The 72089-nt window shown below is 31.6% G+C and overlaps 6 protein-coding genes across 10 annotated transcripts in view; 5 read left to right on the top strand and 1 right to left on the bottom strand.

Annotated features, from left to right (window-relative positions):
- Nucleotides 1–1821, top strand: part of LOC100244765 (pentatricopeptide repeat-containing protein At5g01110) — an 18505-nt gene extending 16684 nt beyond the window's left edge. For 4 of the 5 annotated variants that reach the window (XM_019220818.2, XM_019220820.2, XM_019220819.2 and 1 more), the window contains one exon: nt 1438–1508. The gene's annotated coding sequence lies outside the window, so the exon portion shown is untranslated. Of the gene's footprint in view, nt 1–1437 lie in introns of all 5 variants that reach the window. The other variant, XM_010653209.3, reaches the window with a different exon arrangement.
- Nucleotides 1822–5728: 3907 nt separating this feature from the next.
- Nucleotides 5729–6638, top strand: LOC100261894 (uncharacterized). Its single transcript, XM_010653211.3, has one exon. The coding sequence runs from the start codon at nt 5877–5879 to the stop codon at nt 6483–6485; it is 609 nt and encodes a 202-aa protein (XP_010651513.1). The 5' UTR covers nt 5729–5876; the 3' UTR covers nt 6486–6638.
- A 29493-nt stretch (nt 6639–36131) lies between these two features.
- On the top strand, nt 36132–38777 carry LOC100251674 (protein LATERAL ROOT PRIMORDIUM 1). Its single transcript, XM_010653212.3, has 3 exons — nt 36132–36415; nt 37076–37978; nt 38068–38777. The coding sequence occupies exons 1-3, from the start codon at nt 36388–36390 to the stop codon at nt 38412–38414; spliced, it is 1278 nt and encodes a 425-aa protein (XP_010651514.2). The 5' UTR covers nt 36132–36387; the 3' UTR covers nt 38415–38777.
- Nucleotides 38778–47921: 9144 nt separating this feature from the next.
- LOC100265466 (uncharacterized) lies at nt 47922–58489 on the bottom strand. The gene is made up of 6 exons (XM_002280053.4): nt 58332–58489; nt 53074–53161; nt 51774–51838; nt 48508–48576; nt 48330–48379; nt 47922–48214 (listed from the first exon to the last, which is right to left on the bottom strand). The coding sequence occupies exons 1-6, from the start codon at nt 58392–58394 to the stop codon at nt 48097–48099; spliced, it is 453 nt and encodes a 150-aa protein (XP_002280089.1). The 5' UTR covers nt 58395–58489; the 3' UTR covers nt 47922–48096.
- Nucleotides 58490–62259: 3770 nt separating this feature from the next.
- LOC100260248 (uncharacterized) lies at nt 62260–67569 on the top strand. Its single transcript, XM_002280068.5, has 4 exons — nt 62260–62599; nt 63147–63259; nt 66369–66473; nt 66939–67569. The coding sequence occupies exons 1-4, from the start codon at nt 62525–62527 to the stop codon at nt 67369–67371; spliced, it is 726 nt and encodes a 241-aa protein (XP_002280104.1). The 5' UTR covers nt 62260–62524; the 3' UTR covers nt 67372–67569.
- Nucleotides 67570–67719: 150 nt separating this feature from the next.
- On the top strand, nt 67720–71081 carry LOC100255166 (uncharacterized). The gene is made up of 2 exons (XM_002280086.5): nt 67720–69034; nt 69213–71081. The coding sequence occupies exon 2, from the start codon at nt 69264–69266 to the stop codon at nt 70596–70598; it is 1335 nt and encodes a 444-aa protein (XP_002280122.1). The 5' UTR covers nt 67720–69034; nt 69213–69263; the 3' UTR covers nt 70599–71081.
- The last annotated feature ends 1008 nt before the right edge of the window (nt 71082–72089 follow it).

Raw genomic sequence — 72089 nt, 5'->3', positions numbered from 1 at the left:
TACAATGTGTAAGCTAATGTGGATTCAGAACCTATTACAAGAGCTTAGAGTTTATCTTGAAAAGCTTATTGCCAGTAACCGATGTTTCATGAAAGAATCAAGCATATTAAAGTGGACCATCATTTTATTAGAGAAATTATGATGAGTAAGAAAGTGATAACTCCTTACATCCAAGTCTGACGATCAGTTCGGTGATGTGTTTGCTGAAACTTTCGGGAGAAATCTTTTTTGTATTATATGTTCCAAGTTGGGTCTTAGTAGTATATATGTCTCAGCTTGAGGGGGAGTTTTAAAGAGTTATTAGTAGTTATTTGGTAAAGGGCAGTTTAGTCATTTTGTTGATTTTGTAAAAGTTCGTACGCATTCCTTGAGGGATAAGACACTCCTTTCTCTCAGTCAACAATCCCAATTGCTGGCAAAGCATACCCGGGGTGATATTGAGCCTCAAATTCAAAACATCTGGTTCATTGCCAGAGGGCACTACCGCTAAGCTACATCCAAGGGACTTTATTTATTACAGAATTGAAGCATAAATCTTATGTCTTAATATATGACAGGCTTAAGGCAATATTTTATATCCAAAGTTGCTCAAACAATAGATTGATTGGTTTTATTTTTAAGTTTTGTAATAGTTGGTGCATGCATCATCCTAGGGTCACAAACCTGTGATTCTGTAATGCATAATTTCTTTTCATGTTTGTACTTTGATTCTCTCTTCAAAATGAAAGTAATCTATTTCAAGAGATACAATCACAAAAACAAAACTATTTATGATTCTTATGTACGGATATGATTCATGTGAGCACAAGTGATTACAATCCTGTGATGCTGTTGCTAGAATTTTTCATTAGATATCAGCTATGATGCACACAACTCATTTGACAATGATACTCTATCTTGTTCTATATTTCTTGCTTGCATCTCTATGATACCGTATTTTCCAACGAATTACTTTGTTTTGGTTGGTCAAGCAAAATGGTTCTTTATTTGGCTTTATCCTATTTTACGGCTTAACTTTATTTTGGTTGAATAATAAGAATTATGGAATTGTCAATAGATGCTCCATGCAGACATGGACATAATTTTGAAAGATTAGGGACCACTTGAGTTTTAATACATCTAACATATAAATATATCACAAAAATTCTAACATATCTGAGCAGGTAGATGAGTTGTCTCTTTCCTTCGATGGACCATCTTGCTGTAAGGATCATGCCTTTTCAAATTTATAATTTAAATATTGTGTAGAACCTGAATTAGTATGTAAGGTGAAAATGTTTAAGTATATTGCACTGCCCAAAAGTTGGAAAATGTATTTAAGTATTTATTTTGTCTGCAAATTTATGGAGTTCTTTGGTGAATTTAGTTTTTTCAAGTGAATTTTTCCCCACCCAGTTTAACTTGATCTTGTCTGAATATGATTTTTGTCATCTGCAGGCATTGTGGAATTTTAAATCCGTGCGGAGAACTGGCATCAAGCATGGATTTTGATATTGCATCGTTGAAAGGTCTAACCATAACTGTTATGATCTGTGAAGCTGATTTAGACATTGTTCGTTATTCAATTCTCTGATAGGCCAAGTGCTTTCTTCTTTGCCATAAATAGTTTAGCTTGACCAATTCATGAGAATTATTTTGATTGGTTTAGTGCAATGTTCCATGTGAAAAACATGAGGAATTGTTTGGTTGTATGTATCTGATTAACTGAAACAAAAGAAAAATGAAAGGGAAAAAAAAAAAACATAATAACACGGAAAGCTGAGATTAGATAGAGATGGGTTGCTTCCATTTGGATTATCATAACAAAAATGTCCTTTGTCATATTGATCATCCTCCTCAGCATAATTGTCATTATCCTAACCTCTTAATGAAACTATGTGTAGCTCTCTTGCTAAGATGTATAATCAGGATGAACAAGTCCATTGGTGATAACAAAAACGGCGCCAACATAGATCCTAGGTTGTTAACTTACAGAAAAGATAAAATATAAGGTTAGAAGTCAACTCAAGAAAATGTCAATCTTTCCTTCCCCTTCTTATAAACAGTGATGTAACTATGAAATGGATTAGCCTTCAGAATAAGAAGGCTTCCTTTAAAACGATAGAGTACGCATTGGACGATGACGTGATTTATGTTTAATAAATCTGCAGGTGTAAGCTTAAAACAAGAAGGAATGCATAAAAACTTGGACACGGTACCATGATAAAATACTACCCTAATGATTAGACCACGTCCCTGAGATTTAAGAAAAGAAAGTTGCATTAGTGGTTAATTGGGTAAGCTATTAGAAATACAACAGTGGATGATGATGGGAACCATAAGAGTTTAATGAGTCAAATACCAGCTAATAAGATGATTAGAAAGAACACTTGTTAACATTTTTATGTTGACAAAGTCAGTAACGGATAATGAAATGAAGGGACTGCTTGTTAATAATTTTAAACTATGTAGTTGGTACTGTTAATAGATTCCCTAATTATAATTAGATGCAGGCTACAATATTATCATAAATTATCATGTACTATTCAAACATATTCGGCATCTAGCAGATGCCAAAACCTACTTTTGGTTATTTTAAATAGTATGTTCATGACTTTTGGGTAGTGTAAAGTGTGTGTATATATATATATATAGGCCAGTTGCTCTAATCCCAATTTTAAATTCAAGAATCCTATCTCAAAACTTCAGCATGTGTCCAGATCAAGTGGAAAAGGTCAAATTTGTAGCTCTTTTATTGCAAATCACACATGTTCACAAGAATTGATATAATCTGGTAACTGTCACTATTGGACTGGTCATAGGCAATTAAACCTCTCACATGGCCATAACTACCCAGGAAGAGGATGCCATGCCTTGATTTTGGGCCCCTTCATATGCTATTGCTATTAAAATCCATAAAGGCCCTTAAACAGGTCTACCAAACATGATGGTCATGATGATTGTAAAGACTTGGGGTACAAAAAATGTTGTCCAATTCAGGATGTTTTGATCTTTCTCATGTTGAAGAGAAAACACACAGGCAGGTACATGGAAAGCGAATTGGTTGAGAAATTTGTTGGTGTTTTTGGGTTCGAATTACAATGTAATGTTGTTTCCCATAAGACTAAGGTTTTAGCAGACAATGTTTACCATCTGTTCTATCTTTATTACTGTTGTTTGATGAAGATTTCCATGTTTTCCTTTCATGGCAGATCAAAAAAGAAAAAAGAAAGTTGGAAATTTCAAAGCTGGCAAAATTTCCACTTGGAGAAAAGGTAACCTAATCCTATAATCCCAGGTGGCAAAATTTCAAAGCAAAAATAAAAATAATGAGTGTTACTTGGAAAATACATTTGATACATATGCTATCAAAGGTAATCATAAACCAAATCAATTCATCTTTGACAATAACAGGATTATTGAATCTCAATGCTCTTGATGTAATTCTTAGAGAAGGGTAGCTGACACAGCTAAAATAATACACATTGCCCACGGAAAGCAATGGTTGTGTGCCTCAACAAACCACCTTGACGTCTAAAAATGCATGATTTTTTTCAATAAGTGAGTGAATTCTTCAAACTCTCATAGTCTTAATTCTTGTCTTTTTCTTTTTCCTTCTTGGATTGTTGAGTTGAGCATGATATTGAAGGAGTTATTTTAATACATGTGATGCAAAAAGGATGAAAAACTCCCATAATGTCTTCCACAAGTTCTCTTTCATTTAAACTTCATGATTATTTTGATCATCATTGGTGTTTTTAAGTCAATTGCGTAGCACTCAAGGTCAAATATGATGGGGAATGCATTCTCACAAAGGAATCAAACCTAAAACCTTTGGTTCATTGTTAAGGAACATCATACTACATTGAGTAGTCCTTGGGGCATCAAAGGTCAAATATTGCTACAAAAAACAAAGGAGATTAGCATAGTTGTATGAGGTTGATTGAAAACCCTAGCATGGTGGTGATGATGGGCAATGAATGGGCATTAAGGGTATGCCACAAGCTTAGGTGATGGGGGCCCTCCCCACTTGAAGGGTGTTATTTGAATTGGGCCAAAGGGTTTGATAAGATTGCTAAATGCAACCTTTATGCAAGGATTGGCCTGATGTATTTAATGGTGTGGTTGAGGTACTACAATTCCCTTCTTTTTGGGGGTGGTCCACAAAGAAAGTCCACAAAATCCAATGGGTGTGGTCAACTTTGGGAAACTACATTTTTTGATACGTGGAGGATTTTTCTCTTAGTCAACATAAAAAAACCCACTTCACTCTCAAAGCAAAAAATTTTAAAAACTTAAAAGGCACCTTTTGGAAAACCAACAAAAGGTAGTTCATACCAAACGATATGGAAAATAGGTGTGATTGTGGGGTAGCTTTCATTTCAAGCATGTCCAAAATGTGCCCTAAAATTTTTTAGGTTAAAAAACAAAAAAAAATAAAAAAATTGAAGGGTTAAAAGTGAAGGCGGATGACTTGGAACGGGTCTTTTATTCAAAGTTTGAAACCAATCTCATGAGTTCAAGTGGGTCATTACCTTAGCAGATGGGGCAGAGGCAACCAAATCCATCTTAAACTAATCAGCCCACATGTGATTTCCACACCATGCCCTCCATGCAACTCATCCCACTTGTTCTTATCCAACCTTTTGCCAATTTCTTTTTTTGTTTACTGGTAAATATGATACAACCATTAAGCTCCCCATTTGGGTCAATTTTTATTTGTGGCTTTAATCATAAGTTAAACTTGTTTGACCATGTTTTTTTAAACTTATTTTTAAAAATTGACTTTTATTCTTTAATTTAAAACCAATTTTTAAAAATAAGATCCAGAAAACATGGTTAAACGAATCCATATTTTTCTTTTATTTTTAAAAATCTATGAAAACAACTCATTTATTTTTTGAAAATTATTCTCTATTTCACTTTATTTTTAAATATTGTTTTTAAAAATAACGACCAAATAGTATTAGAAATTTTTTAAAATAATTTCTATTTTTAAAAACAAAAAACCATTTTTAAATCATACAATCAAACAAGCTCTTAGATTTGATAATGTTTTAAAACCAAAATTGCATTTGGGAATTTAAAACTATAATATGACAAAGAAGGCAGGTGTTTGTTCTTAAAATAATTAACAATGTTTGAGTGAAAACACCTTAAATTTGTTTTTAAAACCCATCATATATTTAAAACATTTTGAAAAAAGAAAAAAAAACATTTTCAACCCAAAATCTATTGAATATATTTTTCAAAAATTGTTTTTTTTATTCTAAAGTAGGGAAGCCTTTGTTAGAAATGGTTATGAAAGAAACCCTAAAATTATAATTTTTGAAAAACAAAGTTGACCATACACAAATTATGAGTTTTTTAACAACACTACATACCCAATAATATTCACATCTCCTATACCAATCTAAATAGGCCTTAAATGTACGTGAAAGAACTTTTGCAATTTAATAGAGCAAATTAAAACTTGATTCCATGCATGATCACACCATAATGTTTAAAATGTGTGTTGAATTTAAAGAGAAGAGAATTTAATGTAATAATAATAATAATAATAAAAATAATTAATTTATGGTAAAATACAAGAATCGACATATCTTGAAAGGTGACTTTGGGAAGAAAAGAACAGACATATAAATGATGAATGAATAACAAAGTCTAAGGTGAGTTTAATAGAGACAGCACTCATTAGGAGATGTTCAAAGCCGACATGGCTGACCACCGACCGCCCCAAAACTACAAGCAACAAACACCCTAGACTTCGTCCCAAGTCAATCTCTTCCTCAATTTCTATATATGTCCTTTCTCTTCCAGACCCAACATCCGAATTCAATATTTATCACCATCTCCTACCTTTCTGTTCATCATCGATCTGATATCACCTTAATATCATGGGCAATGCTGTTTCTCCATGTTTCAAACAAAGCTCCAAGTCATCCGTGAAGTTGGTCTTCTGGGAAGGCACCACAAGGATCCTCACCGGAAAGCACCTCGCCGGAGAGATCATGTTCGAGTTCCCGGACAGAATGGTGTGCCATGCAGACTCATTCTTCATCGGCCGGGTGGTTCCAGCTCTAGCCATTGATGATGAGCTCATCCCTGCACAAACCTACTTTGTCCTTCCAATCGATCTCTTTGCATGCAATGTGCTCTCCGCTTCTTCGCTTTCGGCCTTCACCTCGAGCCCTAAACCGTCTCCCATCAAGTTCAGCGAGTGCCCGCTCGAGTACATAAAGGGTTCAAATGGGCGAGTTATGATTAAGGTCATGCCGGAGTTTATAACAAAGCTGATCACTACTGGTAAGGAAGATGGATGTAGCAGCCCTAACAATAGTTTCCTATGCAGCACCCCAGAGTTGCAGAAGCACTATGAACAATTGGTTGGGTCTAAAGGGCAAGTATGGTCACCTAAACTTGAGACAATTTCTGAGTATAAGCTTAGGTATTCACCCTGCAGATTCATAGGGTTGGAATGGAGAGAGAAAGAGGAGAAAGCCTAAACAAAATTAATTGTATACTTTTTTGTTTGTTTGGAGTAGAATTTGGATTAATAGTGGAAGAAGACAGAATTATGGATGGGTAGTCTGTAGATGTATGCTTGTAATCAATTTGGTTTAATCATAAATTTGTACAAACTTTTGGTTTCTTTAGGGTTATTGAAAGATCCTTCTTTTGTTTGATGAAGATGAATTTTGGTTATATTAATGTTCCTGTCTTCCATTTTGTATCAGAATCTTGAATGGTTTCCTTCTAAATTAATCAATTTTTGCTGCAAAAAAATGATAGATGATTAAAAGAAAAGAAATGAAAGAATTAAATTTGTATTTCCCAACTTCCTCCCCATGATTTTGGAAAACCATAAGGGAATAGTCAAGAAGATTCATCTTTGTATCTTGGAACTCCTTTGAAAGAATATTCTAAATCAAATTTGAGAAAATTTCAATTCTTTACATATTTAGGTTTAGATAGTGTTTGTTTTTTTACTTAATTCTAAATAAAACCTTAATGTTTAATAGTGTTAAATATTAGGTTGTTTATTTTTGTAGTATTTTATTTCTATTAAGTATTAAAAAGTAAAGAAAAATTAATATGTTATTTTTTCTATTTATAAAAAGCTATATATTTTGGTTTTTTCTATTTAGTAAAAAGTTTATAATAAGTTATGAAAAAGTAGAAAAACAAATAATCTAAATTCTGTAAACAAATCGTTTTTAGCAAAAAGCCAAAAAAAAAAAACATCACCTTAGTGTCTTCAACAAGAGGATTAGGGACTCAAAGCTAGGGCTTCTAAAACATAACGTACGCAAATCAAGCACAGATTGATCATAAGAACCCTAGTTCATTGAGCTTTCACCTTTATTTTTGCAATCCAAAACTAGACTTGTAAGGCTTTTGTTGAGTATGCAGAAGCTCTTGCATCAATTTGTTGAATTGACAGAAACTTTAATGCAAACATGTTATATCAATTTGTTGAATTGACAGAAGCTTTAATGCAAATATGTTAGTTCAAAAATATAAAGATAAAACAATCATACAATAGTATATGAGGTTTTAACATGGCTCGGCTAACCATGTCGATATCCACATATCACAGATGAGATAAAATCTTTTCACTATACCATAGAAAATATTATAGAAGAGAGAACTAGATATGACCATTGGTTTATGAAACATCACATATTTTTTCATTCCTTGTATCCACACCCTGAACCATGAATCCCTTGCTCTACTAGGTATTTCCCATTCTTCCTCACATCTCCATAAATATTATAAGTCATGTGAGGAAAAGGTCATAAGATAGAGATGAGCTCGTAAAGACTATAACAGGGTGGATATTAATTAGAAATTTCGAACACTTTCCAATAGCTCTTTTAAGGGAAATTTTCGGAGTAGATTAATTTAGATGTTGGTTTAAAGTATATATATATATACCTTAATGGATAATGTATGAACATAAAATAGGGTAGAAATAATTAAATTAGCTAGACTGATCTTCTTGTTAGGGTTTTGGATCATTCAGGCATTATTATATATTGTAGAAAATGTTTCCTTAGATGTGAACTTGCATGTGAAGAAGGCTACTCAGAGCCTCATGATTGAATCAGAATCTTCTGCTGCTAAAATTAATGGCTTGTGTTATTCATGTGCTCTCATGACCTTATCCCCCAGTAGCTGTTGCCATTACTCCAGCAATTGCACTCCTACAGTGTTTGCTATTTAATCCTTGGCCGACCACGCATCTCTTCGCCTTCCTTTAGTGGGTGTGGCTGTTCTACTAGGAAAATGCATGGCTAGTGTCAGCTGATTTGTGGAAGTATTATACTCCATCTATTCAGAAAAACAATTATGCATGCAATAGTAGGGCTTAAAGAAGGTAGAATAATCACTCCTGTTGCAGCACATAGTACCTACCATATATTTCTTTGCTATCTCTCCGATGACCGATGGGAACAACCTTGTCTCACTGTAATGGAGGAGTTTCCACCTCCATGAGGGAGGGGGGCTTGAAGCTAGAGGTCCAATTTAAACTCCAAGGTCATAGTACTGGATTATTTTCAAAGTCCATCCTTGGCTCAAAAGTCATCACAGGCAAAGAATGGGAAACATGTATCAACAGTCTTAGGAAGACATTGAATACTTCCTCATAAGACATGATCTCCCTTTTTTATCACCTTCATTGTAAGCTGTTCTTTGACATGCCTTTCTAAATCCCACAAACATAAAATTCCAACTGATAAAGAACAATAGATTATGTTTGAGTGCACCAAAAGCACTTTAATTATGTAAATTTGAGAGTATTTCTTAAGACAGAGAATAGTGCAATTAAATTTTCTTTTTCAATCTTATTAGATGAAGGTTATATATATATACATATAAACACTTCGACTGTGTTTGGTTCCTAGAAAATTTGAGTGAAAATACATAGAAAAAAAATTTATATGTCAATTCAAATTTATTTTAGATATTTTATATAAAGATTAAAATAATTTTAAAATTCTTAAGTATCTTATTAATTTTAAATATATTTGATTTTTTTTTTAATATTTTCTACGATAAAACTAAATATGAGAAAATCATTTTCCTTAACATTTTTTTTATATATATCCTTAATATTTTTCGAGAATGAAACACAGTCTTAAAATGTATGAATGTGATTCAACAAGAAGTTACGTTACTTTTAAGTCTCGCTTTAATGCCTTTGGTATAAGTTAGGATTGTGTCATTAGTAAATCCTCCAACTAAATTGTTTGTGTTATGTTATATTAAACTATCACTTATATTAAAATAATAATAATAATAATCCGTTAATGAATGAGCAAATAAGCCAAGAGTTTCATGAAGCCCCAAATATCATGGGCCATTTTTTCGGATTATTGAGGCCCAGATTTAGCTTATTGGGGGCCCAAAGCAGATCCCATTGGGCCCACTATCTTGAATGATCAAATCCAACCAGTTGGGGTTTATATATGATTGAAAGCCCACAAAGATTAGGACACCATCCCAACACTTTTGAAACCCATGGCAAGGATTAGAATATAATTGCACATTCATGCCACTAGGGTTGGAAAATGGTCCGGTCCAGATTTAATTGGGCCTAGATTGAATCAAAAAGTTTCCAAAACACAGCCCAATCCTTAACAGGCCCAATCTGGCATCTAGCATTTAAATTTTTATTTTATTTTTTTATTCGTTATATAAAAAATTAAATTATTTTAAAATATATGAATTTTAAAATATTTTTTTTCATATTTTTCATAATAAAATCAAACAAAGAGAAAATCATTTTTTTATATTTTTTTTGCAACCAAACATAACTAAACGTTTTGATAATAAGATAAAGAGGTGAGATGTTTAAAAAAGTTTTCTTTTCTTTTTTTTTTTGAAAAAATACAAAAACAAAAAAGAAGGCTGGAGGAAGTGGGATCCAACGGTGAGGAAATTGAGGAGAATGTAGGGAAGAAGAGGAAGGAATACACGATTGGGAAAAAGCGAAATTCCCAGATCTGGAAGGACCGTCCGTGACAGGGCACACCTCCATAAGACAAGCACCGCCATACGCAGCTTGACACCTGTACTCCCACTGCACATGCCTTCCCCACGCGCCCCACTTCACTCTCCAACTATTATAATAATAAGACGGGTGAAAGGAGGGGAGGAGAAGTGAGACGAGAGCGCGAGGGAGGGAAAGGAGCGTGGGAGAGGCGAAGCGGCTGTCGTATAGAAAGCAACAAAAAGTACGGGGAAGGAGATCGCGGGTTTTATTGAGCCGGTGGTCATCTTCACAGGGCTCGATGCACCTCGACATGCTCCCTCGCTTCCTGACTCACTCTCTCTCTCTCTCTTTCTTCTACTCCTACTCCTACTCCTACTCTACCACCTACTCTCACTCACCTGCATGTCACCTCCAGGCTCCAGCTGAGCTCACCACTCAGACCACCAAAAGAAGAAATAAATAAAGAGTCACCTCTCTCTCTCTCTCTCTGTGAGTGAGTGAGAGGACAATAAGTTAACATAACAATAAATAATAATGAGGAAGCAGAGAGACAGAAAAGTCCTTTGCCTTCTGAGACCGCCGCTTTCTTTTTTCTCTTTAAAGTGCCCATGTGTTTCTGTTTCTCTCCCCCCACTCTCCTCTCCCTTTCTCACTCCGTTTACTTTCCACTATTCCCTCCTATTTTCTTCTTTCTCTTTTTTTAATATTTTTTATTTAAAAAAAAAAAAAAAAGAGGAAGCAGCCAAAACGAGACATTTCATAATGGGCTACACAAACAAAGTGTCCAAAATTCCATACAAGATTTAGATGGGCTTCTTCTCCTTGGAGAATGGGTAGTCTCCCCTTTTTTATTACCACTTCATAAATTCCATTCAAACTATATACCTTTCAGGTTGGGTTTCCTTTTCTTCTGTCACGTCCAATCAACATTTCAATCTTAAACCCCAGAAATTTAGACCTAAGAATACTACTCCCTTGACTCTACTCTATCCAATATTAAAAAGTAGAGAGACCATTCGAATTATTTGACATGGCATGACAGCATGTCAGCATGGTGGGTAATATTATTATTAGTATAATTAAAATATTATTGGGAGGTAATAATTATAATAATATAAATATATAATTGAAGCATGATGAGTGAAAGAGGCAGGCAGGAGGCATGGGCAGAGCCACTACAAGGACAAATGGATGGGTCATTTTCATAATTAAGTCAGTAAGGTCCTTAGATTGCAATGGAACCTCTCCAAATATGTAGACACGTGTACTTAATATGCCATATAGAAAAAAAAAACCTTTTTATTTTATTGTATTAATTTTTATTTTTATTTTTGATTCGTGATTTCTTTTTTGTTTGTAAAATTAATTAAAAACACTCGGTGTAATAAATTGTAGGGCCCATGATAGAGGCGTAAACATTTAGACTTCCGTCTTCCTCTCCCCTCCACACAAGGAGGATAAATATCAATTTTTTTTTTATTTTTGGGTTTGCTTGGTAGGTATTTTCTTTAAAGTTTTCCTTTTTGGATCCATTAGTTTGCTTTATTATTATTTTTTCATGACAATGTTGTGACAAATAATAATTGATGATTTAAGGGTGATTAGAGAAGATACAATCTTTTGATTTTCATTATTAGAACGTAATAAAAGTGAAAAATAAAGCTCCAAGACTTTGGGTTGAAAAAGTCAGGATGATCAAGTTTTAAATATCTTTTAAAATTTATATTCAATGTCGTCTTTTTTCTATCATATAAGTAAATGTCAAGTGATTTTAATGAAAAAATGAAGTCTTAATTGACTATTAAAATTTCAGTTCAAAAATGAAATTATAATTATCTTAATTTAAAAGTAAAGTTTGATTTAACAATTAAAACTTTATTTCTGAACTAAAACCTCAATTAATAATTGAGGTTTTAGGTTAAAAAATAAAGTTTGTAATTAGGGAAATTTTATTTTTTAATTGAAATCTTAATGGATAATTGAGGCTTAACTAAAATTTTTAAAAAATAATAATGATAAGGTTCCTATATAATAATAAAAAAGACTTTTTAATGTTTTAAATATAAGTTTGACAATGTGATTAAATTCGAATTTTTTTCCATAAAATAACTATTTTTGGCCAAAACTTTATTTGGGAAGTCCTTTTAAAAATAATATTTTATTCTTAAAAATGAAATTTATTTTTTAGATTCAAAAATATGGTTGATAATTTTTTTTTATTGAAGTTAATATTTTTAAGAACTTGTTTTACAATTTGACATAATGAAATGCATAGAAACTAGGATCAAATGGTTTATTAAGATGAAATGCAAGTTTAAAAGTAAATGCCTTTGAAAAACACGTCCCAAAGGTTTAAACAATATTAAAAAATGATTTAAATTATTTTTCTTTGCAAAACAATAAGCTTGTAGTCTTCAAATAGGAGTTGGATACTCAAACTAGTTGTTACGTACAATTTTGGATCAATGGCTCGACCAACTAGTCAAACTAACTACTAGTCATCAAATGATAGAAGGTGGAGAAAATAATTGTTAAGTTATAGGAGCTCAACCGATCAATCATGAATTCAATTGATCCTCAATCAATTGAGCAAATAGTCTCAATTGGTTGAGTAGAAAGACCAAATTATGAAAGGGGAACAATGATTATTAATTCCTTAATCTTTGTAAAACCTTTTTAAATGATTGTAACTAGTTAAAACTTAGGTTTTTCCTCAAATCAAAATTTCATCTAACTTATAAAAAAATTAAAATAAAATTGATTAGACATTTGGAAGAATTTAATTGCCTAAAAAATTATGATTAGATATAAAACCTAGTACACCAACAATCTTATAAAGAATCATAAAAAAATTGTCTTGGAATATTGCCTCTTTGAGACATTCTTCTTCTTGATTTTCTTTTATGTTAGTATGTCATCCTAATTGTTTCTTTGGAAATCTTTTTATTTAATCATACTTAGAATAAAAATAATTAGTTTCAAATCTTATTTTGTAATTATCAAAATCGAAATTAACAAAACATTAGTATGGATACTTATTTTTAATTGGTTTCACTTAAAAAATTAAGGTTGTTTAGAAAATACTTATATAAATATAGAAAATGATTAAAAATAAAACATCATACATAAAAGTTCTTTTTAATAAATATCTTTAAAATATAAAAAATGGGTTGAAAAATATTTGAAGTTTTAAAATAAACTTTTATTTTAAAAAGCATCAAAAGTTAAAATCGTTTTAAAAATTATTTTTTAAAAACATATTTAGATCCTTAATAACTAGTTCTAGGAGTCTCGATGAGACCAATCCAAAGGTCAATTAGGTTTTAGAATTGTGAAAACCAACTTAATTGGTTCCATTTTTTTGGTTTTTTTTGTCCCTTAACCAATAAAAGTTGAACTGCGTGGATATTTTAATATAAGATAATTTTTATTGTGAATTTACATATATTCCATGATTATATAATATTTTTACATATAAGAAAATTATTCTCTCATATTGGCTATCCTTTCAAAATTATTTTTAAAAAATCAAATATAATTAAAATAAAATAAAAATATATACGTTTCAAATTATTTAACTTTTACATTAAAGAGTTGAAATAAGGAAAATGAGTTTCAAATAATATATAAAAATAATTTATTAATTTTAAATCTATTTTTTATTTTCTTTAAATTTTCCCATAATTTTTCATTGAAAACTTTGTGATAATTATTTAAACCAAACTATGAAATGTGGAAAATATGTATGTAATTGAAGTCCATGCATTGGCCTAAACGATAAGATTAAATACAATAAAATAATAAAGGTATAATTGAAGTCCATGAGGAAATTTCTTTTAATTCATACATTTAATATTTATTTTAATTTAATGTTTGGACAGAAAGAAAAATGTCCAATCATTTTATGAAGAGACAAAATTCTTAAAGTCAAATGTTTGTCTAATTTGCATGTGCTTGCACATGGCTCAACTTTATTTTCTTTCATATTTAATTAACTTTGAAAATTCTACCTCCATAGACCTACTTGTCAAACACATTTATATTTTTGGTTAATTGGAAAATAAAATTTAGATAAAATTAATTTTATATTTAATCCGATGGGATGGGGTGGGATAAGACTTTACCCAAATCCGTCTCAAACTCATCTTGTGTTTTCAAAAAGAAATCTCAAACCTACCATGGATGGATTTTTAAATTTTTAATTCGTCCTATTAGAGATGGGACGAGACATAATGGGTATAAAAAAAAAAACACATTTCATTGTCATCCTTATTTATTTCAATTAGTACAACATTTTTTGTTTTGAATTTCTACTTAATTAATATGTTTGAATTTATCTGAAATTAAAAACAAAAATAAAATTCATATTTGAAAATAAGAATTGATTAAAAATAAATGATATCAAAAACATATTCCACCTAGTAATATTTCAGATAAAAAAATAGAAATAAAAGTTAAAAAGGCTCATATTTAGCTTCTCTAAATTGTCTTTTCATACATTTAATGCCCTAATCTCTCATATGACATGGAAGAAGACAATAGTTAATTAATAGTATTTTGTAAGGTAAAAGACTTTATCCAAAGATCCTTGATTTCTTTTTACAATACTCAAGTAATTGAACATTCATTTGAATAGATCTTGTTTTAGTAAGAATTTGATTATCATCAAGTAATTGAACATTCATTTGAATAGGTCTTGTTTTAGTAGGAATTTGATTATCATCGAATCCATCAACATAGTATAAGGAACCTTATGTTTCTTTCTATTCCAAAAAGCATTGGGAATAAAAGAACATAAATATGTTTTAATTTGATTTTTAATTTTTTCTATTCTTGTTTGAATTTCTTTTTGTAATAGATTTACTTCCATTATTTTATAATATATTTCTTTACTTATGAATTTGATATGTTGTTTTTTCTTTTGAATTAGGTTTACTTCATTATCTTGAAACATATTTAATTCTTTGATTTTTAAAGAACTAATAAATTTGAAACAAATATTTTGTCCTCTATGAACAGTTTTAATTCCTTCATCATCTACTTTAAAAGGTTAAAGTAGAGCAAGGAATGGTGTTCCTTAGATTATCTCTTATTCGTGTCTCTAACAAGTAAAAGAGAAGTCTTGTAACAAATATTTTGATTACAAATATGTACATTTAAAATTTTAAAATCTATTGCCAAGGATTTTGAGTTTGCACTCATAGCCCCTTGATAGGTTTTTTCAAAGTATACAGTTGTAATTAATATTTCTTGTACACAATATGTATTAGCACCAGAATCAACTAATGCTAAAAATTCTTTGCAAAAGCCAAGTTTTATAAAAAGTTTAACTTTGATGTGTCATTTGCGAGTTAACATTTTGGTTACAGTATTTACAAACAATTGAAAAGATTCTCCTTCTTCTAATTGTTTATTATGATTATTTTCTATGTGTTGGATTTTTACATTTTCTAGAATTTGAAGTATTGTTTCTATTTCTTCATTTTGAATTAGCATGGTATTAATTTGAAGTTTTATTCTACTTATTTCATTTCGAAGGTTTTGAATTCCTATTGGTTTTGGTATAGAAAATTGATCTAATACAGTTTTTAAACTGTATTGATTTGTATTTTTTACTTGTTTTTCACTATTTTGTTTTTGGATTTCTAAATATTTTTCGAAGTATTCTCTTTGAATATTTTGATATGGAATTTTATAAATTAATTCCATTAGGAAGTTTTGTTCACTTTTTATTACATTTACCTATTTGATATTACAAAGATGGTTTTCTACATAGTCACAAGATGACTGTGAGGAAGATTCATTTGATTCATTCAAATAATCATCTTAAGAAGTTGATTTTCATCAGATGTTTCTACAGAGGTTTGGTTGGATGACTTTGACTATGACTTTGTTTTGATTAAGTTAATCATTTATTATTTTAGATGTTTTTCCTACATCTAGGTTTGCAATTATTTATTTGACTCTACAATTTGGAGCTATGTGTCCCTTTTTGCCACATTTGAAACATATTATTTCTTTTTTATCAAATTTCTTTAAAAAAAGAATTATGATGTGTTTTATTTGAATGTTTTTATGTTTTGACTTCCTATAATAGGGCTCTTCTTTGAAATTTGAATATTTTTTATTTGATCTTTCCTATTGGATCTGTAATATCTTTCTTGTTTAGCTGAGGAAGGAAGAATTTTCTCATAACCATATTGGGCACAGAACGATCCTAATTCTCTTTTTGAGGTTATAAGATCCTTTTTTATGGTAGCATTAACTTTGACCAATGAACAAAGATTTGATGCTTCTTGATTTATGAAATTACTTAATTGGCCATAGGTTCAAGAATCATAGGGTATAACACCATTATGTTTCTCTTTGATTCTAAGTTGGACTCTTTGACTTAAGGATTTAGGTAACCCATGAAGGAATCTTTCTTTCTAATAGGGTTTATTAGCATCTGGTCTTGTGTAGTCTTTAGAAAAGTATACATCCTTATACCATCTATAGTCTCCAAGTTTTCTACATCTAATATTTTGAAGCATTTATGAGGTACAGGCTTGGAAGGCAATTGGGTCTCCAAGTGTTTTGTTATGGGAAATATCAAGGTATGAACCCAATTTTGATTTCCTCTTTCATCTATATTGGTTTGAATATAAATTTTTTCTTCTTCAGTGAGAACATTATCCCACCATCTTTTGAGCTGGCTAGTGAATCTTGCAATAAGGTTACATGTGCTTGCACATGGCTCGACTTTATTTTCTTTCATATTTAATTAACTTTGAAAATTCTACCTCCATAGATCTACATGTCAAACACATTTATATTTTTGGTTAATTGGAAAATAAAATTTAAATTAAATTAATTTTTTATTTAATCTGATGGGATGGGGTAGGATAAGACGTTATCCAAATCTGTCTCGAACCCATCTCGTGTGACTGGTTTTTTAAATTTCTAATTCGTCCTATTAGGGATGGGATGAGTATAAAAAAAACACACATCATTGTCATTCCTATTTATTTTGGTTAATACAACATTTTTTTGTTTTGAATTACTGCTTAATTAATATGTTTGAATTTATCTAAATTAAAAACAAAAATAAAATTTCATATTTGCAAGTAAGACTTGATTAAAAATAAATTATATCAAAAACATATTTCACCTTCTCCACCTAGTAAGATTTCAGATAAAAAATAGAAATAAAAATTAAAATGGCTTATATTTAACTTGCCTAAATTATCCTTTCATACATTTAATGCTCTAATCTCTTATCTGACATGGAATAAAACAATAGTTAATTAATATTATTTTGTAAGGTAAAAAACTTTAATTAAAAGACTAAAATTGTTATTAAAAAAACAACTTTAAAAATATATAAATTTAATATAATATTTAATTATATATATAAATATTAATAATATAAGTATGATGAATTATGATATGACTTAATTTTATTTTTTTAACAATTATTTATATCAATATTATAATATTGTTTGTAGTTATTAATATAATAAATGAGAAATGTAAGGACAATAATTTAAACTATTTTTATGTGATATATATATATAAATCTTACTCTTTCTCTTACTTTCTAAAAGAAAAAAGCCTGAAAAAAAAAAAAAAAAACACTTCTATAAAAGAGCTTTCTCTCTTGAATTTCATCTGATTTTTTTCTTTATGTAAAAAAATGTTAAAAATTTAAGATATTTGTGCGATAAAATATAATGGTTCTTAAATTTTTGTAGTTTCATCCACTACTTAGAATAGAAAATTTATCAAAGAAACAACATATTTCGATTTTGGACATTTCAAAAAGCAATTCGAAGCCTTATTTCCTCGTGTTATAAACATTATTGTAAGTATATAATAATAACATTATAATTAATATGCAAATTCGGTTATGTGTGTAATTTTTTATATTTATTAAATAATAATAATAATAATAATATAAAACTGAAAAAGTAAAAGAAGAAAAATGGAAATTTAATTTCAAAGTCACGTGCTAAAAACGTAAATGAAGAGAGAAGAAAGGTGGAAAAATGAAATGGAGAAATGGTGGATAGAGATTGAGGTGACGTGGAGAGAAAAAGTGGTGACTGGTCGGTGATTATTTATTTATTTATATTTAATTATATAAATATAAAGATATGGGAGGAGAGGAGAGAAAGTGAATGCACGTGACAGTGAGAAGAAATCTAATTTGTCTAACTTTTTGTTGTCCAACTTATTAAATAAAAATTAATATTTTAATTAATCAATAAATAAAGAGGAGAGAGAAAGAGAGGGCTCGGTGCTCGAGAAGAAGCCCAAAATTAGGGAGGTGGACCCTTTTCTCTCCTATTAATATTATTCCCACCTTCTTCTCCAACCATTTTTTTATTATTTTTAATTTTTATTTAAAAAATTAAGATATTATTTGGATACTATTTTATTTTGTATTTTTAAAAATAAAATATATTAGTTCACATTTATTAATTATTTTTAAATACTATTTTGAAAAACTATTTTCATTTATTATTTGAGAACTTGAAATATGTTTTTGAGTATTTTTAAAAAATAATTTTTATGTGTAATATTTTATTTTTAATCATTTTTTACATTTGTATAATTATTTTTTTAAAAAAATAATCAAAAAGTAAGTAAAAATTATTCTTAAAAACTAAAACATATTTTCTCAAAATTCCTTTTTTAACCTAAGAAAAAAAGTTAATTTTTTATTTTTAAGAATGAAAGACGACTTTCTATTTTCTCAAACAAAAAATTATTTTAAAAAATAATTACTAAACAAGATTTTAATAACATAAATAAGATATAAAATATACACAAATATTGTATGAATGATAAAAACTATTCAAATAATAATTTTAAAATCTTTATACTATAAAAATCAGAATTCAGTTTTGTTGCAACTTTTTCTATCTTTTTTATTATTAGTTTCCTTGATATACTAAAATTAAAATTTTTAAAAATTAATTTAAATTAATTTATGGTAATTATACTGAATTAAACACTATATTAATTGATTTGTATTGAAATTTAATTCTTTTAAGATAAAATCTTTTAGTCTTATTTCCTTGATTTAAAAAAAAAAAAAAAAAACCTTATAAGAATTTTTTCTTTCATTAAAGGGTTAAAAAACTAAAACCTACATAAAATTGGTAATTATAAAAATTGTATAAGTTTATTAATTTTATATATTTAAAAATGATAAAAATTTAAAATATTTCTCTAAATAATTTTTATAATTTTATATATTTCATTATAAATATTAAAATATTTTATAATTAGGATATTAAATGAAATAATAAATAAAAGCAAAATTTTGTTTTATTTCTATATTTAAAATTAATTAAGATTTTAATAAATTAAAATTTCAAAGTTAAAACAAGTGAAAAGTATTTTAAAATATTTTTTTAAAAAATAAAATTTTAAATAAATTGGTGTATTGTGTTACTTCCAAAATTTACAAATTTTAAAGAAGTAGTTTGAATCGATGACCTCTCATCAAATCAGATTGATATCATGTTGAATTACCAATTTTTTTAAAAGCTTAAATTTATAAGATATAGACTTAATATACATATCAATTGTTAGTCCGAGTGTTCTCCTAATCAGGTTTTGATAATAACAAATCATGGTTAAGTGACTAATTTGTTTGAATTGTAAAAAATCTCAGGTATAAATTTGAAAATTCATCAAATGACCAAATGGATACAAGATCGAGACATTTGGAATACTTTTAATCATAGAAAACAAATGTAAGATGAATACATGGGTGCACTTAGGTTTTACATATCTTTTTATGCATCTTTGGAAAACTTGGTTTACTCTTTGAAGTTACAATTTCATTAAAACCTGAGTTTTATCAAATGTACCTTAGGCAAAACATTTCAAAATTGACATATTAATTTACCTAAAGACCTTGTCTAAGTGTTAGAAAGGAAAATATATATATATATATATATATATATATATATATATATAGGTTTTTAGGGCCAAAAGGTTGAACCGGTCAAAGCACAGGCCAACCGGCCAAGGAACCGGTCGACCGGTTGCCCTTGTCCGGTCGAGCAGTGTCAAAAACATTATCTCTCATTCAATAGCCTTCTCTTCCTAGTTGAGGTACCCTCCTCCCCGGTCGAGGTCCAGTCGAGGCAACGGTAACCTGCCAAAGCATTAAATGTTCCAACGGCTAGTGAACCGATCGACCCTCAGTTCGACTAGTTGAGGTTGCTTTTTGTTTTTCTTGGCTCCCAATATTAGAAACCTATAAATTAAGAGCTCCACTTCATTTACGACATAGAGAACATTTGCAATCAATTGTCTACCCACTTGTTCTTACCTTAAAAGCTCTCATTTCTTTCTTGGTGCATTAAATTTTCACTTACATATCTTTTAGTGTACCCTTGTGAGTCATCCTAGCTTTGATTTGTATTTGAGCTATTATTGAGTTAGGTTGAGAGAAGATCATTCTTGTAAATTGAATGTTAGAGCCTTCAAGTGTGTTGAATCTTGAAGAGATTGTGTAAAAGTTAATTGGAGCTAGAATCAAAGAGTAAAGAAGATTAGAAGTTTGGTTGAAGCTTTAAATTAGTGAAACTCTCACTCGGTTAGGAGCTTGAGGAGAGTAGATATAGGTAAGGAAGTGTCGAACCACTATAAAATCTGAGTTTGAATTCTCTAACTCTATCTCATTATATTTGCTTATATTGTGCTTAGATTAGTTGTGTTGAAAAAGTTTTTGAAAAACCCAATTCACCCCCCTCTTGGGTGTTTTTCTTATTAGTCTTTATTTTCTCACATATCATGTTCTATAACAAATATAAGAAAATGAGATGATAAAGAAAATTTATTATATTCGATTATTTACGGAAAATTTGAGGAAAAAAAATCAAGACTTTATTATAATAAGTATCATATTATCGTCATTTTTATTTTTTGTTTTGTGTTTTTCTTTTTAAATAAAAATTGTATTAAAAAAATAAGACCTAAACAATAAAGAAAATGAATATTTTTAGTATATTTTTATCAAGCTTCCTTATTAAGTTTTAGACAAACTAAATCCATTTTTATTGTTATGATTATTATGAAATAAATAATACATAAGTTGTTTATTTGAAACATTATTAAAAAAAAAATTAATTTCCATCTTACCAATGAGAGTCTATTTGGTAATGATTTTATGAAAAATGTTTTTAAAAAAAAATTAGGATTCTGTTTGGTAACTGTTTTTTAAAACAGTTGTAAATAATAGTTTTTTAGAATAGTTTTGAAAAATTGTTATATAATATATTATAAAACAAAAGTTTGTTTGAAAACTTGAAATGTTTTTAACCTATTTTGAATATTTTTATATATGTTTTAAAAATATTCTTTATATCAAAAGTTTTATTTTTAATTATTATACATGTATTTATAATTATTTTTTAAAACAACTTTAAAAAACAACTGAAAATAATTAAAAAATATTTTTTTTAAATACTTGAGAATAAAAAACAGAAAATTGTTTTCTGGTTGCTAATCGTGTTTTCTATTTTTTTTGTTATTTAAATTTAAAATTGTTTTCGAAAAATAATTGCTAAAATGGCACAATGTTTGACAAATTTTTGGAAACACTTTTAAAAATCTTAAAAATCACTTATAGTGTTGAAAAATCAATAATTTTCTAATTATCAAACATGTTTCCAAATTTTTTGCTCTAAAAAAAATAAAAAATTGTTTTTGAAAACAATTGCCACATAAGCATGGTGTTTGAAAAAAAAAATGGAAATACTTTTAAAAATCTAAAAAATTCTTTATAGTGTTGAAAAATCACTTGTAGTATTTTCTAAAAAAACATTTAATAAGTGATTTTCCTAAAAACACTTTTAGATCCAATATTTTTACTAAAAACACTTTTAAAGAAGATATTTTTACTAAAAACACTTTGGATAAAAATACTAACAAAGACACTATCAACTCTCATCCTAATTTTATTGTCAATCTTTCATAACTTAAAAATGGATATAATTTTCGTTTGGATATAATTTTCGTTTTTTTATTTTTAAAAACAAAAAATAATAATAATTCCCACATAATATAAAAACTCTTGGATATTTATAACGAAAAAAAAGATAATAATTTTTAAAAACTATTTGAAAATAAGGTATTAAAAATTCCTGAAATGTAAAAAGAAAAAAAAAAGAAAAAAGAAATTGAAAGTAATTTTTAAGAATACAACATAATTCAATATTTTTTTTTAATAAGAATTCTTTTTTTTTTGTATGAAACTAATTTTTTTCTCTTTTTAAAAAGAATTCAAAATAAAATCTTAATCTTTTGTATCTATGATATTTTCTTCTGATAAAAATCAAGTTTCATCTCACAATTTTTAATATAATTCTTTAGACTACGTTTAGTTTAAGAAACGTGTTCAAATTTTCATTTTTATTTTTTAGAATTTTTTTTTTCAATTTTCATTGACGTAAATATTAATTATACATCTCATATATAAGACATTATTAAAAAATAATAATATGATGTATGATGTATATAACGTGATATTGTGAAATATATATTAAAAATTATTTTGATATTAAAATATATCCACTTATAATAATTCATAACTTATAATGCATTTGGTAATGATTTTAGGAAGTGTTTCTAACCCTTTTAACATTTGAAAATTTTTATCTTTAAAGCATTAAAAGGTTAAAAATACTTCATAAAATTATTGTCAAATATACTCTTAATTAATAAATAAAATATGTATATAATAATCTTAAAATACTATTTGAAATATATATGAGACTATACTTTATTTGTATTAACATTTTTCTTCCATTTTTTTTTTTATATATATATTATGAATCTCACGAAACCTTTTATTTGATTTGTTGTGCCAATGGAAGCTTTATTCAGATAACGTTAGTTTAAGAACATAAAGATAAATACAATCACACATATGGTGCATACGGTTTTAACGGGTTCGATCAATTATGCTTACATCTAGGGACGACAAAAGATAAAACCAGATACAATTATTAGGTTCCTGAAACATTTTATGTTTCCCCATTCCTTTTATCCATACGATAAACCATGAATCATCTCGCTCTACTGAATATATTCCGTTTTTCCTCACATCTTTAGTCACCTCATATAGTCTCTATAAACACATCTCTAACCACCTCTTATAGTCTCTATAAATACATCTTTATTTTCCCCTCAACCTAAAATATTTATAATGATATTTCTAATAACTTTTTTTATTCAATAGGGAAATATAATATTAGAATAACAAATCATCTTAAGAAATATTCTATAAAATATTATTTACAAAAATGAATTAATACTAATTAGGAATTTGGGACACATTCTTACATGATTTTATTCTCTTTTTATTTTAATTATATATAAATTTTATGTAATTTTTTTCTTCTAAAAAGCGAGTTTATAATTTTTATTTAAAAATAATAATTCAAAGAGAATTATCATTTTGACTTGTTGCATGTAGTTTTCATAAAACGCTTTTAACTTGAGATTTTAGAATTTTGGAGTAATTTCTTTTTATATTATAAGGGGAGAAATAATCTAGTTCAATCCATTGGAATAGAAAGAGGTTATAATGTTTTTTTTTTAAATAGTATTTATATAGAAAGCATGATTGTCGGAATAAGTAGAAGGTTATGGCAAAGATTCTTTTTCAAAAATAGGAACTTTTGGAGTAAAGTTTGAATTATTCGTCTAATTTTGTAATTGGTTTGGATCTTAATCATTTCTAAGTCTAATTTTAAATTATTAATATTTGTTTAATTAGATCATAAATCTAATTTTTGATTGACAAAATTACATTGAGTAAATGATATAGTTGTGATACATAACTATTTATTATAAGATATCTGGATCAACTAGCTTTATATAATTCATTTATAATATTACTCACTATCATATAAAATAAGCGTAATACAATCATTTGTTAAATTCAAATAATTTTTTGAATAAGGATTATCAATATGGAACTTATGCTCCCATCAAATACCACTATCTAAATTGACTAAACTGATCATAAAAAAATTCAATTTGAACTAACTCATGATTGAATCAATGATTGCAAACTATTCTAAATCGTAATATTAATGATCACTCAGTTTTTAAGTTGAATTTGACTCTAACGCCATTTTAACCTAAAACATAAAATAACTCATAAATCAAAAGTAAATTCTACAAATAAATAATTTAAGACATAAACTAAAACACATAAATTGAATCTGAAAATTTATATTAAAAATAATACCTTGTTACAATGAGTTTGAATCTGAAACTTGACTTTGATAGGAGATTTGATTATAAAGGATGAATTGATTATAAATAAAATACTTTTAAAATGAGAGGGATAGTAGAAAGAACTAAGGTGGTTTTTTTGATAGAAATATTATTTTCGCTTTGTTCCGGTCTTAGCTTTGTTTTGTGATGAATTGAATAACTCTATTTATAGGAAATTTTGACAAACTTGAAAAAATGGTTTTAAAATTCACATATTTGAATTATTGTAGAACCTCGACAACCTTTTTTTGAATAAATTTTTTTAAAATTGTTGGAAGAAAGGAGATTTAGAAAATCAACAAATCAATTTATATTTTCCAAAAAAACAAAAAAATAAGTAAGAAAGAAATAAAACAAAATAATATGAAAAAGGGTGATAGACAGAAATTCCATATGTGGTAAAAAGATAGAAATTGATGGGCTAATGACAAGGTGTCGGCGTGTGGGTGGTGGAATGAAAAGAAAGTTGGAAGACAAGTTTGATCATTTCAGTGCCTCTGCCTAACTATCACAACCATGTCATTTTAGATAATTTAATTTAATTTAATTTTAAAAAATAAAATAAAATAAATAAAAACAAAAACATAGGAATAAGGGTAGACTTATGGACCTAGGCAATAGAGCCATCAAATATAAAATCTTATCTTATTTAACCACAAGAGAGAGACAGAATATTTGCATCTTGTTGCCTTCTTCCTGGCTCCTTCTGCTCTTTTCACCTATTCTCCACTTTCTATCATTTCCTCCTCTCTTTTTTCCTTTTCTTTTTACACAATTTCCCAATTTTTTTGTGAAAAAAAACAACTTATACTTTTTTTTTTTTTTTAGGTCAATGGGTTTATTTTAATCAACTAAAGCATCATGGGAAACTTAACATAATCATTTTTATGTTTGATTATGGAATAATTTAAAAGAAAATATGATAAAAAAACGATTAATTTTAATTATATTTAATTATATTTTTTAATATGAAATTAAATATGATTTTTTTTTTAATATTTTTTGGAATTGAATATAACCTAGAAAAATTAGTGTACGACTAATAATGTTTTTTTTTATTAACTTTTTTTAAGTGAACGATAGGAATGTCTATAACAATAAGGAGTGTCCGAATGATTTTTCGAGCATGCTTTTTCGAACCGCTCTTTATGTCAATCAAATTATAACATTTCCCACACCTTTTAGCTACTTTTAATGTTAATGATTAATCATTCGAATAACGGATCCTGAGCTTAAAATCAAAGCTTAATGCACATGGATGATGTTAAGGTAACGGCATAATAAATAGTGGCCGACTAGCATGCTGGACAGATGAGAGTATCCAAAGTCTTGAAAACCCACATTTTAAATAAAAATATCAATATAAATAAAATAATTTCTCCCATAAATTAAAATAAAACTTTTATTTTTCTATCACTTTTTGGAAATTATTATTATTTTGAAAAGAAAAAAAATCAGATAGGAGTAGTGATCCAGTGAAACGCCCTAACGAGGGAAGCATTTATTGGGAGGCGTAGAAATCAAGGTAAAAGTAGATGGGGGATCTCGAGGAAGGAGCGTTACTAACTTATTAATGATGAGAAGACTGGGCTTGAACTGTTTGATGGTCAACGGTGAATAGAAATGGACGGTGATTAGATGGTTAGTTGACAATTTCGACTTTAACGTGTGCGATGTGACCTTGTTGATAGCGATTGCCCTAGCTGGCTCCCTCTTTCCATTTCCCCCCTCCGTAGGGTTTCCTTTCGTTTTTCACCTTTCATTAATATTCCCCTTCTTTTTTTCTTTTAATGAGAATTCAAGGATAATTTTGGAATTTTCTTCCTAATCACAATGCAATATTTCTACAAAATTTGACTAATGATTTGAATGGTTAACTACTCAAATTAAGTTTATTATTATATTATTTAATTAAAAATCCCTTTTGAAGTCCTTTTGAGACCATCATCTAAGTGCTTTTTAATATTTCAAAATAATTTCTTATAAACATTAGACATTCTTTAATTTTTTTTAAATCATTATAAAAAATCTAGAAAATCACTTAATACCTAAATAATCACTTAATTTAAAAAAAATCTCCCTTTTTGTCATCTAATAACCCATTACTAAAAAATTATTAAATAAAAATATTATAAATTAAAAATATTTTAAATATAATTACTTTAATATATACTTTAGAGTTACGATAACAATTTTATAAAATGCTTTTAATTTTAAAAAATATTTTTGAAAAAAAATTAGGTGTTTTATAAAATTTGTGAAACACTTTTAAAAATTAAAAATTTATTTATAATGTTTTCTCCACAAATATTTAAGTACATTTAATAATAATTCTAAAAAACATTTATATATATTTATAATAAAAAATTTTAAATATTAAAAATACTTTTTAAAATTATTAGTAGTTTTTTTTTTTTTTTTTTTTTTTTTTTTTTTAAGAATCTCGGATTGGTGATTTATTTTTTATTTTTTTTATATTTTGATTGAGGGTGGGTCATATTTAGAATTTGTAGCTTTGTAAATAATGAAGATGAAGTGAGGAGGTAGCCTAGAAAGAAAAACAAAAACAACAACATGCATGCATGCATGTATGATATGTCTTTTACATGAAAAGTTGAAAACACATGAAAAGAAAGCTCCTACACAGAATAATACCAAGATACTCTTCAGTACGGCCAAGGAATAAATCATTAAAATATATATATATATATCATTAATAGTGCTAACATAAAATTAAGAAAAATCTTATCAACATTTTTTATATTCTTTAAAGTAGGAAATTATTTTTTAGCTCAAAAAAATATTTTACAAATAAAAAAAATCAATATTTTGAGATTTTGTTCTAAAAATTAGATTATTTTTTTAAGAATAAAAGCTATATATTTTTAATTATTTTTTGTTAAAAATAAGATGAGAAAACTATTTTTTATATTGAGTTTTTAAATAAAATTTTATTATAACTATTTTTAATAATGTTATTCAAGAATCATCTAAACTGATCTAACATCTTTATATCTTCGTTGATAAGACAAATATTATTGGAAATGTTCTTTAACCAAAATAATGTACACACGAACAAAAACATAAGAAAAATACGAGATTTCAATGTGGTTCGACGATTAATATAATCCTATATCAATGAAGTGCACTAACACTTAATAATTCACTAATTAAAAAAAAAAGAGCATAACGGTGAAACTCTTAAAAAAAACCTCTCAATTACAATTATACTCTAGAAAACAAAATTTTAAAATAAAAAAAGATTAAATATGTAATAGAGATAAACTTGTCACTTATGACAAAAAAAAAAATTCTCCTTTTGAGTGAAGCAAAACAAAACTGATTCGGGTTTCGTAATCCGACAATTATATGGTCCCATCATTTAGATGAAACTTCATCCACTAAGACGTCATAAAATTGAGTATAAAAAAGACCATTATATTAAAAAAGAATTAATAGTAAATGGCGATTTTTATTTCTCATCATTAATAACTACACAAACAATATGCTTAACTCAAATGCAACTGCACCAACCTTTTGATCTTGAATGATGAATAATAAAATAAAATATATGAAGATGTTACAATTCACCCTTACTCTTGAATTATGAATATTTTTGAGAAGATCCTCTTCATACGAAAAACTTAGGGTAATAAAATAAAAGGCATTAATACATGTGTTGTCAAGCTATGATTTGACAAATGATAGGAGGTGAGTATTGATTTTGGGTGAATGAGAAAGAAAAAGAAAAAGAAAAAGAAAAACCCAGATTACAAAGTCCATAAACTTAAGTCAAATAACAGCCATTACATCATGAAACTTATAAAAAGAAGAGTTAGGAGGAGAAAGTTCTAAAAGGGTCCCCATATGGGGGAGATTTAAAGGGGAGGGCTACTACCTATATGCCTTAGTTTCTAAGCTAGATGCATATAGTCCGTACGCAATTGCTTTCATGGATGTGTGTTGGAGGGTGAGTGAGCAACCCCTGGTGGCAAAGCTGGATCAGGATTCCACTTTTCTCTACTTTGACATGGGCCTTTCAAGCTCTCCTTCTCTCTCTCTCTCTCTCTCTCTCTCTCTCTCTCTCTCTCTCTCTCTCTCTCTTTCTTTCTTTCTTTTTTTTAATTTTTAATTTTTATATAAATAAAAACAAAAGTATTTCTACTCCAATCATTCAAATATAGGAATCAATTCTTAAGAGTTAAAGAATGGATTTTGGTTTTCAAAAGTCAACCTAAATACCCAACTAAATTATAATAAATAAACCTCATATACATAAATTTATATAGAATATTTGTCAAGAAAAAAAAATAATAATTGACATGTTAGTGTGTGAGAGTCAAAATTTTTATTCTATGCTTTGGTTTGTTTAAAAATAGGGGAAGACGCAGCAGAACTAGAAACAAAATCTAGGTCTATCTTGGAACCTTGTTAGGTCATCCCTAAGCTATGGCTTTTACCCTATACCTATCATGCCTATGCCCTAGCTAAACCCTATACCTATGCCCTAGCTATACCCTATACCCCCTCTATGCCTTATGCCCTATGCCCTATGCTCTATGCTCTAAGCCTTAGCTAAAGATCTAAACAAATCTTTGGATGTGGAGAGACCATGATTGGGCAACCAACCAGCCAAAAAGTTTAACCCTTCCTCCCTCCTCTCTCTTCTCTCTGAAACGGTATGGACCACCCCCCCCCCCCCCCCCTTCTTAAGCTCTGCCCTAAATTATCCCGGCATGTCCTAATCAGATCATATCTTATCTCCTCCCCTCCCCCCCACTCCAAAAGAAAATTTCCACTATCAAGTTAAGCATCACCCATATTCACCCTCCTCAACATGCAGCAGACCCACCCCCCCTTGGTGTTTCTTCCCTTAAACCCTTGTACAAGTACAACACCTCTGTATCTCACTTGGGTTTCCTTTCAAACACTCACCTGTGTTTTTTTCTCAGGAAAGAAACACAGCCCACAAGCCCCCATGTGAGAGACTCTGTAATGCATGCACCCCTTGTGCCTAAAAGAGATGGGTATAATCCTTTAACATTTTTTCTTTAATTAATTATCATCTATTTTTCTTATAAACCTTTGAATTTTACACAAGATTTTGTTTAATTATTAATAATAATAATCAAACATGTTATTGTAGGGAAAAATCACTTTAGATAAGGAAAGTTAAAAAATATTTTTTGGTCTTAATTTGAATGAGGCATGGAGGATTATTATTATTATTATTATTATTATTATTATTATTATTATTATTTTATTTTTGGGGTGGGGGGCGAATTTTTTAAATGCATTAGGAGAAAAATGTGATAAAATAAATAAGGATATATTCTTCATTTACTAAGTTTTACTTTAAGTTTGTATATTCATTTACTTCAACAGTCCCAAAGTCCCAAATTAATTGGAAATTTTATGAGGGACATTTGCTTTAAATTCTTTATGTGCTTTATTCTCTATGTCTCTCACAAATTATTTAATTAAAATTAATTTTCTTTCATTTTAACACATCTACTATAATTATTTTTAAGTTTTTACTATCATTAATTCTAATTTTGTATCATTTTCACCATTGTTGGTTAAAATTTAGTGGGTATTTGATATACTAACTTAATAACTTAAAGTGACTTTATAAAATAACTTAAAGTGAAAATAAATTTAAATAATAAATAAAAATAATTAATTTATTTTTAAGTCTTATATCTTTATTTTATTTTATTTTTATTTATATTTATTTACTTTAGTTACCTTTATAATTTCTTTTGCTACTCTATAATCTCTATTATTACTTAACTTCCTTTGTATTTGTTATAATTTATGAGGATAAATATTTTAACTTGATGAATTAAAATAAATTTTAAGTCAATAATTTAAGTATATTTTAACTTAAAATTAACTTAAGTTATCAAGTAATAAATATTTAATTTTATCATCTATGAGTTTGATAATTCAATATGGTTTTTTATTTAAATTATTGAATTAAAAATTATTACCTTTTTTTTTTTTTTTTACTTTAAGTATTTTTTATTAAAATCAACTTCAATATTTTTCTAAATTATTAGATTGACATATTAATCTTCACTTATACTAAGTAATAAAGCTATAAGAGAGAAATAGACATGACCTACCACAACAAACAATACTTGAGATTTTAAGAAAAAAATTATCTTGATTTATTGTTTTAAGTCATTTTTAACTTTAAGTTATAGTATTAAGATATCTTATTAAACATACTTAAATAAATAACTTAAATTAAATTATAAAATCTGACTTAAATTAAAATATAAATCATATTAAATCATGAAATCGATATATCAAATTATAGTGGATGATAAATAGTTAATATTCATATCTTAGACATAATCATTAGTTTGAACGATAATTAATAAAATATAAAATAATTTATTTTAATTTAGAAATACTTTGTTCAATATCGTGTGATCGGTAATAATGATAAGAAATGTTTTTAACTTTTTTAATACTTAATTTTTTTTTCCTTGTATTGAAAAGATTATAAATACTTTCTAAAATCATTATTAAATGTATTTTAAAAATAAAGAAATATAAAATAATTTAAAAAGTTAATATAATTGAAAAAAGGTATAATAATAATTGAATTTTAGTTATTCCTTTTTAGGAGAATGAACTATTTTTTTAGTGATGTCAAAATTAGTATTTATTTGAGGGAATCCATGAAATGTGAGATATGTCTAATAATTAAAGAAATTAGTGTCGTAATGATGAGGATATACAACCTTTTACTAATTTGCAATAAATAAAAGTTTGAACACCAAAAGTAATTCATATAGAACTCCACTAGAAAGCATTTGGGCTTTAATGGAAGTGACAAAACATGACAACTAAATGAGACAAAATTATACAAAGGGGGACTGGATTGGTCTTTGTCTCCGATTCCAACAAAAACAAGATCATGTAAGTGAAAATATAAATAGAAAAGTAAAGTTTGGTGAGAATTTTAGAGAACGTTAAAAATAAAAGTTTTTAAGTATTTAAAAAACGTTTTTTAAAATTATTGTTAAACAGACTCTAATCGTTTTCATATATTTCTTGTTTTTTTTAAAAATATTTTTTTATATAAAATGTAAAATCTTTTTTAAGTACATGAATTTTTAAAAATATTTAAAAAACCTTGAGATATTAAATTTTTTTACAACAATGGATTTTAAAGGTAATTTTTAAAAGCAGGGAAAGTTTGTACATTTTTTACAAAAGTTATTATTTTTTAAATAAAATTTATTATTATTTTCTATTTGAAAAAAAAAACAAAAAACAAAAAGTGTATTTAAATGAACACTAATAAAATTGTGTTGTTATGTCACATTAATTTAGTTAATGCTAAATTAAAAACTGGTTACTAAGAATTCATGGTATATCAAGAACACGTTTTTCAAGTAATTTGATAATGAAAATGAGAAAAAAAAAAAAAAAAAGGAAGGAAAGAAGGTACCATGATTTTTGCTACACTAGTACTATCTATTATTAACATCCATATGATACTATGAAGGTGTCAATACCTTCACCACACAACGATAGTGAATCAAGGACACACTTTACACTCACGAGTGCTTATAGGACGAGATGTCATTATGAATACTAGATAAGAATGTTATGAGTACTCGACATTGGCTTGGTAGTAATTTGGAGGTCAACATGGGATCAAGTATGCACAAACAATACATTATGTGGGTGCCGACTCAATAAAAATCCAAGTATGAGACATTGTTGGATTGAGATTTTTTCTTCGAAAAAGGTATCATAGAAAAGAGTTTTCAAGTTGTAAAAATACTTTTTAGAATTTTCTTTAATTCAAGTAATTCTGTTATGTTTGTGGAAGCACTTATGGTGTTTCTTCATGTTAAAATAAGAAAAACTTAAAAAGTTTTTTTAGGGATTACTATCTTAATTTTTCTAAGAATAGTAAGAAAATACGAGTGATAATAAGTACATTACTTCAAAGATATGATATGAGGTCTCGAACATGAGTAAGGTATGATGATGAGTCTTGTTGACATGCATGTATGAGTGCAATTGTGGGCACAACTTAAAATATGCATACTTTATGGTGAGAAAACTTAGAAATGTTGGTATGTATGAACGACAATGCAATAAATATATGTTATAAACTGAGAAAGAAGCTTAACGCATATGAGCGACATTACATAAGGATGTGAGTTAAGAAAAAGTTTGAAACATATGAGGTTGCCTATACATACATTAGTGAGCTAAATAATACATATGAACTCAATATAGTAGAACATTTAGCATTAGTGAAAACTAATCAAATGTTGTTGGTATGATAAGAATATAACACTTGAACACTTAAAGGAGGTGACACTTTAATGTTAAAGAAAGCCTAAAACAAGGGGCTATTGGCATATCAAAGAGATGTCACATGGCATGGAGGTTATGAGGCATATGACATGAAATATATGACAGATAGTCATGCTTGTGAAACACATGACACAAGCTAAACTACTCTCTATAATGAGAATACAAGTGTCATGATCAAGAGAATGAACTCTTGAGCATGGTATAGGTGGTTGGAGGAAAAACATGCAATGGAATTGCTATGACAAATGGCAATGGTTGAAGCTATGGACTAAACCACCACTTATAATGTGGGTTATGTTAGTGAGTTGATTCTTTAAAATATAGGGTGTAACTTATACCATATAAAGAGTGCATCGCCAAGGCTTCTCTACATGAATTCCCAAGAGAGTGTAGAAGTATTGTTTGGAGTAGGTCTTTATTATTTTCTTATAAATATTTGAGAGAGTAATACAAGTTAAAGGTTTTTTTTTTTCTTTTAAATTTTTGTGTTGCTTCATGTGTGCTTGTGTATTGTTGAACTTATAGAATGCTAGCTCAAATAGCTTCTAAACACCACATAATGCAAAAAAAAAAAAAGGTAAATTGTGTGTCTATAATACAAGAAAATCTAAAAAAGGATACGTCAAATGATTACATTAGTGTTGTATGGAAGAGAGTAGAATCTTACTCTAAGAGAAAATAAAAGCTAATCAAGAACCTTATACTTCAAACCAAGAAGGATGGAGAATAGTTGTATGCTTTGAAGCCCAAAGAAAGTAGAAAGCAATAATAAAGGCATAGGTGTTGCCACAAAAATATGGACACATTAAAATAATTTGGGGAATTTGTTTTTTCTTTTTTAAAAAGAAAAGGTATGAAAAGGTAGTTAAGGAAATGATTCTTGGTGGGTGCAATAATAGTGGTTGAAAAGGAGAAATTAGTAGACACAAATCCAACATCACTTTAAGCTTGTTACACAATGAGGTGATGAATGCTTTCCAATTCCAAAATCACTTGTGGTGGTTGTGGGACAACTTTCACAACAAGGCCTCTCTTCTTTAGATGGGGAAAGAAGAGGGAATGAATTGAATGAACCTAGAGACAAGTGTGACTTTGGGCATATGTTATAACTTATATGTGTGTTTGAGAGAGAGAGAGAGAGAGAGAGAGAGAGAGAGAGAGAGAGAGAGAGAGAGAGTGATGGAGAGATTTGGGGCCCCAAAGAGCCAAAGAGCTTTTTGCTTTCTCTCTTTCACGTGCCCTAACATTCAAATTCTTGCCATCCTCTCCACAAAAGTCTTCCCCAAACATAACATGACTTCATCTCACCCTGACCACAATACACTCCAATTTTTAGATTTTTTTTCCCTTTCTTTGTAAATGTCTTTGAGAGTTGTTATCCTCCCATTTTCCTTTTTCAACTCAAACATACATCCCTATAGGAACACTATTAGAGAAAGAAAGGAAAAAAAAAAAAAAGATAGGAAGATATTGAAATTTTTTCCATTGATCTATTATGAAAAGTATAGAGACAATTTATATGTAATAAAAAATTGTTTAAAAGATATATATTTTTTATCTACTTCATTCTTTGAATAGTAAAGATTTTTATTTTATTTTATTTTTAAAAAAAATATGCAAGAAAAAATTATTGAATTTAAATATATTTTTAATTTTTCATTATGATCATATTGGTAGCCCTTTATTTAGGATTAGAATTTTAATAAGTAAGATTTTATACACCCATAATTGATAACAACATTTATACTTGTGTAAATTAAAATAATTATAAAAAGAACTTCGTTTGGTTGTGATTTTAAATATATATATAATTTTTTTTTTAAAGTTAGTGTTTGATAAATTTTAGAAAATATTTTCAAAATTTGAAAAATCATGTATAGTATTTTTTGAAAAAACATTTGATAATGTGATTTTTTTGAAAACTCTTTCGAAGAAAGCATATTTATTAAAAACACTTTAAATAAAAATATTATTAAATATAATCATTTTTAGAAATTAGTATGACAAATTAAATTATCTATGAACCACTAAATTTTTTGCCATAAAAAATAAAAACACATTAGAATTTAAGATAAATTCATTTAAAAATTTATTTATAGGTTTATGGGTTGAATGGTGGAATGCACATAATAAATAACACGTGTAAATATACCTTTTTTCTTTCTTTCTTTCTTTCTTTCTTTTGGGCATTTATGAGTTTATAATGTCAACAATCTCACAATCTTCACATGAAAAAAACATTGGATCTCATGACTAAAGTCTTAAATAGGATAATTAAGATCTTATATATAAGAATAAGGGTAGTTGTTGAAGGGTACCCTTTAGAAAATGCCATGTGTCTTTAGGGTTTCATGGAGTTTATGCCTTGTAAGTGTTTTATCATTTTGTATTTAGATATTATTTCTTTATTTCTTAGTCCTACGTGTCTATTCCATTTTAAGTCATTAGATTTCAATATATATGATTCGTATTCTCATAACATATATAGATATTAAAAAAAAGAGATTACATTTTTGAATTATTTAAAATCTTAAAATATTAATTTAATTTCTTGAAAATAATGTAAAATATCTTAAAAAATTTGATTTCGATTAAAATATTTTTATTAAAAGAGTTTCAAAATTTAGTTAGTGTTTGTTTTTTTGGTTAAATATAAGAACTTTATAAATATGTTTTAAAACTGAGGATTTTTTTGGGTCCAATATCTATACGATTGAATGCACATTATTACAAAATGGTATTAGAGTTGATCACCAATCCAGTGTGAGAGTTTGTGTGGCTCTGTAAGGGGGTGTTTGCCTACTTGATCCAATAATTTCAATCCTATAAATTATGATGTGTATGCATGAGATGTTTGTAATATACTACATGGATAAAAGAGAAAAATCTCGTATAGGATAAAAGATGAAGTTATTTAAAATTAAGAGGATTTTTGTTGACATCAACCAATATAACGGAACTAACAAATTTATTTGGACATGTCTGTTTTTTTATTTAGTAAAAAAAAAAAATAATATTTAATATAAATTTAAAATATGTTTATAGTAATAGTTTTTGCAAAATATTATATGTATATAAATTTATGAAAAACACTTATCATTTCAAACGATAAGGTTATTAAGATAAAATTTAAAAAATAATTATTAAAAAATTTGTTAAATACATAATTTTTCACTTGCAGCACCAAGCTTATGATATCAAGCGCCACGTTTTTTCCTTTTTAAACGAAGGTGAGAAAAAATCCACGTTTTTCTAAATTAGAAGGTTTTAAATATGTGGGGGGTAAAGCACGTGGATGGCACGCGCAGAACGTGGGAGCAAGCTACGGATCGGCGGAGGGCCGCAACTTGGGTGGCGGGGAAAGAACACGCGGCGTGAAGCGAGTGGAGCCACGGAGGGAAAGAAAGATGAAAAAATTAATTAAAAAAAAAGGAGAGAGAGAGAAGGAAGGAAAGGAGTTGGGGGAAATGAATGAATGAATGAAAGGTGTCATGTGACTTTAGGGAGAGCCACCATAATCTTACAAAAACTAGAGAACAAAAGTCTTTATGCCCCCAATTTCTCTCTTTAGTCTTCACTAGTATATACTATTACTTGGTGTGATTATTGGAGAGAGAGAGTCAGAGAAGAGAGAAGAGAGAAGAGAGAAGAGAGAAGAGAAAGAGAAGAATACATGAGAGGAGGAGACGAACCCACCTCAAGTTTCGCTTTCTAGGAGACCAGAGAGGGAGAGAGAGAGAGAAGCTCAGAGCAGAAGAAGAAGGAAGATGATGATGATGATGATGAGAGAGAAAGGTGGGTAATCAAAATAACAACAGAAGAAAGAGAGAGGGAGAGGGGGAGAGAGGGGGAGAGAGGGGCTCAGAGGGGGTTGGAGGTGGGGGGGCCGGTTTGTTGCATATGTGTATTTATTTTTATGTTTCTTTTTTACTTCTACCTTCTATCTATCTATATCTCTGAGCTGCGTCTGCTGCAGCTGCTGCGGCTTTCTCTTCCCCTTCTGCTCTGAAGCGAAACTCCAACTCACAACTCTCACTCGTATAAATTTTTATTTTCCTCTTTCAATACCAACTTTTTGTATCAGAAAAGCCAAGTGACAGTATTACTACTAGTATCTACAGAAGCAGACTTCCAGCAGCAGTGGTCTCAGCACTGCTGTGCTGCCCCCTCTTTGCTTTGCGTTGCTTTGGTTTTCTTTTAGAGAGGGAGAGAGAGGTAGAGAGAGATAGAGATAGAGAACAAACTCACCTAACCGACTACAGCAACAAAAACCACCCCCAACACTACAAATCTCTCTCTCTTTCTGATACAATTTCAGAGACCCCACTTACACAAAACCTTACATAGATACATAGATAGATTTTTTTCCCCAAGATTTTTGAGTGTTTTTTTCCCCTCTCTCTTTTTTCCTTGTTTGTAGATATTATTGTATATAAAGATTGGATTTGTTATCAGAATCAGCAGTTGTGGCTACTACAAGGAGACTGCCTTCAGATTCTGGCGCTTTTGCTGACTGGGTCGCTTCTTCTTCCACCGGCCGTGCCGCCGATGACCTCTCTCTGGGATTCAATGCTGGCCCAGCCGCCGCTGGAAACGCCTCCTCTGCCAGCGGCGGTGGAATGTGGTCTTCCTCCTCTCGCCAGATCAATTACGGCCTCCCACATGAGATGGGCATGGTGGGTCTTCGCGACGTCTTCGTCGTCGCTCCGGCCTCCTCCTTCCACCACAACAACCAGCACGACCCCATCATCTCCGATCCTCACGCCATCAATGGCTCGAATGCAGCCACCGCTCTTGGTGTTGGGGTCGGCGTCGGTGTCATCCCCCTCCTCACTGCCGCTCCTTGCCTCGCTCCGTCGAGCATGGGTGGCGTCGACGAAGCAGATATGCTAGGCCATCGAAGCAAAGGCGGTGGAATACAGTTCTGGCAAAACCAGCAAACCCAGCACGCCAATTATCTCAAGAAACCCATGATTCTCGATCACAATAGCTCTTCCAATTTGCTCAGCTGTGGCGTTGGTGGAGTCGGTGCTTCGGGTCCTACAACCGCGGGTGGGACGACGTGCCAGGACTGTGGAAATCAAGCCAAGAAAGACTGCAGTCATCGCCGGTGCAGAACTTGCTGCAAAAGCCGTGGTTTTGATTGCGCTACTCACGTCAAGAGCACATGGGTTCCGGCCGCTAGGAGGCGAGAGCGACAGCTCATGGTCTCCGTCACTCCCGGAGCAGGCTCTTCAGGGTCCACCTCCGGTGCTAAGAAACCTAGGCTCATCACTTCACAAACTACTACAACATCTCATACTTCCACTTCCAATACAACTCCTCCAAGAAGCTTTGATACTAGTTCGAGTCATCAAGGTCTGAATTTTCATCATTTCTTCTATATTTGATGTGATTGCAGGTGTGCTGGTGATGCAGTGAATTGAAATGGGTGTTGTTGTCTGCAGATGCGAGTTTTAAAGAGGCATTGCCGGGGCAAGTCCGAGCCCCGGCCGTGTTCAAGTGTGTTAGAGTGACTGCGGTGGATGATGGCGAAGACGAATATGCTTACCAGGCAGTGGTGAAGATTGGTGGGCATGTGTTCAAAGGGTTTCTATACGATCAAGGGTTGGAAACAAGAGATGGGTTTCCCAATATCTCAGAGCTGCATTTGGGTGGTGGTAGTGGTAGTGGTGGCGGTGGTGGGGCTAGGAATGGGGGGACTTCCTCCCCAATTCTCGACCCTCCTGATATCTATGCGGCTTCGGGAGGAGGCCTGCTTGGAGGTTCAAGCTACGGTAACGCAATAAATTGAAATTTTCTTCAGGGTTCTAAGATGGTGGATGGATGGAGAGAGGCTCTCGGTGGAATGACATTGTAGTCTAATTCCTCTTCTATCTACTAATTATTGATAGGGTTTCGGTAAATTGTTCTTGTAGACTTGTATCTTGTTAACATATATATCTCTCTCCCTTCTCTCTCTCTATTTGCTTCGGCTTTTTGGTTCATGATATTCTTGTTCCTGATCGTTTCTGTTTGCCTTTCTCATTGCACAGAGAGGATCATTGATCATTTGCCGAAGAAGCTAAATTTTACTACTGTTTATAATAATTCTTGTCTAAAACGTATGTCGCTTCTGAAAAATTTGACATAATAAAACACTGTTTGCTACTTTGTATTTGCTGCCTTTTCTTTTCTTTTCTTTCTAATCCTTCTTTTTGGGTTCTCTTTTGTTCATTATGGTTTTGTTTGTTAAAGGTGAAATCTACAGTTGCAGGTATTATTCATCATCAGGAGACATTTTGGTATGAGCCTTAGCTTTTTGGTGTTACAGTTTTGTCTTGCTTGCAAGCACTGTTTTACTACTGTGTTGGAGTCTATTATTGATGGTATTTCCTTTAAAAGTCGTCCCATTCACAAAGTGTTGTGTGATCCCTAACTTGCCTTTGCATTAATCATGTCTTTATAGGTCTAAATGAACACTGTGTTGCACCAGTTCCACTTCTCGGCCTCTTTTGTTAGTTTGGTTAGTTTGGTTCATTATAAACTAGAAATTAGTGTGGAATTCATCATTATCGTGCTGCTTTAGACTTTAGCATGGATGGTAGTTGTAATGTCAACATCATTATTGCTAAAGAAGAAAAATCATTACATGGGTGTCCCTTTCAGTTCCCTTTGCTGCTTATATCGTTTTTGCAATGCGGGCAGCCTTGCAATTGCATGCATTCATGAACACATGATGTACTTGCTTTTCCTGGTGCCTTAGAATGGAAAATGTTTCCGCCCTCACATTTCAATAGTAAGCTTGTATCTAACTCTTTATGTCATCAATCTCTTAATCCTTGCAGCAGGCCTTCATTGGTTTTGGTAAACATTCATGCTGAATCGTTCACCTTTTGTCCCTCATTTCCGATATCCAGTGTGCTGTTTCTGTACTTGTGCCTGGATTTTAATGATCTGGTCTTTTGCTAACATGCATCTTTGGCATTGTGCTGGAGAGTGGCTGTGTGCTTAATTTTGTTCCCTGTATGGTATTCTTTGGTGGTGACCAAGTTCTCTGCACTGTATGGAATATCTTGTGTATTTATTTTTAAATCATCTTGATGTTTTCTTTATTCACAATGTGATCTTGGGGGTGCTTTTTTGGCTTTTATTATTACTTTATCATTCTTTGAAATGCTGCAGGAATATGTCTCTTGTATTTTTGGCTCTAAGCCCGCATGCAATTGTTGACTACTGTGAGTTGAATAAATTGATATCATCTATCTGATGCATGCTTGCTTGACTAATCCTTTGCCTGATCCCATAATTTCTTGATCTCTTTGTTATAGCTGAGTATTTCAGAAATAATCAGGTTCTATTACTGATGTATGTTTTATGATTTATGGTTCAGATATCAGATTAGCTAACTAGGTGTTGTTTGTTTTATGCATGTTGCCAAAGAATGTCAACTGGTTGGTAGATGTAAAGACTGGGAATGAATTAATAGCTTTTTGCTTTCATGACTGGGTTTCTAACCCATGAAATAAGGGCAGTCCTACTGTTTCCTTTCTTGCCGTGCTGGACATTTATATTACAGACTCTCCATAAGTATTTTTCACTTTAGGTGTTTTTAGAAGTTTTTTTATTAATGACCTCATTTCTCTGTCGGGAACTGACACACTTGTCTGTCCTTGTAGCATCATTAAGATCAATTAATTGTTAAAACTGTTGGCTGGTAAAAACTTTGCTAAAAAACAAGCTGTATTTCATGATACTTGTGTAATACACCACAGTAAATCTTTCTTTCTCATCATTAATCGGTCAAATCTAATGTTGGTAAAGTGTTAGAGAAGCTAAACAATTTCTATTTTTGGGGTTTGGTAATGATCAACTTCAATTTGGCATCCAGAGGTTATGACTGTGAAATGATGAGTACATGAGCCCTTTTTTTCTTTTTCTTTTTTTAAATATTGTTTGCTTGAAAGTTTACCTCTGATAATGCTATGCTATGATATATATTTGGTCGCTATCATGAATCTGGGTGAGTTTTTCCGCCTTTATATTATTGGTTTTTATTCTTCAGTTTGCTAATCAGTGATTTTATTTATGCATTTATGTGAGTTAATGAGAAAAATGAAAGCGCTATACTATTAAAGAAGGGGTGCTTTAGTGGATTGAACTGATTTTGTTTAGCAAAAAGTATTTTCCTAGATTGCAAATGTGCCAACTGATCAACATCTTGAGGTTTATCCTTAATATGTCATAGTGAATAATTATTTGTATCTGGTTACTAACGTGTCCCTGCCCGAGTTCATTGCCATCTGTACTGTTGGCTTTGTTATGTTAATGAGTGATTTATTTTTATGTTTGCATGACTTTGATTTTGGAGGGAAGAAAATGAATGCTTGATGCTCTTCTTGAGAAGGCAACCTTGTTGATCTATTCTAGCAATCCTTCCCAAGATTTTAAATGTTAAAGATTTCTGATCAACATCTTGAAGAGTGCCAATTCTTCCCTATTAGTTTTCAGCATGACTACTTGGTAGAAAAGCTAGCTGAAACAACCAAAGCTCGAGATTTCACTAACTGCTGAAGTTAGTGACCAACATAGATATGTGTATTGCGTTCTATCAAATACAATGGTAACTTTGAGTTGTTGGCAAGGCTTACTGCCTAAGAAAAGAAAAGGAGATCTCGTCAGTATGAAATCTACCAAAAGGACTACAAATTAACCTATGTTGGTTCCACTAACAAGATAAGAATACCACTTTTTTCTACCCTTTCAATGTTAACTTTACATCTCTTTAGTAAGTCTCATGTCTAAGGTTCATAGTTCATTTCTTCCTTTTTAGTTGCCTATGCAAATTTTATTAAAGTTTGGAACTAGGTTAATCGTTTCTGAAATTATTTGTAATATTCAGATTCAGTTTCACACGCACGTGTATGTTTGTAATGTCCTTTTGGTGTGAGTATGGCAAATCTTATTTAAGTATGAACTGCAACACATGATTGTATGTAGCATGAACTTCATTTTGAACTGCATGCTAATTGTTGAACTTCACCTTGAAATCATAGCGCCTTGAAATTAAAACTAGTATGGATCATTATAGAATGTCCATACATAATTCTAATTTCTCTTTGTTGATCAATCGTGCATCTAATGATTTATTGACTAGAACTGTGATCTATGCAATATACCAAATAAAAAATGGTGGGTTTGGAGCTAGCCGGTTCTGTTTGTTCACTGATCAGTTTTAGGATCATGGCATAATGTCCATAACTAGAGGTGCTTGTTGACTTCTGCTGTCAAAAGTTATAATGTTCTTTGTGTTATTTTGAAAATTAAAGAAAGACCTCTATATGATGATATTGTAGACCTTTTTTTTTTTAATCTGCATGCAGGTTTTCACTGAGTAATGTGCAGTATTAATTCTTGGAATCACTTCTGTAATGCGATTCGGGCATATATTTTTGCTATGATCCTTGTCATGGTTCTATAATATCTGATATTATGTCTGATCTCTGGGAATATTTCCTATCATATTTTATGCCACATTGTTGGATTTATAGCCATCCTAGGTAGCCCATTAGATTGTGGATGCTATTTGAAAGTAGTGAATCAAAGATTATGTGCCTAGTTGTGTTCCCACTTGTGTATCCTTGGTCAGATTGAAACTTTGCAATTTTAGGCACTGTTTATAAGTAAAATTTGGTTGACTCCCTTTCTAAGATATGCTTTTTTTTCCTTTTGTTGTTCTTCTTGTCTTTGTACTGGTTGAACTACTATGCACCATTGTGATGATTATATCAGTGTTAAATTTCTTGCTTTGGTTGTGGAATAAGGCTGGGAAAGTTGCTAGGGAATCACTATCAAACTGGAGGAAAATCTGAGAGTTCCATAGCTGCTAGAGGGCTTGTTTGACCAGCTTACTTAGTAATACTGTGGATCATGTCTCACATCCCAGTAGGAATTTGCCTACTGTGGATATATGATGCAGTGAAAATCTAATTGGTGCTGATACTAATGGAAGAAATGAGATTTTATCTTCATATCATAATCTTACAGGTAGAAACAATATGATTATGCTAATTTTGATACATGGTTTTGCTGGTGTTCTGATTGTTTTGGGTAAACATGTAAGCAATGAATGATGGATGAGTAGATGTGTACATTCCTTGTGTTTAAGCTTCTCTCGCAGTTCTCTTGTTAATGGTAGGCCTTGTGAGGCTGAATGATGATAATTCATAACCCACTGGTTTTGTATGCATCTTGAAATGGAGGGCTATACTTAGAACATCATGATATTGCATGTGAGGGTATTTCAACTTGGATGTTCATGGATTTCCCATGGGAATATCGTCATCTTTGCATTGCAAGCTGCAACATATGAGATGTTTGATAACACAGGATGACTGCCATCTGAGTTGAGTTGATTTTTGTTGCACGGGGCGGATCTCCTCTCATTTACTTAAATGTCATTTTAGAATAGCATTTGATGTGTTTTGTTATCTTGCCATGGGAATTGGTGGTTTGGTCATGTTTTTAGAAACTTGTTTTTAAAAGTAGGTGAAAACAACTATTTGTTCTTTAAAAATTGTTTTTTTAATTCATTTTGTTTTTAAAAATTGTTTTTAGCTCAAAGCTTTTTGAAAACAGTTCCATTTTTAAGGAAATAGAAATAGAAAATAGTTATTTGAACTTACAAAGTATATTTGTTGAAGTTTTGGAGGATTTGTGTAGCAAACATATTCTAAAGAGTAGATAAGTTCTTGAGTATAAATATATTGTTTTCTATTTTAGAGAAGTGTTTTTAAAAATTGATTTTTGAGAATCATTTGGGAAAACATTTCCATGTGTCAAATGATATCTCACCTTTGTGTGTGGAAGCTCCACCATGAATCAAATTCCACTGCATCTATGCATACGCCAACACCTAGTAAATTTTGGTTGCATGCGGATGGATCTTTAGTACACTAAGAGATAGAATGGGTAAAGGTGAAGGCTTTAGGGAAGGATTCTAGGGGTAGTGCAGCATTTCTTTGAATTTAATTTTGATAAAATAATATTCCAATGGGACTGTGGGTAGTTGATTCTTATTCAGCAAAACGATAAAAGAAAAAAGGAGTGGGTGGTCCTTGGAGTTTAATCCCAAAGGATTCTGAGTGAGATAGATGTTGATGATGACCCATGAAAAGGATAATTGGTAAAGGATGATTTTGATGGTTAAAGGAAAACCTGCGCCTTTCAGTGCCTTCATAATCTGTGGGATTTCATCTTCTTTATCAAAACTGGTATTGGGGTCTTATCAACCATCACATGGATTCCAATATCATTTTTCTCTACCATTTTTTTCCTCAATTTTATTGCCCACCCTACACTTTTTCTCTTCTTCTTTTCGTACCCATCCATACCATCCCCCTAAAAAAAAACCCATTTCTTCTATATATATATATATATATATATATAGGAGCTAGAGACCACCCCAATGAATTAATTTATGTAGTGAGTTTGGTAGCTAGTGATAATGAGATGGGTTCCTTTTCTTGCGTTGTATGAGTGGAATCATGAACCTCTTCTTTAATGAAGAATCACAATGTACGGCTAGGCTTCAAAAGGCTAGAGACCTCATGAGACCCCTACCCCCAATTCATATTTTGTTGAGGAGGCTTTGTTTTAGGTCATAGACTCATAGCTAGCCTCCCTCCCCTCCCATGGAAAAGAACCTTGAACTTTTTCCACCATCAACAATAAAGTACTATAATTGAAGGATATGATCATATATTGGTTTGGTTTTCTTCTTTTTCAAGCTTGTTGGTTCTAGTCCTTTAGGGTCTTCAATTGTCCATTTTTGTTCATTAAAATTCAAGTAGGAATGTGATATTGAAGTTCTATTACTACTCAGAAATTCTAAGTGGGTAATTTTCCTATTGCTTGTACACCAAGGGATTTCTCATGATCATCCCAAAGTGGTAGGGGTGGTGATATGAGCCTAGCTCAGATAGAGTTATATTTAGGCCTTACTTGAAACTCTTTCTTAAGTTCCATATTTACATAGAGGAAAAGATTTGAGTAGACATTTTATGGTGGTCACAAATGGCCACCACTAGTAAATTCCTCATCGCACATCACCTCTACGAATTCTACGGAGGTCATTAAAAGAGAGCTTTATTTATGGTGGGATTACTCTAAAGAGAAGATAATGCAAGTCTTAATGGGAAATCAATCAAACCTTTATTTTAAAAAAAGAAATTTGGATTGTTGAGAGAGGAGTGTGAGAAGGGCTCCACCAACGCCTGGCCCAGACAAAGCTCAAGAGAAAATGGTTTCAGTCTTGAGACGTCATGACTGAAAATGTACTTAAAGATTTCAGTCTCACCCGAGGGTAATTATGGACCCATATTCTTGTTTACCAACTCAACAACAAGATGGTACACATGTTCTTAAATATGCCTCCCCTCAACTGCAATTTGTAACATTCTCGACTTAAATAAATGCACTTGTCCTCTCCCCAGTGCTCCTTTTAGTATTCTTTTGCCTCCCATCATAATAATATGGATTTAGCGATTCAAGTCTTGCCTTCATAATTACTACTCAATACACCAACTCTTAAATTATTGAATTTTTAAAGGAAATATAGAGAAAATAAAAAAAGTTAATAAATTAATTTTTTTTATACTATTTTAAAATCGAACCGAATTGACCGGTCCAATCGATCCAACCGTCGATCGGTCTAGTGAGTTGAACCGACTAAGGATTGAACCGACATCAGACTGGGTGAACCAATGGTTAAACTAATGAACCAGACGAACCGATCAATTCCCTTCAAACTGAACGATTCAACCCTTTTTAATTCCCCTCCCCCCGCCCCTCAACCGCCCCTCTCCTTGCTCCAGCTCCCGACCCAACCACTCTCCTTGCAACAAATCCATTTTTTTGTGGTTGTTATCTATGAGTTTATTAAATATTACTAATAATTTTTGTGGCTCAAATCCATTTTTTTGAGGCTATTAGCTGTTAGCTATGGCTCAAATCCATTTATTAGTTTAAAACTTAAGTTTTTATTTTTGAACTTTAATATTTAATATTTTTATATTTTTTGTTTTAATTTTTTGTTGATTTATAATTTTTGGTTGATTTATTTATTGCATTTAAAATTGAATCATTTCCATATTTTATTTATTATTATTTATTATTTTTTAATTAAATAATATATAAAATATATATTTATGACGTCACCAGTTCAATCGTTGGTTCAACCGTAGTTCGATTGTCGGTTTGACCAATGAACTATAAATCAATAAATTTTCTAGTTTAATGATTGATTCAATTTTGAAAACATTGATTACGAAAAATAGGTGTAATAGAAAATAATGAAAATAATAAGAGGATATATAGCGAATATGATCGTGTATAATCAAGGTAGAGATTGGAGATACAATATTTGAGTGAGTAACGTGAGATAGATTGAAACCAATGATTGTGAAGAATAGGTGCAAAAGTAAATAATGAGAATAACGAGAGGTTACATAAAGAATATGATTGTGTATAATTTTTTAATATATATATATATATATATATTTCATAATAAAATCAGAGAAAATTATTTTTTAATAATTTTTCTTTAATATTTTCCTAGAACAAAACATAAGGATAGAAATTTGAAATTTAACCAGTGATATTAGAGTTTGATCATAGATTTGAGTTGATAATAATCCTTGTAATCAAGATCTCATATACTCTTTCTAAAATCAAGTTATACATGGAAATGGTACACCAAATTAATTATTATTTACACAATGCAAGCTTAAAATAGGCCAATTGCAAGAAGCTGCATAAAAAGGAACCGTTCAAACCATTACAAAGCCTTGGGAGCTGGAGCGAAAATTGTTTTCTACTCTTCTAAATGGAAAAAAAATATAAATAATAAAAAACATTTGTTAATATTATAAATGGTTTTTTTTTCATACTTTCATTTAATGATTTAGATTTTACTAAATTTATTATATATATATAGCGGTGGAGGAGAGAAGGTTTGAAGAAATTTGTAAGTACGTGACTTTGTTTTATATTTGTAGTAACTTAATAATTTAATTTAAATTATAAAGTAAATTAAAATGGTATGAATTAAGGTAAAAAATAACTTTAAGTAAAAATAATTAAATTATTTTTAAGTATATATTTTTATTTTACTTTTTTACCCTTATTTATCCTAATTACCTTCAAAATCTCTTTTACTATCTTACCACCTTTATTATTACTCCACTTTTTTTTTAACTCTAATTATAATTTATTAGAATAAATATGTCAATTTGATGACATTAAATAGGTTTTAAGTTAATTTTATCCAACAACTATAATACTTAAAATAAGAATTAAATAATTAAATATAATTTAATTTAAAATTAATTTAAATCATTAACCTTTGTATTTAACTTTTTCATTGATTTGTAGCCAAACTATTTTATTTATATAGATTGTAATTGGCCTAAAATAGCAAATGGAAGAAGGGATTTGCTTTCATGATAGACTCTAAATTACAATTACCACCAAACGTAGAAACTTTCACATTGACTACACCCCAGCGAATAAGTAGTGTGAAAGCAACCTTAAAACCATAAGATCCAACATAGCTTTCACCCAGGATCACTAAAATGACTTTATAAATTTCTTAAGCTAAAAAGTAAAGAACAATATATAGCCCAAAGAGGAGACCTTCATTATCATCCCTACTCACCAAACCAGCATTGAATGAAGTGGGTGGTTTACATCTTGCCTTCCTCCATACGGAAAGCTTTGGTCTTCAACCTTGAATATACAATTTTTCTAACTTTTTTTAGTAGCATATGCTGAACTATGTAACAAGAATGTAAAATTTTGTAATATTCATTACATTGGGTTCCCACTTAATTTCAATTATTGAATATTTTAAGAATGAAATAATCTCAACCTAAATAAAATCTCATTCTTTCAAACTCTTTAAATGTTCGGGTTTGTATTTTTATCTTTTTTTTAATTTCTAACTTCTAACTTCTAACTTCTAAGGCATGTAACATTTTTAAACATAACAAGTTAAAAATCAGGAAAAGGTGACTTCGAGTACGTTTAATAGCAATTCTAGAAAATGCTTCTAGTCTTTCTAACAGTTTAAATGATACAAAATTTTAAGTGTTAAAAATGATAGAAACACTTCGTAAAATCATTATCAAACGGGTTCTTAGTAACTTCCTAAGGAACACCTAAAGTTCATAACATGGAAAGCGGACCTCAAGCTTCTAAGCCAACCAAAACTCCTTTCATAGTTCTCAACATGTCAAAACCATTAGTAAACACAATAGAGCGATGAGACCCCCAAATCCACCAAGACAGTATATTTACTCAAAGTGGGTAGTTAACCATGAAAGAAAGAGCTGTCACAGCTCACAAGGAACGGCGAGAATTCGCTCACCAAAATTTTCAACTTAAAAGCTTGTATACTATAACCAACAGATACAAACTACAAAAACCATTACACATCTTTAAGTTTCAGAAACCCCAATGCCAGTAAGTTCAACTTGTGCCACAGCTGCATTAATTGCGTCAATAACATCCATCTTTCCCCTACTTACTGCTTCATCCATTGGAGTCCTCTCATGGCTGAATATCATCCAATGCCGCAATGATTTATATGAGAAATAAAACATGTCTTCATACCAATAATTTCCATATAAGTAAAATAAATAAACAACATATAAGATCATAGACAGCACACCTATTTAGTGCAGTTACATTTGCTCCAGCAAGAATCAGATTTTTAACCACCTGAAAAAAAAAATTAAATGAAAAAAGAGAGCAATGCTTAATCCAAATATATATATATATATATATATATATATATATATATATATATTTGTAAGTGACTATCATGCTTAGACAAAATAAATTATTACCTCAATATGCCCATTTAAGCAAGCCCAATGAAGTGGTGTATTCTTCTCCACATTAGAAGCATTAAGATCCTGCTTACATAAATGCCCCCGGAAACTTAGAAATTTTTAACAAAGGATAATTATTTTTATGAACAGCAAGGATCAAAAGAGCGAAATTCAAAAGACAGAATAACGCAATTTCTCTGGCTTCATAAAATTGTAAATAATGACAAAAAAAATTGAAAGATGCTTGAAGCTCAAGAAAATGTACAGAGAATAAGGAATTTAACCATCAAAGGTATACTAGTCGAAATTGGAGAAAAATAGAGCTTAAAACCTGTGAGGCAGAGAGAACAAAATGTTTAAACTCCACTAATTGCAATCTGCTCAGAAGATATAGGACATGAAATTCAGAATTTATGTACAACTACTCTGAACCCAAATACTAGTTTGGGCCATGAACTTAACTGATTGTGATGCTTGCTCAAAAGACATAGGATATAAGGAAATTCAGAATTTATGTGATATCCGAGATGATGATTGAAGGTATGAACAGTGCTGAATCAACATCGTGGGAGCAAGCCTCTCTCTCTCTTCCCCCTATGTTGAAGATGATGATTGAGAGTATGAACAGTGTTGAATCAACATTGTGGGAGCAAGCCTCTCTCTCCCCCTCCCCCCTTCTCACAACATAGACCAATAAAACTCATCTCAAATTCAAGATGATGATTGAGGGCATGAATATGCCTCTCTCTCTCTCTCTCTCTCCCTCTCCCTCTCCCTCTCTCAAAATATACACCAATAAAACTCCTCTGACCCTCAAGATGATGATTGAGGTTGTAAATAGTACTGAATGAAATTGTGGGAACGTCTCCCTGCCCCATCCTTATCCTCTCTCTCCCCTTGTTCTCTCTCTTCCAACACCCCAACCCCCTGCCCCCTCCCTCTCTCTCTATCAGTATACATTAAGAAAAGCTCATCTAACACCAAAGATCATGATCGAGGGTGTGAAAAGTGCAGAATCAACATTGTTCAAACAGGCCTCCCTCTCACATGGGCTAATAGAATTCATCTGATATTCAATATGATGACTGAATATATGAATAGTGCTAAGTCAATGTTGTGGGAAGAGGTGTAGTGGCTTCAGAACCCCATCATATGCAATGTTTCTATCATATGCAATGTTCTTCAAGGGTTTGAAATCATCTTTAAGGAATTCTCATATGATATATTAGATTTGGAAGTGCTTAGTAGGTAATTGTAGTCAGAGTTGCCTATCAAAAAATGTAATTGTAGTCAGAGTTGGAGACTGTGTCTTCATTCAAAGATAGGTACCTTTATAGTCAGGTTTAGCATTGAGAATGCTCAAAGGGTGATATTTTATCAGGTCTTTTGAGTTTGTGTTTCCTTGTTAAGATTGTGGTGTTGGGTTTGGCAATGAGAAAGGCCTCAAAATCAGATTGGTAGGGTCAAGATTAAGCAACAAGGTGATGTTTCATCATGCCTTTTGTGTATGTAATTTCTTTCAGAGATTGGTAGTGCCAGGTTTGGTGTTGGACAGCCCCTCAGCAGGTCCAGGTTTAAGCTACTAGGTGATGTTTTATCATGTCTTTCATTACTTATTTTCTCCCAAAGATTGGTAACGTCAGGTTTGGTATTGACAATGCCCCTCAAAATCAGTTTGGTGGTTTGTATTGTTTCACCAAGTTTTTTGGTACAAACTCTCTTTCAGACTGTCTAGCTTTGTCATTATGTAACAAGTCTAACTCAAGATTTGTTACAAAATTCTGGTGCTTTTTTAGTGATTATTCACTCCTGTGTAGTTTTTGGTGCATAATCTATATTTTGACATTTCTAGTATGGTGTTGCCCAGGTTCATATGTAAAGAATGCTTTAGTAGTTTTGAATATCCAAATATTTCATATTTGTGTTTTATTAGAGGGTTAAATAATTACAACCAAGTGATGTCAAGATGGTTCACAACTCCTATTCTGAAGGTATTTGGAAACTTGGGATGATATAGATAACTGAAGTTGGATTGAGCTAATTACTTGTCATGAGCTTAGCTGTGAGGGTTTATCTTGAGGCAAAAAGGACTTGGATTCTTTCTATTATCCATTGAATTTTAAGAGATGATAAGCATGAACCAACTGCCAATACTAGTATGATGTTCTGGATATCATCAAAGAAGTGAAAAGCAGTCAAAGAGATGTATTATATTGAGAACAATGCTTCTCATGACTATGGATTATATGAGAATCCTTCCACAAGGAGAGAGGATATCAAGTGAGTACTGTGGTGCCCAGTGCTTTGAGGGGAGTGCCGGACAAACCATATGGCTACCATCGCCGGAATAATTACTTGGAAATTTCAAAGAAGTCGCAAGAAGAGTTTTTAAGTTTTCAATTTGCTGTGGGACTTGAACCACATCCTGTGTATTAGAGGAAAGGCTTTGCTTGTAACAGTATCATTGCATCATTTGGTAATTAAAACTCTCCAATTTCAATTTGATAGCACTATTACGTTATCATCATCATCATCATCTAGTTGTCTCCCTTCTTTTCTTTGTCCTTTTCAGGAAGAGAGAATTTTATTTAGGTAAACTTCATAGATTGACAGGATTCTTTCAGAGGCAATGAGAAGCTTAGCGGATATGGTGGAATCAATTTTTTTAATTTGGCGGGTACCATGATTGTGGTGGTCAGGATTATGGTGAAGATCAAGATTAGAATTGTTTGTTAGGATAGAAGAAGAGGAAAAGAGGAAAAGAGAGAAATGACACAGATGCAGACACACACAGATGCCTAAACACATGCTTTCTTCAAGCAACGCTTTTCCTTTTCCTAAAGCCTTGAATCCTTATGGTAACATTTGCTTCTGGACACACCCCTACATAGACTTTCTTCAAGCAGCAGACTTTTCCTTCACTTCCTAAAGCCTTAAATCCTTAAGGTGAGGATAGGCATGTCCGACACGTATTGCATGCCCAAATCTTTGTCACATTATGTCATGTCTACAATGGGTACTTCACATGCTATAAAGTGTCCATAAGCACCCAAAGGACAAAGAGAGAAGGAAACAAAGCAAAGGATGAATCTGTAATCATTGTCTCATATTCAATCATAGAACAAGGCATGAAAAGAACAGGTTGTGGATAAATTATAATGTGATTAAAGTTGTGAATGAAGGGCATCAAGAAAAAAGGTTTACCATTGAACTAGTATTAGCAAGTTGAAACATATAAACATGTAACATGACAAGTAATTTTTTTAAGATGGCTTGCTTACCACTCCACTACTGATAAGAAACTCCACAACATCAAGATGTCCATTAGCTGCAGCCATGTGAAGTGCTGCAAGTATCAGTTTAACCAGTTAGACAAAGATGAAAGTAAAGCAAGAAGTCAAATTGAAATTTTTGATAATATGAACACAAATTTTATTGATCATCACAGAAAAGGTGTTAACATTTAACCGGAGTACAAATTTCAAAGGAATTCCCAACTCAACCCATTACTTGGCAGATTTGGGAGCATTTGTGGAAAAGATTATGAAAAGAAAATCTGAACACACATTCAGAATCTATTATAGCATCATATTTATTTAATCAAGTAAAAAGGCTTAAATCATATAATGTGCATTAAGATATTTTTTTTAAAGCATCATGTACCCCCATTTTAACATGAAAGATAAATTTAGAAATTTACTTTCTAAAACTTGTTTGATGTTATAACTAATCCAATGTACATAAATTTTAAAAAATAATTAATTACCTATTAATCCCAAGAAACCCAAAGATTCACTCAAACCCACCAATTTGAGCTTGGGTTGAAAATCAGCAACCTGAAGTCAGGTTGCGTTGGGCTTGTGTCAGCTTCCTTCCAACCAACCCAACTAACATGTACAAGTTGCAGCCCTAATATTTTCTGTTAATTCCATACATGTTTGTGTATAAATCATATTATTAACTGTATTCTGCAATCATGTGAGAATTCTCTAGGTTTAGTTTCCAGAAAATCTCCCCTTGAACAAAAAACCATTTTTCGTAAAAGAATTTGATGATGACTTAAAATTTTGGTCTTTGAATGGCAAGGATTAGATCTCTAACTTCAAACTAATGGAAGTGGACTCTCTCTCTCTCTCTCTCTTTCCATATATATATAAGAGCTTTTATTTTTTTAAAGTTGCTACATGGATTGAACTGGGAACTTCATCATCCCCACCTCAATCCCTTGCTGCCTGAACCTAATGAGGTTGAACTCTCTTAGAGAAGGGCCCAAAAGAAATTTGATGCACAAGAGGGAGGGCAGTGCAGACACCATTTACAAGTTACACAGTGACATCATGAACGTGACATTCAACATATGTTCTACCTGCAGTACTTTTGCCCAGACAACAAACTCATTGATTCAAACTTTCTAGAGAATGATTTACGAATCATAAGTAAATAGCAGAGAAAACCAACAAAAGAAACAGAAATATGGTATGAACAGAATTTTCAGGAAAATAAAAGATCATTGACCATGATTAATAATCAAAGAACAAGTCACAGTATTTGGAATATCAAGGACATATTGCAAATTATAACCTGTTCTCCCTTGTGAATCCTTAGAATCAAGAGAAACTCCAGCAGAAGCTATGATTTTAACATCATCAATGTCATCATATCTAGCAGCCTGTAAAAGAAATGAAATACAAATCAATTAACTAATAAATAATGTGAACCAATAAATGTCACTAAAGAGATGTAACCGAGCTAAAGATCAAATCATCCCTCAATGACAGAGAGGTTGCTACATAGAAGAAAACAGTCACCATAAGCATACCAGAAGAAGAAAATCATAATGGATTTAATTAATCAAGCAGATACATGTTGAATCAATCTGCCATGCAAGTACATGCCCCAATGTGTTGGTCCCAATGGGGAGCTTGCAGTCAAGGGGCAATGTGCCTCTAGCTTTTGTGACACAAGTTAGTGGAATTTGGGTGAGCAAGAATAAATATGGAAGGTGAATGTAATAAAAATAGGAGCAAAAATGAGAAAATAGTAAAATTTAATGGCAAGGTGCAAATCAAAGAGCTGGTTTCATTGTGTATCAAGGGCAAGCTAACGGAAAGTGGGATGATATAGTTTGATCATGTGCAAGTGCAACAAAGATACTGCTGCAAGTCAACATGGTCCAATAGGAAGAAGGCCAAAAAGAAAGTTGGTCTTGGCAAAAGAAATTCTGGCATTTCATCCACACCCAGTGGGAAGAGTGACATTTGAGGGAGAAAATATTTGTTCCATAATTTTGTAAACTAGGAAAAAATTGTGATAAATTATGGGAGATATTTTTCAACAGATGAATAAATAAACTTCCCATCATGAGGAATTCCTGAAACCTCCAAGAAGTGGATTTATGGAGAGTTTGTCTCGAAAAAAGAAGGGAACCACATTTTCTTAAATAATTGAGAAGTGTGATATTGAAACCAAGAAAGATAAGAAAAAACTAGAACAAAGAAATCTCATAAGAAAACTAAGAAAGAATAAAGAAAAGTATTAGTTCATGAGGCATTATCAAGTATAGATCACAATGCTTCACTTCATCTATATAATCAATCACCTGTTTTTTTTTTTTTTGGTTATATGCAAGAGAGTGTAAGAAGCGGTGCCTAACAAATGGGAGTGCAACCCATGTGCATTGGGAGTGTAACAAAAGAGGCCAAATTGAGAAACTTAAATCACTTAAAGCTTAGTAAATACTCAAACAGTCAATGAAACCCAATAAAGACAAAGGATTTTTGTCCAAAGACTACTTAGACCATAAGAAAAGAGAACAAAGAAAAGACTCTTTGGACATTCAACAATTTCTTCACCCCATATAATCCAAAACAAGAAAAAAGGAGTCATTCTCCAAACCTTCCTGCATTTTTCCCAACCTCCATGCCACCCTAATGAAACCTCTTTAACCAACCGAGGGGGATTCCAAGAAAGACCAAAGAAAGAGCACAGGAGATGCCACAGAGTGCAAGCTAGACTACAATGAATCAAGATGTGGTTGACTAACTCTTTCTCACCCTTGCACAAATAGTACCAATTCACTAAGGCCCACCCTTTCATCATCATATCCACCCTTTCCGACTCTTAATCATTGAAAACCCCCACAAAATGAGGATTCTAATGCTTTGATTCCCCCAAAACCTCCTTGGAATTAACTATGCTAAATAGCTCAAGAAAGGAGGCACTCAACTAAGAACCATCACAATACACATCATGCCAGAAACTAACTCTCCTCCCATATCCCACTGCCAAGGAAGTCCTAGTTTGAAGCACCTCCTAACCTCTATTATTGTTTTCCAAAAAACACACCCCAAGTTTGTCTCTACCAACACTAGAACACCAACCCTTTGCCGCCTCAAACTTCTCTAAGATGACGTTTCTCCATAAATTGTTCCACTAACTAGCAAACCTCTAACACCACTTCCCAAGGCTCTATTGTTTAAGTAATAGACTTTGAAAAACCAAGCCCCCTATTCCATTTTTATAGGCAATAAAAGAGTATATTGACAATGCCTTAGAAAGGGCACACCAAGGTACAGATGATGTATACGATATGTGACAAAAAAGGTTATCCAAGGAAAGATAAAACAAAAACAAGCTCCCACTCCTTACTTGGTGCTTAACCAATCCACAAAGCCTATCATGGAATTGAGTGACAATCTATGCACACTCTAAACCTATTCCAAAAAAATAGTTACAAGAGAATATTTAATTATTTGATTTGACTTAGCATTTTTAAAATAACCTCCTATGTCTTTCTTTCCACAGAGTCTAAAATAAGCATAAGGAAGTAGCCCTCCAAGCTTTCTTTCGTTTTTCCTCTACAAATGAACTATGCCAGCTTAGAAGATTCTCTCTAACTATAGAGTGCATCCATGTCATACCAAACAGAGAATAAGTCAACAGTCAGAACATTCTTGCTTTAACACAATGAAGGAGTACATGATCAGTTGATTCTTCATCACATTTACGCATGTTACATTCATTCGGCCTAAACCATCCCCTTCTTTTGAGCCAAACAATTGTCAAAATCTTTCCTCAAATGATTTCCTATGAAAAATAAAAAAACTTTCATTGGCATCTAAGGATTCCAAATAGGAAAAGGTCATCTTCCACCCCTAGCCAAGGAAGCATAGAGAGATTTGACTAAGAAGTTGCTACTCTTGGTTTTCTTCCTACTCATTCTATCCTCCTTGTTGCTTCTAATTAAGATTGTGTGCAAATTCCCTAAAAAGGCCCCCACTCCCTCAAGTTCCCAATCATTGAATTGTCTTGAAAAGTAGGGACTTCATCGACTCCCCTCCTAGATTGCTCCCACACATCTACTACCCAATCATCCTAGGTGATGGCTATAGAAAATAAAGCTAGGAAAGCATCTTCCAATGTCATATCACAACACCATCTACCTTTCCAAAATTTTACCCTTTGCTATTCTTAACAATAAGATGAAACTTTTAACATCATTCTACTTGTTTCTAATTGCCTTCCACACCCCCATCCCATAGCCACCCCACAAATTCCTCGAACACCATCCCTCTTTCTCTTTCCTAAACTTTCCTACTATAACTCGTTTCCACAAGGATTATCTCTTGGTTGCAAGTCTCAGGCTCCACTTGCCAAGTAGTGCTTTTCCCCATCCAAGTCACCTATGCTTTTATCTTAATATACTGCAACCTAGTCACTGGATGAGAATTTTTGTCCAAGTCACCATCTACCCACACAAAGTCCCTTTGAATCATTTTGAACCTCAACCTCACCATTGTATGGATAATAAACATGGGCAAACTTCTCTCACAAATAATCATTAAAAAAAGGAATCAAATGCTTTATAACAAGCTTTATGAGAATGATGATTAGAGATGCTAACAAGAAACAACATCTACAACCTGAACTTAGATAAGAAACAATCTAATGTGTAAAATTTGTTTTTCTATCATATTTTTCATCAATTTTTTTGCCCAAAGATGTAAAACTCCTACCCTCCAAAAAATCCAAAATGCTAGCAGGCTAGCATTAAGCCTAACAACTAGAGAAGGACATACAAAATTATTGACCTTGTTAAACATCACTCAACTCAACCCAATCCACCTCACAAAGCCCTGAATCCCAAACACTTAGAGAAGGACATACAGGTCTTTTTCACCATTCACCTATATCTAGGGCCATATCCTTTTGCAAATAAAATTGTGTCTTTTGTCTCATTTCTTCATACCACATTCCATCTTGCCTTCCCCTTCTTCTTGTGATATTTCCAACTTAAATCAAATCATTCTGCCTCACTGAAATAATGTGCCACCCTGTGAAAACTTACAAAAGAAGATGATAGAATATTTCAGCAAGGGTAGTTTAATGGTTCCATATTTTTGGTATGGGCCTACCTAGCAGTCTATGGTTTTATTTGGAGTCTCTTTATTATGATTGGTCTTAGTAATTTACTTATTCTTTTGTCAAATGTCTATTTGTTTTCACTTGATTGGGAAAAATAATCATATTTCTACTAAGAAAGATAGTCTTATTCTATTAGGAAAAAGAAGTTTTTTTTTTTTTTGATAGGTGCAAAAGAGTTATATGAAACTATATATACATATGTAGTCATTAAAATATATTATTAGAATTATTGAGCGTTTAGAGTTTTTATTAGCTTCCAAGCATCTTTGAATGTGCAATTTCCTTTCTACTTAGTGTGATTTCTTAAAATCTCCGTGGCAATTTCCAAGGGATCTTGGTGTGATTTTCCAAGAATCCTTTTTCTTTTCGGCCATCCTTCATCCCCTTCTCCTCATTCTACAGCTAAAGCAACAGTTATATTGCCGATGACCACTAGATGCAATCAGACTTTGAGGGGAAAATGGACATATTTGCATTGTGATATGAAGATGATGATTCCTTCAACAAAATTGGATCCCTAAATGTTGATAATCTTCAAGAAGCAAAAGAAGATTCTTCTTTTTTTTTTTTCATCCTATTCTTACTGCATAAAAGCAATAAACTAAGGATTGAAATCGTACTTTTTATATTTCAAACCATAGCATGTTGAGAAAATAAAGCTTGTAAATGAAAAATCGATGAAGGCAGCAACATGAATGTCGTGTATGAAGCAATCATTGCAATGTTATTAAAAAAATGAATAAAATAACATAATTACAATTTGCGGACTGAGTAGCGCCACCATACTTGCTATGTTGAAGAAATGCAGAACCAGTTATGAAATACATGGCTAAAACAGATTCAATAGATATAGAAATTACAAGTTCAACATCACCATCGAATGATGAAAATATTCATGACATTTCTGATATTTTCATTGAAATCTCCGTAATTTAGCAGTATTAATATCGGTATTGATATCAAGATATTTCACCAATGTTTGATTATCCTCCCCATAAATGTCATATAGAATTTCAAATCTACCAATCCATTTTCCATTCATGATAAGCCGTGGAAAGGAATCAAAATACTCGTGTTTCATCTACAATTTCCATATCATTTACTCAATGTTCTTTTTATTTTTTCCGGAAATTCTCATCCATATCATGTTTCCGTAAAATCAAGGCAGCAAAATTTTCTTTGCCATAACTGACATCATCAAATAATCCTCAAAAGTATCAGACTATTTCAATTCTTCAGTAATGATTAAAAAAAATTAAAAAAATCATGAAATAAATTCCACAATTATAACAAGAAGAAGAAATCATCTGCAATATTGGAACAAAAATGGAAGTGAAGCCCTAACAGAGTTAGAGTAAGAACTAAGAAGAAGCGAGAAGCGATGATAGAAATAAGCATATAGGTGTTTCTTGTACTTCAAGCAAGGCCTCTACGTTCTCCTGCGACGCCGTTTCGGCTGAAGCTTCTTCGCTCGGCATCGCCTCTGCTTAGTCTGCTCCCGTCTGCTCCACTCCCAACAGTGACCCAGCATAACATTGCCGCTGATTGAAGTTGTAGGGGGCTGGGCTGGGCTGGGCCGGGCCGGACCGGGCCGATTTCGGAAATTGTAGGATTTGGCTCCATAAAAACTAAATTTCGTTTATTAAATTTATAAATTTATAATCAAGATTTATTAAAACAATACGATAATATTTTTTTAACTTGATCTAATATTTACATATTTAAGATGTGACACATGTAATTAAAATATTAAAGTTTGTTATTTTAAAATTACATAATTATGTTGATAGTTTATGATGTCTTTTAATAAATAGAAGTATGATTTGTATTTATTAGATTATACATCATAGAAGACATAATATTAATTTGGAATAAAAGATAAATAAATACGGAAATAGACTTACGAAAAATAATAATTAAAATAAAATAAATTATTGTCGATCAATCAATTTTTCTAAAAGTTTAAATTTATAAAATTTGATATTGTAATATGTGTCATGCACTCTAACACATCCTCTATGACATGTAAGGTTGCAATTTGGGAAAATTGGTCGAATCGATGATTAATTCAAATCCAACCAGAATTAAGAAATAAATAACCCAAACTCAACCAACTTGAACTCTAACTTGAGGTACTCAACCCAAATTCAACTCAATCTTATTTTTTTAAACTCGAGTTGAATTCAGATTGTTCAAGTTGGATTGACCCAAGTTGATCAAGTTAAACTCGTGTTGGTTGAGTTGCATAATTCAAAATATATTTATAATATTTATAAAAAAAACTTTTTTAATGTATTTGTATGAAATCTTAAATAACAAAAAGGACAAAATCTTAAGATAGTAACAAAAGAATAAACATAAATTTATATGTATATATATATATATATATATATATATAATATTTAGAAAAATTGAAAAACATATGATGTAATAAATTATGATATATTTTTTTTCAAATTAGAAAAAGAAAATGAATATTGTTTTAAATGATAAGATGCATTATAAACATTATAAAAACATCAAATCAGATTTGAGTTAGACTTGGATTGTTTGAACTTTAACTCGAATCCAACCATGAATTTAGGTTGAGAAAACCTAAATCAAGCCAACCCAAGTATTGAAAATGCTTGTCCAAGCCTGCCCATACATCATATTGGGTTCAAGTTGGTTTGGGTTAGTCAGCTAAGTTGCACCCCTAATCACATATAGCCTTCACCCGTCAAACCTACCTCGAAATCTATGTACAAGAACTAATTTTCCTAAAATCTTAAAAGTTTATGGAATTTGTGTCCATAATATAACAATTATTTATTAAATTATAAAATTATTATGTTTTGAAAAGATAATTAAGATAAATAATAATTTGATTTTTACTTATTTATTTTTAATATATTAATTTTCAAAAAATTTAACATCAGCATAATATAACTAGGGTAAAAGATATGGACATTTAATAAAAATGAAATAGTTAATGATTAAAATAAAATTATAATATTTTTAAAAGATAAATGTTGAAGAAGTTACATCAATGTTTCATTAATGGTATAATATCTATGAGTTATTATAATTTGTTATATAAGGAAAAATTAAATCGAGAAGTATGAGTAATTGTTAGTTAGTGAAGAAAGTTTTTAATATTTTATAACCATATTGTTGGAAAGTCCAAATTAACTTTAAAAGAATATTTTTTTAAAATTAAAATGTTGTTATAAAACAGTTTTCTAATATAAAAAATTCATAAGACTATTTGTTCGTCCCTATTTGTTTTTAGTTTTAAAAAACAAAGTGATGTATAAAACAGAAAATAAGTAGAAATTGTTTTTACCTGTTTTTAAAAATTAAAGTAAAATACAAAGAATAAAAAAAAAACTATAAAAAGCAAACAAAAATGAACATGACATTATTCTTCTTCTCTTTTCATAATCCAATATTGATATAAAAAATTAGGCGTATTTTTATAAATTTCTTTAACTTAATAAAAATGTTGAATTAATCAAATTATATTTTATACATAAATTTTATTAATTTTAAAAATAATTTAAAAGTCAAAAATTGATTTAATTAGTACTAGAAAGTTAATAACATTATAAAGTCATTGACCAAATTTCATTTTAAATGTTTTGGCTGGTTTCTTCTTTGCATATAATTATATTTTTGCAATTTTTTTTTTCACTTTGAAAATGAACTCCAAGTTGAGAAAGAATTAATACATTGAATTCATTAATGAATTTAATAATTCTTAAGAATAGTTTGAAGCCCAAATAGTAATCCAATTAGTATAAGAAATTTATGGTAAAAAATTAGTGTAGAATGACTCAATTATTTCTTTTATATATAAAATCATATTTTCTTGATTTTTTTACGAGACAAATAAATTCTAAATTAAACAAGACTTGATGCGTTAGATTAATCAACGAGTCTAATAAATTTTAAAAACAATTTGAAATTCAAATAATGAATGTTTTAATACCAAAACTTTATGGACAAAAATTGGTTCATAATAACTCTATTATATTTTTTTAAGCACATAATTATATTTTTATAAATTTTGTTACTAGAGAAACGAACTTCAAATAAAACGACACTTTGTATTGAATTTATTAATGAATTCAATTTTTTTTTTAAATAAGTTGAAATTAAAAAATAGATTTAATTACTACAAAAAATAATAGACAAAAATTTATATTTATTAGTCATGATTTTACTATTTCTTTTACATAATAACTAAAATTTTATCACTAAGTAAATAAATTTAAATTAAGTGAAATATAATAAATAATTTAAATTCTTTAATGATTTTTTTTTTTTAAATTTCAGAATAATTTGGAATTTAAAAAACTTATCCAATTAATTGTATATCGAATCAAAATAATTCAAAATACTATGTTCATAATTAAGTACTAAATGTGTATATGTAATGAAAATTTTTACTCATTTACATGTATATGTTAAAAAGCTTAGACTTTATTCATTATTTATTTTAAATAAAATATTAATAATTATTATTACTTTAAATTATTATTATTATTCATTTTTAACAAAAAATAAAAAATTACGCTTTTACAAAGATATCAACGTCCATATATTTTTTTTACTGTATATTAAAATAGTATATTTTTTAAATAAAAAAATATAATTTATGATTTTATTATAATATTAATATTCATATTTTACTAAAAAAATAATTTTTAATTTATTTTTAATTTGAAAAATAATTTTATTTTTAATAATATTTAATTAAATTAAATTTATATCATATAAATTAAATTTACAAGCATGACAAGCTATAAAGCAACACATTTTTAAAAATAATTATATAATTCTTGAATGCTACTAATAAATGTTTTTATATATGTATTAAAAAATAAAAAAAAAATGATAAATAGTTTTTTCATTTGTATTTAATATTTTTTTTTCATCTTTTATTTTTTCTGGTGTTAGTAAAGTTTTTTTTACAGGCCATTTGACGTGGCATTAGAAAAGGGACCCTTGGAACTTGGAAGAAGAGTCCAAATTCCAAATCGGAGGGTGGTGATTGGAATGTCAAGTTCGGTGGGAAAGGTATACACGCGTCAGGATGTCACGTTTCAACCTCCAAGTATGAGGCGGTTGAAGACACGTGGCGGTCAACAAAATGGACCAGCGCCCTTTCCAAAAGTCACACGGGCTCTTCGATCTTCTGCAGGCTCCACCTCAACCTCCAGCTCACCTCCCTTACGTTCAAAATAATTTTTTTTTATCCCATCTTTTACCATTTCATTTATTAAAATATTAAAAGATATAAAAATATAAATATTTTTGTCCACGTAAAAACCACGGAAAAGCGAATGAGTCCGAGGGACACGCTATCATATTCATAGCCTACAAAAGACAAAGGAAAATATATAAATGGGAAGGAACTGCGCTGAGTTTCGTCCACAACTCACCCCTCTTGTTAGGGCTTGGCTCCCCAATAGAGGCCCCGAGGCCCCTCTCTGCCCTCTCCCTGTGGAATCGGAATTATTCCTTGGAATCTATCTTCCTCTTTTTCTCTTCTCTTCTCTGGCCCTTTAAAGTCTTTTCTTTTCCTCTTTCTTTTCCATCGCTATTTCGTTTCATCCTCATCATCATGACCACTGTCCTCAACATCGACGGTGACCAGCAGCTCCTCGACACTTTTCAACATCTGTCCGTTCAAGATCAGGTACTTGTTCCAGATCTGGAAAACCTAGCGAATCTAAACATATGTTTCATTTTCCGTTGCTTGTATTATAGTTAATTTGAGATTCAGTTCGTTTTTTAAAGCATTTTTTGGCTACTGGTTATTAGATTGGGGATGTTTGGATGTTTGGATGTCAGGATGTTAGGAGTTTTTGATTGATGGATTCTTTTTGGTTCTTGAGAAATGAAGACGATTTTAGAATTTTTTTTTTCTTGTTGTTGTTATCTGATTGTGTATTGAAATGGCGATTATTTTGATGTTTATGAATGAGAAAGGCTCTGGTTAAAGAGAAGAAACAAAATGAAAACGAAAATTTAATTTTGGTCTATGCTTTGTTAGTGTGCGTGCCGTGCCCTAGGAATGGGGAAAAAACTTAATTCATAGGAAAAATAGGCTAACAGGTTAGTAGTTTGTGTTATGAATAGTTGAAGATCGATAATTTTTTTTTCTTTGTTGCTTTCAAGATTATGTTCTGGTTATCTGATTTGTGGATGTTTGGATTTTGTGATTATTTCTTGAAAATTTTCAGAGGGAAGTGAAAGAGAGTAGAAATGGGAGTCATGGGGGTGTATGTGCGATCTGTCTGGATACGATAGTGCTTCAGGAAACTGCTATGGTAAAAGGTTGCGAGCACGCATACTGGTGTGTTATCAATTTTGATATATAGTTGTCATTAGTCATTTCCATTTTGAATGGATTATTTTCGTTCTTGGCTTTGAGATACACTGTTACTACTGCTCTTTTATGTGTTAAGGAATCCTCGAAATGGTTATATTCGAAAATAGAAAATGTCAGAAACACTGTTAACTGTTGATTTTCACAAACTTAGATCCAGATATGATGTTTAGGTCATGGTGAGGACACAGGTGTTGTGTTCTGACATGGATGAGGGTATCAGAAATGCCAATTTTGACTTGGTAACATGATGTGTGTGTGTGTTTGTGCATTGCTATATTAACACTATATTATTGGCTTTATGTTTGAGTTTGTCTTTGCATATAAAGCTGTTAAACGCTTTAAATAGATATTGTTAAGTCAGGTAGTAAGTTGAGAGCTGGAGCTACTAGCGCACCCAATTCTGTTATAATTGAGGAGTCCATGCCAAATGAACAAACTAGTAACTATTAAGCTATCAAGAATTAATGCTGTGTTCACAGTTGCCAGCTTTCTACAAGATTAGCTAAGGGAACATAATAACAGCCTTTTCATTTTCTTCTCCCTTTTCCTTCTTTTGCTTTTGAAGAAAATTCTATCATGCAGTTTTGTCTGTGCGTGCCTTTTTTATTGTAGGAGGCAAATGATGTTAGGAAAACAAGTGAATTTCCATGGTTATCATTTATTTGATGTTATGCTATTGAGGAACCTACTATGAATTTATGATTTTGTTGGATGAAAGCTCTTTGGATTCTTTATTTTATATTTTATCAACTTCAACCATTTCTGAATGCTAGGCTTGTTGATTCTGATTTGATGAAGAACCCATGATTCCATGAGCCCTACATGAATATTGCTTGTCGTGTGTGTGTGTAGAACGTCATTTTGATAGAGTTTGATTGTTTTAGGATGCACTAGGATTTTCAGTTCATGAAGAAGAAAAGGAGATATTTTGGTAATGGACAAAACTAGGTTTGGAGGAGACAAAGATTAGCTAGATTTTTATGAAAAGTGTGGATATGTTTAATCTATAGATGGGATTGCATTTGAATGAAAATTTAAATTTTAACTTTTATGGTAATATAGTTGCCATCTTTTAAGCAGAGAAAAGGTGGTGGAAGTAAATTCTATTCAAGTGTTGTAAGAATTTTCCCCCATTGAATAAACAAGGGTCCAACTGTAGCACATGGGAAGTATATCAGTTGTTTGAATTGGCAGTCCAAAGGAACGCCTCGGTAAATGAGATGTGGGATTCTAGCCTCGGCCAAGGAGGTTGGAATATAAGACTCTCCAGAAACCTTAATGATTGGGAGCTGGACGCTTTAGGAGAGCTGCTGCAGTTGTTAAGGGATTTGAGGACTTCTCTTGAAGAGGATGCAGTGATTTGGAAAGGAGAGAGTCATGGCCTCTTTCGGATTAAAGATGCCTACAAGCTTTTGGCAGGGTCTAATGTCATTAGCTTCCCGAAAAAGGGCATTTGGGTGGATAAGGTTCCAACCAAAGTTGCTTTTTTTGCTTGGGAGGCGTCTTGGGAGAAAGTTTTAACTTTGGACAAGCTTCAAAGAAGGGGATGGCAGTTTCCTAACAGGTGTTTTTTATGTGGTTGTGAAGAGGAAAATGTAAATCATATACTTTTACACTGTACAGTTGTAAGGGCTCTCTGGGAGATTGTCTTGGCCTTGTTTGGGGCTAATTGGGTGTTCCTAGAGAAAGTCAAAGATATGCTAGTCAGTTGGAGGGGCCCTTTTGTGGGGAGAAAGAGGAAAAGGATTTGGACTTCCATTCCGTTATGTATTTTTTGGACGGTTTGGAAGGAGAGAAATAGATTAGCGTTTAGGGGGGGCTCTCTAGCTATTCAGAAGCTAAAGAATTCTTTTGTTTGTAACTTGTGGAGTTGGGCTAGGGTGTATATGGGAGAGGAGTCCTCTTCGCTTATAGGTTTTTTGGAATGGCTCGCTACTCCTTAAGGGGTGGTGAGTGTTGGTTGTTGGATTGACTACTGTGTATACGTCCTGTATGCCTTGTGGCTTTTTGCCTCTTTTAATATATTTGCGCGCACTTATAAAAAAAAAACAGAATAAGCCAAGAAAACCCAAGTCTCCAATGGGGTATCAATGAGTTTCAAAAGGGCAAAACCATGCTTCCTTGAAGGGTCCAATAACCAAACAAAGAGTTAAAAAAAAATTGTCAGATTTTGACTTCAAAATTTCTTCTTCTTTCATATGTCGCTCCCTCTGAAAGTGCGGACCCAAGCACAGTGAGCCTTTCCTCCAATGATATACACATGAGCTACATGAAATGAACTAAAAGATGACTACTCTTAGGTGATTACTCCTGCCATTTCTCCAAACAGGCACTAGTTGACTGGAGTCCACCTCAATGTCATCATCTGGTCAACAGTTAGATCTTCTCCCACCTCTATGTCATCTGGTGGTCAACGGTTAGATCTTCGCCCTCACTGATGGCCCCATAAAGAATGCCACTTTAGAAGGCAGGCAGGTTGGCCATGCCTAATATAACTAGACAAGTAATGCTTTCCCCACAATTAAAAACCTTGAAGTAGGATTTAACTGTGAACCTGTCATCCTTATTTAGGTCCACATCCAAAACTATCTACCAAAGCGAACCCTTCAGCTCCAACTCACATTCATGAAAATCCTGATAAACTAGGGACTCCAGCGACCCTTACTATGTCCACAGCTAGTAACTTGCAAGCATCTATGTGTTTGCCAAATTGAATAAATTTGGAAGGCCATTCTTAGGAGGGTGATAATGAGTTTAAGCAATGCTACATATTGATTTTATGTGGGAGCTTGAGAGAAGTCAATCTTGGCTATGGATTTAAAGATTTACTGTTTGGTTTCATGCTATTTGTCAATTAGTGTTTGCTGAATGGATGAAATGTTTACTAATTAATTCCAAAAAAATTGCCATAAAAAAGGTTATTCTTGTTTCATGAAATGATGTATAAAATCAGATGGGATGAAAGCACAAGTTATCCATTGTTATTTCCATCATAAGAATGAAATGCCAATTTGTGTTAATTGAATATTTTTTTTGTATGTTTGTTTATGTGTTGTTTTTTTTTTTTCAACAGTGTGACATGCATCCTTCGTTGGGCCACATATAGTCAGAAACCAACATGCCCACAATGTAAACATCCTTTTGAATTTCTCAACATTCATCGCTCACTAGATGGCAGGTATGGTAGCAATGATCCTTTTTCCCCTTTGCTTTCTGCTTCGTAGGGACAACAGATAATAAGCTTTCTTGCCAAATACTCTACATATATTTCAGGAAAAATAACTTTTTGCTACCAACCAAAAAATAAAAAATAAAAAAACTCAAAATGGATCAAGTTTGCTTAATTAATGCAGATTATGGAAAGGTATTTTTGTTTGCTTTTGGCTTTAGGTGAACTAATTTTGGGAACTATTTGCACTATTTCTAATTTGTGTTGATGAGTGAATAATCAAATCATGACTCATAACTTTTTGTTATGTGGAATACTAAGAAGCAATCTGGTTTAATTTGAGAATGCTAAAATCCTTTCTTTCATTGGTGTCTAAGTGGAACTCCCTATGTTCCATGATTTAACAGCATCCATGATAGCATGTTCGGGGAGAGTTTATGTCCACTGCTTATGTTTCATGTTGTAATTTAACAGCATCCACGATTACATGTTCGAGGAGAGTGTGTGTCTTCTCCTTAGAGCTGCATGGTTTAAACCTTTGATTGTGGAGGAACAAGAAGATATTTATGATGAGGAGGAATATTTTTATCCATATGAAATTAATGAAGTTGATATAGATGAAGATGATCTGGATGAGGTTTACTACAACAATTTGTCAAGTATCCGAATTGGGAATCGGAGATGGGGAACTAATGGATATATTAGGGCAGGACACCAAGAAGCAAGGCCAGTCTATCGACCAAATGCTCAGAGCTCAGGTGCTAGTTCATCTCGTGATTCTGGGAGTTCAGAGGCTAAGAAAGAGACAAAGGGGCGGCGGGCAAAGAGAGCATTGAAACGTGAAGCAGCAGATAAGGCAGCTGCAGAAAAACATGAACGACATTTGGTGAGGTTGGGCCGGAATTGATTCTATCTTACTTTGAAGTAGAATTAATTCCATCTTTGTAAGTACTTCATAAGCCAGAAACTTTTAGACTCAACTGGCCCTTGTACATTTGCTTGAACTTGCCTTAGCATCTTTGCTGTTAAATGGCTGGAAATGCTGTTACATTGTATGCTTCAAAAATAGATATTTAATGATAGGAACTGACAATTTCTGTACCAACATTTTTTTTTTCTTTTCAAATGGTGAATATTGCTTGCCGTATTGGCTTTAGGAGTTACACTCTACACTCACAAATCAGATTTGGTGTCCTAAAACTGAGTTAAAGGGAGGTCTGTTATGCAGGTTGTAGCATACCTTTTCAAACTTTGTATCTGAGTTTACTCAGGGGAACACAATATGCTGTTATAGTGCATGAAATTAGTCCATGGGGTTGAAACCTCTTCTAAGGGGAAAATTAGGGGAATGGGAGGAGCCGAATTAACTGTGGGCTAACAAAGCTACCATAGTCATTAGAAGGTAAGTGAGCCCAATCTGTGAGAGATTACTAGCAACAGGTTCTTCACAATTATAGGAGTTTCTTATCCAACTATTATCATTGAGAAGATTCTCCACTTTGGCTTAAATCTGGTACAGAATAAAGCCTGCATGACTACATATTTTGCATAGTACAAAGATATGCTTTCCTACTGTCCAACACACAAAATTCGGTGCATTCTTGAATCCTTAGCAAAGCCATTAGATGTAAATTCAAAATAACAAGTTAAATCCGTCAAATCAGTATGCATGCGTAACCATCATGTGAAACTCCCAAGTTTTGCACTATTTCTTCGTTAGGCGTTTCATAAATTCATAACTGTGAAACGAGATCAGCAAAAAGGATGGGGGCCAGTGGCTTCAATAATAATGGTGAATGATTGGTACTCCAGACCAAGACCATGAAAAAGATGCCCACCATTTGATTGGAATTTAGTTTTTAGTGGCATCCCACTACTTAAAAAGTGTTTTGAAATAACAAAGGCAAGACCTTTTACTGACTAGTCATTCATGCCTTGCTATGCAGTCGGTTTTCCTCCAAGGCTTGCCATTCTTGGAAGTATGTGAACTTTGATTTAGGGTTGCACATGTTAGGCCTGGACTGGACCATAGAAGTTGGGCTGAGTGGAGGCCCATCTGAAACCTTGCTGCACTCCAACTAGTGTTGGTACATTATGTAGATAGTGAAATGGGGTATGGGGTATGGGGATGGAAGTAGGGAGTAGGGAGTAGGGAGTAAGGGAGACACATATTCTTGTCTTGGAGCATTGGAAAGAGATGATCTTGTCTTAAAGCCATAGCTACAGAGGGCATCTGCTAAGGAGAGGGAGACAGACTGTGGTGAGTGTGTATGAGGATAGTGATAATGAAAATGGGGCCAAGTGGGACCTCGACTTCCCCTAGTGGAGCAACGGGTCTTCACTAGAAGTGGAAGCTGCAATGTCAAGCAAAGCAAAACAACTCTTCCCACCCCCACTCCAAATATCTCTATCCCCCACCCACCCAACCCCCCCAAAAGGAAAAAAGGCAAAAAAAAAAGTGTGCTAAAAAACAACCATAACATCATCATCCCCCTTCATTTTCTTCCTCTCCCTTCTTCAATTCCACCTACTACCGTCTTTCAACTTGCTCAAAGCTCCTCTTTTCCACTGTAAGTTTCTCTTTCTCTTCCTTTCTTTTTTCTTCTGTTTCCATGCTTTTCCTTTAAGTTCATTTGTCTAAAACCCTTTTCAACAATTTATTAATGAAAAGTGAGATAGAGCTTCAAACAAAGGCTTCTAGTGTATTATTGATGATCGGCTTTCTTCTGTGTTTCTCTCATTCCGTAGGAGCTTTCTTGGCATTCTAGCCAAAAGGGTGACACAATTGAATTTCTTGGAATGGATTCCTATAATCGAACAACTGGGTTTTGCTATAACCCGAATTCTGATGGTGATGGTGAGGATGCTGAGTTTTCTGGGATTCTTGAAATCTTTGTTCATCATGCTCGAAACATTCACAACATATGCATTTATGATAATCAAGATGTGTATGCCAAGTTCTCTCTTACTTATAACCCTGATGAGACCCTCTCAACTAGGATCATCAATGGGGGTGGCAAAAACCCTGAATTCAACGAAAACTTGATCATGAAAATAACCCAACTCGATTCAGTCCTCAAATGCGAGATTTGGATGCTTAGCAGGGCCAGAAATTTCTTGGAAGATCAGCTTCTGGGGTTTGCTTTGGTCCCAATTTCTTTGGTTGTTGGTAAAGGAAAGGTTACTCAGGATTTTAGCCTCTCTTCTACGGATCTCTTCCATTCCCCTGCTGGAACCGTCCAATTGAGTCTTTCCCTTAAGGCCTCATTGCCCTCTGAACCATGCATCAATTCATCTGCCAATTCTTCCATAACTTCAGAAGTTGTGTTGTTGGATCGAAAGATCTCTCAAGTTAACTTGGATCCAGTTGAGTATTCCAGGATTGAATTCCCGGATATCAATGTAGTTAGAGAGAACCAGCAGATGGTTTCTGAGTACTTCGACTTAGCCAGGCATGGCTCCAGCTCAAGGCCTGGTCTGGTCGGACCCGCCTCATTTCTCCACCTTGGTGCTTCCCCTCAGCCTGTTGATGACTACGAAATGGTCGTGAATTCCTCAGAGGAAAACCGGGGCGGATCGGTTTCTCCCAATGGGAGCATCCAGAATTCCGGTTTCTTGAGCTCTACCACAACAAGCTTGAGTGATGATAGGAACTCAGCAGATTCCATAGAGAAAAAGAATCGGTTGGGTGGTGAACTCTCAAATTCCCTCAATGCCTCCATCACCACTGAACCCAATCAGAGCTCTGGTGCTTGTCCAGACACTCCAACTTCAAAGAAGGGAATTGATGTCAAAGAAGAAAAGGACTCAAATTTCTCAAACAAGGAAGAGGAAAGCAACAAAGAAGGGAACATGGGCAGTGTCAAATTTGGCCAAGTGTTTTCAGCCCCACTTGGGAACATCAATCTTGAGGCAGAGCAGTCTGCAATGCAGCAGCAGATAGTAGACATGTACATGAGAAGCATGCAACAGTTTACGGAGTCCTTAGCAAAGATGAAGCTTCCAATGAATCTTGACAAGCCGGAACCTCAAGACCGCGGCGATGTGATTCAAAACCACACCACCAATTTAGAACTGGAGAAGAAGAAGAAGGATGGTTCAAGGGTGTTCTACGGCAGCCGGGCCTTCTTCTGACCCCATAATAACTTTCTATGCAAGAGCCATTTTAGCTGTTCACCCCATGCTTTAATTTATCAAAACTTGGGGTGCCTTTCCGCTTCTTAATCAGTAATTTATGACATAGATTTCAATTCCAAGTCCCTTTCCATCACCTTCCATAACCATCTATCAAGTACTTTTGATCTTGTTGCTTATTGTGGTCTGTTCCAAAATCAGGAAGCTGTCTTGGGGTTCCCAGTTCCCTTATCCTTGGTTTCTACATCATCCCCACATCAGAAATGTTCTTGTTTGATAATAACTTTGTAAAAGCGAGATACATAAAAAAAAAAAATGCTCTTTTCTCCTTCTGCCCTATTTATGAAAAGAAGAAGATGGAAATGGGGTTGGGGAATTCCCATTGCTGCTGTGCTTGTGAGAGTCAAAATGAAGGAAAGTGGCTCTCCTTTTCTGTTCATGGGTTGAATATACTCCCTTGTTTAATTATGTCTTCTTCTGTGATTTCTCGGGAACCTTTTTGCTTTCTATCTTTTTGTAGGACTTGGGTTAGCGGGTCGAGTTGCTAATGATTACATTCGACCCGACCCAGAATAGTTTTTTGCTTTATCTTTTTGTTGCCCCATGATTATACTTGACCCGACCCGATCCAAATAGGGAGATAATTGATATTTGAAATTTCAACATTTTTGAAAGGAAAATGCTAGGGTACAAATATATTTGGACCACTAAATATGTATTGGGAGATCTAGACCGTCGAATGAGGATACAAGCTAATGAGACCTAGACGTAAGGATACGAGTAAATGAAATTAGGGTATAAACAATGAAAGAGAAATATATATATATGACATTATTTGATTGATGATACATTTTCGATGAGTATTGAAAAAGCACGAGCCTCATGCCTTCATGGATCATTGTCGGTATTTCCAAATTGACAGCTCAAGGACCAGCTCACAAATTGTCATGATGCCATGCTCGGTGTAGTTTCAACACCCTGATTACTCTGAGTGGAAGCAGTACATGCAAGCATAAATACACAAGCAAATTATCTTCAAAAGAGAGTACTGTGGAGGAAGGCAGGTCATGATCAAAGCATGGAAAACAAGGTAAGAGTAATTTAGAATCCATAGAAGATTGTGAAGCTAATTGCTAGGTGGGTGGTGGGTGGTGGTGGTGGGGTCTGATTGAAGCCCTTTTATTCCAAAACACATGTTCTCTGAAGACTCTTACCACATATATCCTACACTCGCTTCAAAGGGAATCCACTTTTGTGAATAAGAATCCAATATTTAGTCAAACCGAATGGATGTTTGCCTTCACACTTGTATTTGCTTAGATGGTTAGGTTTAGGAAGATTTTTCAATTCTCTTTTCAGGTTGAAATGATAGAAATGGGATTCTAGTTTAATAATTTGTTTTCTTGGGTGTATTTTATATTTTAGAATTAGTCGGTTTAAAAAATATAATAATCCTCATATTTATCATTATACTTTTTTCATGTTCTTATT

The sequence above is a fragment of the Vitis vinifera genome, chromosome 6 (assembly GCF_030704535.1).
Source record: "Vitis vinifera cultivar Pinot Noir 40024 chromosome 6, ASM3070453v1".
NCBI lineage: Eukaryota > Viridiplantae > Streptophyta > Magnoliopsida > Vitales > Vitaceae > Vitis > Vitis vinifera.
This window is presented reverse-complemented; position numbering and strand designations above follow the sequence as displayed.

Coding starts and splice junctions, on each gene's coding strand:
- LOC100261894 (XM_010653211.3), top strand. CDS start 5,877: ATGGGCAATGCTGTTTCTCCATGTTTCAAACAAAGCTCCAAGTCATCC.
- LOC100251674 (XM_010653212.3), top strand. CDS start 36,388: ATGATGATGATGATGATGAGAGAGAAAG. Junction 36,416..37,075: donor GATGATGATGAGAGAGAAAG/GTGGGTAATCAA, acceptor ATTTGTTATCAG/AATCAGCAGTTGTGGCTACT. Junction 37,979..38,067: donor TACTAGTTCGAGTCATCAAG/GTCTGAATTTTC, acceptor TGTTGTCTGCAG/ATGCGAGTTTTAAAGAGGCA.
- LOC100265466 (XM_002280053.4), bottom strand. CDS start 58,394: ATGCCGAGCGAAGAAGCTTCAGCCGAAACGGCGTCGCAGGAGAACGTA. Junction 51,839..53,073: donor GGATTCACAAGGGAGAACAG/GTTATAATTTGC, acceptor TGATACTTGCAG/CACTTCACATGGCTGCAGCT. Junction 48,380..48,507: donor GCTTAAATGGGCATATTGAG/GTAATAATTTAT, acceptor TTTTTTTTTCAG/GTGGTTAAAAATCTGATTCT.
- LOC100260248 (XM_002280068.5), top strand. CDS start 62,525: ATGACCACTGTCCTCAACATCGACGGTGACCAGCAGCTCCTCGACACT. Junction 62,600..63,146: donor ATCTGTCCGTTCAAGATCAG/GTACTTGTTCCA, acceptor GAAAATTTTCAG/AGGGAAGTGAAAGAGAGTAG. Junction 66,474..66,938: donor CATCGCTCACTAGATGGCAG/GTATGGTAGCAA, acceptor GTAATTTAACAG/CATCCACGATTACATGTTCG.
- LOC100255166 (XM_002280086.5), top strand. CDS start 69,264: ATGGATTCCTATAATCGAACAACTGGGTTTTGCTATAACCCGAATTCT.